At 42.9% G+C, this 67,235-nt stretch overlaps 1 protein-coding gene across 1 annotated transcript; it reads left to right on the plus strand.

The window, feature by feature from the left end:
* Window positions 1-15,852: 15,852 nt before the first annotated feature.
* LOC144249769 (transmembrane protein 87B-like) lies at window positions 15,853-48,500 on the plus strand. Its single transcript, XM_077791938.1, has 11 exons — window positions 15,853-15,950; window positions 19,204-19,297; window positions 23,529-23,600; window positions 25,075-25,183; window positions 25,273-25,331; window positions 26,407-26,510; window positions 28,426-28,499; window positions 36,509-36,582; window positions 39,407-39,459; window positions 46,510-46,540; window positions 47,549-48,500. The coding sequence occupies exons 2-11, from the start codon at window positions 19,223-19,225 to the stop codon at window positions 47,606-47,608; spliced, it is 711 nt and encodes a 236-aa protein (XP_077648064.1). The 5' UTR covers window positions 15,853-15,950; window positions 19,204-19,222; the 3' UTR covers window positions 47,609-48,500.
* The last annotated feature ends 18,735 nt before the right edge of the window (window positions 48,501-67,235 follow it).

The raw sequence follows: 67,235 nt of genomic DNA on the forward strand, positions 1-67,235 counted from the left end.
CGTTGTTTGCACTTGACTTGGTAAATAGGGGGAGACTGGCAAGGTGCTTTTTGGAAGTGAGTGAGCTGTTTCAGTTTGGCCATTTGTGGTCCTGAATGACAGCTGACTGGAAATTAAAGCTGTAAATGGAACCTCAAACCACAGGGAGTGGGGCCGAGGGCCTGCTGGCCTGGCACAGGCCCAAATGCTCACAGTGCTTGAAAACACTTGCTAACACGAAGACAAGGGCCATAAGATGTAAACTAGATGGAAATGGATGTGCCCAGGAAGCAGGGAGAGATCCTCCAGCAGATGTGTGTGGAAATTAGTGGTGTGGGGATAACACATTTTGGTGCACCACACAGTAACCGTGTGGGGAAAGAGTCCCCTGGCAACTGTGGGTACCCTGGAGGGAGGAGCCTCCTGGGGATGGTAGGAGACTGGAGGGGGTAGAAGCTGATGGATCTGGTGCAGTTGGCACACTTAAGGGGTTCCTCCAGTCTGTTTCAGGAATGCCATTGAACGGGTGCCGCCCAAAGCTTTGCTAGTCCGTGTCAATAGTCATTGAAAAATAAGTCCATGTACTTTCCCTCCTCTTCTTCCCATTTTCTTACTCCTTTCCTCATCTTATTCTTCCGCAGCAGAAAAATCAGGATCACCTATGCAAAGCAAATATAGCCACAGAAGGCTACATGCTCCCAGCTGTCCCCTAGTCCTCTCTGGCCCTGGGTACTCTGAGCAGAGGCATGGTATGGAAACTGAACAACACAGAAACAGTTCACACCTATGCCTGGCTGCATGAGCAGGCTGGTGATTGGCTTCACAAAGTCTTACTGGTACTAAAGGAGAAGCAAATGAAATAAGAAAGGCACCACTTTGGTGAAATTCTAATATTCAAAAGTGATACCAAAATTTAGATTCTATAAGTAAAGAGCAGATTTCACAGTGGAAAATAGGCTGCAGTGAAATAGAAAAAAAAAAAAAATTTGCTGTGCTTAGCGTTTGAAGGCCTGGGTCTGTTTTGTAAGTTGGACTAGTTCTTAGCTGGAGGAACTTTGTAAGTTGCATTAACTTGAGAGCACTTCCGGGTTCATGGTTTTCCTGTTTAGACCAAGTCATCCTTTTTGTCAAGGAATACTTTTTTTTTTTTTTTTGATGGAGGGTGGCACTTGGAAACCAAGACCTGGATAGAGGGAGGATTATTCCTACTGGAGCCTCGTTGCTTCTCCCCTTTGGTGGAGAGAGCTAAGAAATGTAATCCAGAAGCCAGGAATTCATGCTGCGAACTGCAATTACAACAAATTTAGCACTATAAAGTTGTTTCTTGTTATTCTCCATTCCATATTTGAATCTTCCTTCTCCCTTACTTATTTGCTCTAACCTATGATATATTCAAAATATTACCGAACTGTTACATCAGGATCACTAATGACAACAAAACTCTTAAGTAGATATAAGATTTCTTTGCATGCATCTATTTGTCCTTAGAATAAATCCTAGTAAGTGTGTGTGCCTGGAGTGCCATGTTCAAGTTCCTGGAATGAATTCCTTTCTTCTACCATTGTTACCAAATTGATATATAGTAGGATCATTTATTTGTGTTTACCATACTTGAAAAAAAACTTTTTGATTTGTTTATTGAATATGTGAAATATTTATATAATCCAAAAGTCAAAACTATAAAAGGTAATAGTCATTTTTATTCTTTATTCCCTTCCACCCTTATCCTATCTAACCCCAAGTTTTATGGCTTCTAAGTTAATCTTCCCCTGATATTTTTGTGAAAAAACCAACGGTATAACTATTTGCTTATTTTCTTTTCCTTTTCATGAAAAGCATAGCTTATTATTTATATATATCTCATGTCTTTCTTTGTTTCATTTGTATTTGTCTCACTTTTTTATTTTTCTGGGTCAAAACCATACCCAGGACCTTGCTCATAATAGGCAAGAGCTCTGCTGATGAACTAAATCCTCAACTCTTTTTATTTGTATTTTAAAAGTCACTTCAAACACACACACACACACACACACACAGAGTCATTTCACATTAATTCATAGAGTTCTTTGGCACTAATTTCGTACAGCTTCTTGTGGATGCACCTAGTTAATTCCATCAGACCTTGAAGGATGGCCATTTAGGTCATCTTCAATATTTTGATCTTATAATGAAAAACTATGTAAGTATGTTGTTTTGCATTGATAGACATGCATTTCCTGGAAGTGGGGTTGCTGGGTCAAAGGGTGAATCATAGGTAACTGTGTTTACTAGATATTGCCAAGTTCCTCCTCACAGTGAATATACCCCTTCCTCTCTTTCCAGAATATACCAGAGTTGTTTTTCCACTTCCTCCCTAATAGAGTCTGGTGCTCTTTCAAATGCTTGCCAAACTGCCAGATAAAAAATGGTAACTCAAGATGGATCAAATTGCATATGTCCTATTGTAAGTAACATTGGTCATTTTTTGTATGTTTAAAGGACATTTATGCTTTTTTCTATGAATTGCCCAATTTGGGGAAAATATTTTCATGGGATGTTTATTCTCTTCTAATTCTCTAAGAGTTCTTTATTTATTGTGGATATTAGTCCTGTTTTGGATGGCAAAGCAGAAGACTGTTGCACACCATGAGAAAGTACCTGCTTTCCAACACCCACTGGCTTTAGCAGTGTCCAAGTCAAGAAAGTCACTTTGATTTGCACAGAAACATAAGGTATGTTCTGCATGGTTTTAACATAAACTGTATTCCAGACTGTAAAAAAAAAAAATTACCCAGCATGATCAGGATTTAGGGAAAGGATATCTATCATTGCTGGTGATCCTATGGGATGTTTTTGAGTCACCAGGAAATAAAAATCAAAACACCACACCAGAATCACTGTATCCTGAGAACTGCCATCTTTGGAAGAATCTCTGTTTAGGTAATCTGCATGCCTCATTACAACTTTTAGTTATTCATACACAAATGTCATGAAAATAGCTATTTTTACTATAAATTTATTTTATTTCTCTTTTTCACCATTGTTAGCTAATTATGTTGATTTTTTAAAAGCTACCTAGTAGGTAGGATATCATCTAGAAATTTTATTTCAGTAAATACTGTAAATTATTTGTTGTATATGAAGAAGTCAGATAAGGTCATAGATGAAGAGCCAGATACAAGATCTCAGTCAAGCTGAGACAGACTCTGAACCTATTTATTTATTTTGCTAAATAACTACAGCCAGGCCACTGGGGAGATTTGAGTGCATCCTGGTGAACCCCCCCAGCTGTGCTGGAAAACAGTTTAGATGTTAACCCTGTATTTCCTTTTTGGTACTGGGGACCATGTATTTTTGGGTAGCAGTAGATGACATAGTGATGAGGACAATATTCATAACCCAATTCTAGTTCCCTCCTGGGTTGAACAATGTTTTTATTTTGGTCTCTTAATATTGTGTGCATAGGGGGAGGGAGAGAGAGAGAGAGAGAGAGAGAGAGAGAGAGAGCGCTCTATAAAATATAGTTGAATTGGTTTTTATGGATCCCCTCTTTTCTACTAGAAGCATAAGCAGAGGAGGCCTCTGCCCTTGAGGAGCTTAAAAGTGAGACAAAACAGTAACACAAAAAGAAAGCATTAGGCCGCGAGGAAGCACGCGTCACAGGCAGTGATGTTTAAAGCATGGGGAGCCGCCTCAGAAAACACTCTAAGCCCAAATTCAAACAAGAGAGCTTCATTTACCTGGCCAGGGACTGTCACCCACCCGTAGAGACCGAGGCTCTGTGGAAGAACAGCCATTTCCTGTCCTGTGTCTTGGGAATTTAAGGATGAAAACCACAACTCAGGGGCTTTTCTCAGGGTCATGCAAGCAAGCAAGTTACAGAAGCTAAAAAAAGCAGTTAGCTTACAACTTAGTTAATCGCATCTCGGGTCCAAGCAAGTGTCAAACAACCCAATCCTGAGTTTCAGCTGAGCAGGGGCGATAACCTATTTCAAAGTCCTGTAGACCCGTAAATGAACTCAAACCCAGGATGTAGCTCACCACAACCACCACCATATCCTAAGTTGGGTACATTCTGTGGGGTACAAAGTACAGAAAAACAATCTTTTGTAAAAGAAGACAGCTTTTGTTTCTGTTTCTCAGAAACGGGTCATGCACTTTTTTTTTTTTTTTTGTATAGAAGGCAGCAAAATGGAGTCTTAGGGCTGTCTATGACAGTTCTTGCTTTATAATTCTCTTATCTCACTTATCAAAATCTTATATCTATAATCTATATTTTTTACTAATCTATAACCTACAACTTATATTCTTATTGATTTTATTGATTAGTTTACACCAACAAAACCAATGAGTACTGTTACCCTTGAGCTTAGAGAAGCCAAGTGTTTATTTCCATTAATTCCTTTGGGAAATTAGGCTTTGCCTCATATTTTTGGGGGGAAGGGATAGTTTCCAGTATTCATATTTATTTATTTATTGTTTGTTTGTTTGTTTGTTTGTTTATTTCTGTGCACTGGATACTTAACTCAGGGGCACTCGACCACTGAGCCACATCCCCAGCCCTATTTTGTATTTCATTTAGAGACAGGGTCTCACTGAGTTGCTTTAGTGTCTCAGGGTTGCTGAGGTTGGCTTTGAAGTCACGATCCTCATGCCTCAGCCTCCAGAGCTGCTGGGATTGCAGGCATGTACCATTGCACCCAACAATAAACATTTATTCTTTAGTAATTTTTTTTGGGGGGGCACCATAAAAAAAAGTACTGGAGAAGAAGGTGGGTGGTCTAGCCCAAAATACAATATTAAACTCAAGGGATGTGTCAGGCTGATTTCCATGACAACCTGAGACAAACACCTGATAATGAGGTGTAGTTTGGTCCACAGTGCTAGAAGTTTCAGTCCATGGTTACTTGGTCCCAGTGTCCTTGGGCCTGAGGTGAGGCAGAAAACCAGTGTAGGAATGCATGGCCCAGGAAGGCTGCTTAAGTCATAGCAGCCAGGAATCGCAGACACAGAGGCACCCAGGGTCCTGACAGCCCTGTCAAGGGTGGGCTCCCAGTGACCTAAGTAGGCCCCACCTCCTGAAGGCTCCTCCTCTCCTTAGCAATGCCCTGGGCTGAGGCCAAACGTTGGCCCTATGGGCCCTTTGTGTGTGGGGGGGTGGGAGGCGGCATTTGAGATCCAGATAATAGTGATGAAGCCGTGAGTCTTGTGATTCTTGTGATTCTCCCTGTGGGGTATGGCTAAGTGCTGGTACACACTGATATGGAATATTATGATTTTACATTGGAAAAATGGAAGAAAAGACTTCCTTTAACATTAAAGAAAGGCAGGAGAGTTTTAGGTGTACACAAAGAGGAAGACAGGTTTTAAATTTTTGAGAAACTGATCTAAAATAATAAAATATTTCTGTCTGGGGAGGAAATGATCTGTGGACCCGAGCACATGGCCACAGTCCCCGTGGTACCTTGTCCTTTCTTGAAGGCTGACATCAGACACACCAGCTCATGCACAGAGGGTCTAGGACTGTCCCATGTCCCCTCACACCTGGGCTGGTCAGAGCTGATGGCACCAGGAATTCCAGTGGGTCTCATTACCAACCAGAGATGAGAAGGTCAACCTCTGATGGAGGGGAATCTGGAGTCTCTGCCATCTGTGGTTGAAGACACTCACATCACGCAAAGTGTGCAAGGAAGGCCATGGGACATGTGACAGCCGCCTTCACATATCTGACAGTGCTGACGTGAAGAAAAGCATTTGACCTACTCTGTATGTCTCCGGGGGCATTTTCTTTCTTTTTCTTTCATCTGTTTTATTCCAATGACAGGATTTAAGACAATTCACAAAGATTCATATGACATAAGACGAAATGAGATCTCAAATCCTAGGTAATAAATTAGGGTAAAGAGAAAAATAAAGGCTGGGAAAACAATATACGGTAGTCCCCTTTATCCATGTTTTCACATTCTATCATTTCATTTACCTGTAGTCAACTGCTGTCCAAATACAGTACTTAGAAAATTCCAGAAATAAATGTTGGTAGATTTTAAATATTATTACAATATATTGTCACCATCATTCTATTTTATTTTTATTCATTGTTTTTAATTGATTAATATTTAAATTAAATTTTATGTGTAGGAAAAAAATATAGTATATTGGACCCTCAGTATCCATAGGGTCCCAGGAACTACCCTCATATAGCGAACTCCCCAAATGCCCAAGTCCCTTATTTGAAATGGCATAATATCTACAATATAACCTACAGATATCATCCTATATACTTACATCATGCCTAGATGACATACAACATCATTATTAAACTAAGCTGTGTAGGGAATCATGTCCAAAAAAAAAAGTCTTGTCATGTTTAATGTGGATGCAATTTTAATATTTAAAATATTTAATATTAATATTAAATATAAATATCTAATATTTAAAAAAAATATTTTCTATCTGTGGTTGGTTGAATCTATGGATGAAGAACCTAGAAATATGGAATTTCAATTGTATAAATAAGGTTTGGTTCTATGGTTTGAGGCATTTGTGAAACATTTTAGAACCACTATGGAAAGCAGTTTGGAGATTCCTCAGAAAACTTGGAATGGAACCACCATTTGACCCAGCTATCCTATTCCTATTCCTTGGTTTATACCCAAAGGACTTAAATTCAGTACACTACAGTAATGTAGCCACATCAATGTTTATAGCAGCTCAATTCACAATAACTCAACTATGGAACCAACCTAGGTATTTTTCATAGATGAATGGATAAAGAAAATGTGAGATATATATATATATATATATATATATATATATATATATATATATATATATATATATATATTCATTCAATGGGATAATACTCAGCTTTAAAGAAGAATGAAATTATGGCATTTGCCAATAAATGGATGGAATTGGAGAATATCATGCTAAGTGAAGTAAGCCAATCCTGAAAAACCAAAGGCTGAATGTTTTCTCTGATAAGTGGATGCTAATCCATAAGGTGGGGGTGGGTAGGGAAGAATGAAGAAACTTTGGATTGTTGCAGAGGGGAGTAAAGGGAAGGGAAGGGGTGTGGGGATGGGAAGGATGGTAGAATGAGGTGGACACTATTGCCATATATACATATATATATATGTATGTATGATTATGCTACCAGTGTGACTCTGCACAGTGTTCAGCCAGAGGAGGGTGAAGTTTTGCTCCATTTGTATACAGTGTGTCAAAATGCATTCTATTGCCATATATAATTAATTAGAACAAATGAAAAAATGAACAAGTATCCCCCACAGATGAATGAGGAGCTTCTGTAGAATAGAAGTGAGATTCAGACACAAAGGGATGTTGTGATGTGGACTACAAATCAGTATCTAATCTTTTAAAATAGTAGAACCAGGAATTAAAGGGAGTTGGGCTTGGAAGTAAAACCAGGAGAAACCCCCACTTGATCATCAGCCAGGAGTGGGCTGGGTCACTTCGGGTGAGAAAGTTTCTCATTATTAGCTGATAATTGAATCAGGCCTGAGGTCATCCACCCGTCTACCACATTGTGAAAGGAAATCTCATGTTGGAAAAGAAAAGAAGCTGTGTGAAATTAACTCTCAAGTTCCACAAAAGTCATTTACTTTAGAAATCAGACTCACTGCTTTTCATCTTGCAATGGATTTGTAGTCAAGTCCAAATTCACCACACGTACATGACCCCACGTAGGTCATCTGGGTGTTCTCTGAGGCAGGTAGGACATTGCAGTCCTCAGATTACCTCCCCAATTCCTTCCTGAGGGCCCAAGTCCCCAAAGCAAGTATTTTAATTCCTTGAGAAATAAAGCTGAAAATGCAAAACCAAAGAAGTCACCACACATTTTTAGGAACTACACCAAGTAGTAAATAACTAACGTAGAGCCTTTCCAAGAGGCAGAGGCCGTGGGAAACGCAGAAGTCACCTAGGTTACCAGGCACTAGTTGGAGTGCAAGAAAGATCCAACTCTGAATTCCCACACCACTGGGGCACTCTCAAAGCTGGTCACGGAGACTGTTTTTATAGGAAAAAATATGTGGTGGTGCTTCAGAGTCCAAGGTCTATCCACCATGGATGGATGGATGTCACTAGCACTAAGGTCAGTATACTATACAGGGAGGCTAAATATGACCACAAACAACTTCTGAGTATCTCTCAGCCTTAACATAATGAAAAGATTTTTTTTTCTCAGCTCTGCCTCAGTCAAATGAGAGAACATGGCTTTCCTTGAAGAAGTGACTTAGACCTAGGTCCTTTCCATCTTCCTAGGCTGCCATCTTCATATGGAGCCCAAGTGGCTATACAAGAAGAAAAGGCATTGAGGACTACGTGTGACCAATGCATCCTCTGCTCACATCTTTGGTACCTATTTCCTGCCATGCAGGTATTGTACCAGCAGGTTCCAGGCATTTCCCTGGAGAAGGAGCTCTCCTGGTTAACCCACCGCTAAGGGAAAGTGAGATGTCAAGGGCATGGGTACTGGTAGGAGACCAGGCAGCAACCAAGATGGCTCAAGTGCTCTGCTCAAAACCAGGGAGAGATTTAGCTTTGCTTCTGGAAGGGAAGAAATGGTGAAAGAAGCCAGACAGATCTGATGAGCATGGGATCTCGAGAGAAGGAAGAAGGTTTATGTCTGACCAGTGCTAAGTGCCCAGTGGGACTTTTGCAGGAGACTTAGAACATGGAGGTCATGTGGTCAGCTGAGATCTGCTTGTCTGCATCAATGTGATATATGATATGATTTGTCTCCTCCAAATATTCAGCAGGGTATATTACACATAAATTTACCAACATCCTGTCAAGTTCCGAGTTACAAAACAATACAAATCAGTTAAGAGGTGAATAAATCTAGCAAAGGATAGTAGTGAACTCAGAGAATGTCTGGGAGCCAGAGAAGGGTTGTAGACCATGCATACATGGTTCCTGACCCACGGTAATTCCACTCATGATTTTTAACTTCATGATGGTGGGAAAGTCATGCACATTTAGCAGAAACCACCCTTCCTTCAGATTTTGAACTTGGATCTTTTTTTTTTTTTTCCTGGAGTAGCGCTATGCAGTTAGATCCTCTTGCAAGTCTGGGTGGCAGCAAGCACAGCTCCTAGTCAGTCATCTTGGGAGGATCTTGGGAGGATCCTCCCAAGATGATGGGAGGATCCCCAAGATCACCAAGGGAAATACCCCACACTCTACAGAGTGCTGTGAAGCTGAATCAGCCTGCTGGGTGGTGTGGGTGTATTTGATGCGTTTTTTACTTTAATTTTCAACTAATGAGTTTATTGGGATGTAACTTCAAGTGGAGGAGTATCTAAAGTGAAGGGGTCACACTTAGGTCACCCTTGGAGCACACCCAGTACCCACACCACAGTCATCAGCTCTCAAACTCACAAGATGTGCAAAGTCTCAAGTCTGGGAAGGTGCGACCACAGTGCATGACAAATGTCTACCCTGGGACTATGTATGGAAATCAAGGAAGAAGTACATTTTTTGGTGAGGTCAATGAAGAACAGAAATTTGGGACCTGGTAGCACGTGACCTGAAGAAGCAAACCTGACACTGCCCCATCACCCCAATGCCTCTTGCAAAAATCTTGGTGAGGGTGTGGACCCCTACAAATTGGAGAATTGGGGGTTCAGCATATTCTTACTTAGAGATCATGGAGAAGGTGGGATTCAGATGAAGTGTGATCAATCTCTTCCAATAAGAAAATGTCGTAAAACTTCCCTTCAAAAATAAAGGAAACTGTCTATTTAGGGAAATTTATTAGTAGAAGAATGTTCTGTTATCTCTGGATCAGAGTCTAGCCCTAACTGTCTGTGTTTCTGTAGGCAAACCTCCATCTCTCTGTGCTTCCTTTAAATGAAGGGCTCTAAGGGATTTCTAAGAATATTTTGCATGCGAGTATTCACAGTTTAGTCTATTCACTCTAGGGAAACTTTTTTCTATGCTTTATTGAGATACAATGTATATGAAACACAAAATATAAAGTATATAGTTTGGTGACTTTACACACACACAACGCACACACACTCCTGTAACCAATTTTTTCAATCAATAACGTCCCGTCCCCCCACTACAAAGCTTTACTATGCTCATTTGTATCACCACTGTTAGCTTTGCCTGTTCTGGAACTTCATATAAAACAGAATTATATAAATGTACTGTTTTATGTCTGACTTCTTACTTATACAATAGTATCCCCTTATCTGTTGGTTCAGTTTTCATGGTTTCAGTTACCATTGACTGACTACAGTCCAAAAATATTAAAAGAAAAATTAAAAATAAGCAATTCATAAATTCTACCTTGCTCTGAGTGGTGTGATAAAATCTCAAGTTGGCCTGTTCCACCCCAGCAGGGGCGTGAATCACCCCTTCATCCAGTGTATCCATGCTGCATGCACTACCTGCCTGTAGGCACTTGGTAGTCATCTTGGACGTCAGATCGACGTTGTGGTACCACAGTGCCTAGATTCCAGCAACCTTATTTTACATAGCAATGGCCCTGAAGCATGACAATAGTGATGCTGGCAATTTTATTAAAGTATATTGTCATAATTGTTCTATTGTAGTATTCATAATTGCTGTTAATTTCTTCCTGTGCCAAATTGAAAAATTAACTTTATCATAGAGATATATAGAAAGACCACATCTTCTACCCCAGTCTCAGGCATCATCCACCAGAGGTTTGGGAATGTTTGCCCCGTGGATTTGGAGGACTACTGTCACATGATATTTGAGATTCATCCATGCCATTTTAAGTAAATTTTAAAAACTGAAATTAACAATTTTGGAACAAAAATCATTGTTGACTTTTAAAAATAAATACATGAAGTACTTGAGAATGTGGAGGATTCTAGGTCATCTGAGATCTGTGATCTTGATTCAAGCTGCAGAGTGTGATTCTGTTGCTATCTACCGACAGTATTAACAATAACAGGAAAGGAGGAAGGCAGGGATGGTCAAGAGGTGAGAGGGTGGGAAGCAGAGGGGCAGGGCCTGGGCTGCTGGCTAGCTAGGTCCGGGAATTGGTGGTTCTGAATTTTCTGGTAGATAGTGTTCTTTCCAGATGAAGTACAGTTGTGTAAACAGATCTGAGCTTGGAATGTAAGGAAGGAGGAAGGGGAGCCAAGTGATCCAGAGCCTGCTGGAAAACAGGAAGAACTTGCCTGAAATTGAGGAGCAATGCCTTCAGAGAGGCCTTCCTGAGAACTCCTCAGGCATTGCTGAAAATTGGATGCAGTGCAAACAGAAGCATGACCTGGCATGCAGCCGTTACTACCTGCAGTGTCTCTGTGCCTGTCCTGCCCAGCCTGCTGAATACGTGTATTTAGCTGACCCAAGTAAGTAGCCTTGGAAATAAGTGGCATCTATACAACTCAAGACAAATAAATGGCAAGCTAGGTGCCCAACAAGTGAGGGGCTGATCAATCACCACCAAGGGCACCTGGAATTGGCATGGGCTATAACTCCCCGTCCCCATCTGCTCCCAGCATCAAATTATTTCCAACTTGCAGCAAACTGCAAGGAATGCTGTAATTGTGGGTTATTTCAGAAGGGATAAAGGATGAACTTTTTACCTTTTGAAACTTTGTTTATAAACAAATGGTGCTGTACTTGGCAAAGAGCACCAAGTACATGTTCCCATCAGTCACGGATATTTTGCCTCTTGTATCTGTACTTTCTCTTTTCTCTTCTTCTTTATCTCATTCCTTCCTTCCTCCCTCCCTCCCTCCCTCCCTTCCTTCCTTCCTTCCTCCCTTCCTTCCTTCCTCCCCTCCTTCCTTCCTGACAAGACATCATAATGCTGCCCTGGCTGGCCCTGAACTCTTAGGCTGAAGCTATCCTCCTTAGCCCACTGAATTCTGGGACCACAGTCACACACCACTGTACTCAGTTTCCCTGCACTTTTCTTAACTTCTTAATGAAGCATTTAAAGACAGTTTTTTTTTCTTGTTTTGACAAAAGCTGATTATGTATTCTGCTCCATTCTCTGGTCATTGTATTTTTTCTATATTCAGATACCCCTTAAAGTTCCTAAGCAAGCTGATGCTTCTGTTTTCATACTAAGAAATTCTGCAGGATCTGGTACACAGAGGGATTCTGTGAGCTGCTTTCTATTAAGCCTTTTGGCTGTGCCCAGATTATTTCTTTAAAAAATAATGTAAAATCCAGGGCCAATAAAAAATTGTTCCATGCTCCAAATTGGCCATGATTTAATATGGATTTTAGAACTGAAATAAATAACAGTGGAATACAAGTGCATACCTATTAGAATGGCTAACATCCCAAAACCTGAAAATAGCAATTGGTGGCAAAGATGTGAAGCAATAATAACTCTCAATCGTTGCTGGTGGGAGTGCAAAATAATTTTGGAAGAGTCTCAAAGTTTCTACAAGGCTTAACAATACTATCACCATGCAATGCAGCAATTGCATACTGAGGTATTTACTCTACTGATTTGAGAACTTATGTCCACATAGAATTTGCATTCAAATATTTATAGCAGCTGTATTCATGATTTCTAAAATATGGGAGCAAGTAAGATATCCTTTAATACACGGATGGATAAATGATCTGTGGTACATCTCTGCAATAAAATGCTATTCAGCAACCTAAAAGGAATGTATCATCAATCCAAGCAAGAATATGGATGCATATTGCTAAAGGAAAAAAAAGCAGCATGAAAGAGCTGCATTACTACATGATCACATTCATATCACATTTTGATAAAGGGAAAGCTATGGAGATGGGAAACAGGTTAGTCTTCAACAAGGGCATGGAGAGGAAAATTGGGTAGGGGAAAACATGGGATTGTCTTTTAGGGATATGAAACTATTTTGTACTATATTTTTGTGGTGACTTATGTGGTTATCAAAATTCATGGAACCTCACAACACACAGAGTGAAACTTAATGTACTTATAAGATTTTTAAAAAATCAATTAGGAATTCTGGGAATTTCAGGATAGAATTCAGCCTGTGACAAAAGTTGTGGCCGTGTTAAAAATGTATGATATAGGGCTAGGGTTGTAGCTCAGTGGTAGAGCACTTGCCTAGCATGTGTGAAGCACTGGGTTCGATTCTCAGCACCATATATAAGTGAATAAATAAAATAATGGTCCATCGGCAACTAAAAAATATTTTTAAAAAATGTATGATATAACCTCACTGAAGGAGGTGGGGGAAGGTGCTGACCTGAGTAGCTTTGGAAATTATGGGCATTTGTAAGACTAAAGGTAAAGAAATTGTCCATAAATACTGTACTCTAGTTGATAAAGTTGTTCCTTACACAGTTAGCAACTCTGATACGTCTGTAGGTGTACCTTTGGGTAAAAGAATTAATTCAAGATGGTAGACCGTGGGAACCAGGTTTCTCACTGTTGGAATGGCGTTACACAGATGCAAGGAGAAAGCCTGGAAGGACCCAGGTGTGACTTCGGGGCATTAGTAGGAAGCATCAGTGTGTACTTTTGTTTAGAACAAAAAAAATTTAAAATAATTCCAGATATGTGTACTTGAAGGTAAATACATACTCCTCTCTTTCCAAGGTCTGTTGGTCCAGATGGCCTAGAATTAAGGGTACTCCAGCAGCAGCTTGCACACCAGCACCCTTACCTTGGTTTCTAAAGCCATTCTCTAATCAAAGCAACCAGGAACCAGGGCTCCTTGGAGAAATGGCTGAATCTAAGGTTGAGGCAGGGAATATACCTGGAAATGAGCCTGGGACATCTTATAATGCCAAAAAATGAAATGCAAAATTATGGAGTTATATCGAAATAACTGGCCTGAAGAAAGAATCCCCAAGGTAAAGTCAGAACAATTTGAAAAACAAAATGAATAATTGAATACTGGACCATAACCTAAAGTACAAAATAGTGATAGTAACCTAACTTACATAAATAAATGACTGAATAAATAACCAAATATAGAATAGACAAATCTCCTGTTCAGAATTTTTTTAAAAAATTATGTAGGTACTCACCTCTCAAGGAGGTGGAATATAACTAACTCCCTATTTTTAATAGCCTATGTTTAGTGAATTTCCCCCAAAGAGTACAGTATGGGACAAGGTGGGGTGGGGAAGGCGGCACAGTAAACACTGCCTAGACAGGTGATCAAGGTCAACACCAACAGTGATGGTCCTGTTGGTAGTATGCACCTGTGATGTAATGTGATAAAAAAGGCACTTGACCTCTGTGGTTTTCCTCCCCCAAACCCAGAGCCCCAGTTTGATCATACGAAACACACAAGACAAATCTAAATTGTGAGGCTTTCTACAAAATACATGCCCCACACTCCTCAGAACTAAAGAGGTCACATAAAACAAGGGAAAAACTGTGACAAATTGTCACAGCCAAGAGGATCTTAAGGACATGGTGACCAAATATGATATGATCTCCTGGATGGGATCCTGGGACCGAAAAGGACATAGGTAAAAATGAAGCAAATCTTAATAAAGCATGTGCTTACTTGATACAGAGTGAGTCTCCCTTAACTGAAGTGCTTGCATCTAGAAGTGTTTTGAATTTTGGATTTTTCCAGATTTTGGAATATTTGTATTTCCATAATGAGCTTTCTTTGGGATGTGTCCCAAGTCTAATCTTGAAATTCATTTATGTTTAGTATATACTTTATGCACAGAGACTGAGTGTAGCTTTATGCAACATTTTAAACATTTTTTAAAGTATTTTTTTAGTTGTGGTTGGATGCCATACCTTTTACTTATTTTTATGTGGTGCTGAGGATTGAACCCAGAGCCACGTACATGTTAGGCAAGCACTCTACCACTGAGCCACAACCCCAGCCCTAAACATTTTAATAATAATACTTCCACAAAGTTTTCATAATAGGTAATTTTCTACTTGTGTCATCTGATTAGGGCTAATAAAGTTTCAGATTCTGGAGTATTCTGGATTTAAAATTTTTGCATTAGGGATGCTCAACCTGTAATAGCAATGACTTGATGATGGTTCATTAATTATGAGAAAAGTCCCACAGTAAATGTAAGGTATTAACATTTTTAATATTAAATTAAAATATTAAACGACTGTGGGAACTCTGTAGTAGCTTTGCAACTTCTAGTACATCTAAAATATAAAGTTTATTAGAAGTGGAATGAATAAGCGTAGTTCATACTTAAACCAATGTGAAAAAATTTTTTGTTCACTTGCATTTCTTGAAATTACATCAGAAATTTCAAGATACATTTGGAAAATTGGCTTTGATGCATGCTTTTGAGATGCAAGCTGACCCTCCATGCTTCCTCCAGTCCCAGGGTTACTGTGTCACGTCCACCATGCAGGAAATAGGGTGAATTCTGTTTACTTGGGCAGAGTACAGGTCCCATGCAGGTGGGGATCAAGGTTTCTGTTCTGTTATAGCCACCCAGTGGGAGCATAACATGCGTATGTGCATGCACGCGTGTGTATGTGATGCTGGAGTTCGAACCCAGGGCCTCAACACGCTGGCCAAGTGCTGGACTCCTAACAGATGCGTTTTACATATATAAGTGATGAAGGCATCCTGAGAAAGAATTCTGGTGGGTGTTATGACTTTCAGGTAGTCATAGGACAGGAAGAGGGAGAGTTGTGGGTAACCTCCAGGGGAAAGAACTGAGGATGCTCAGGAGACAGGCATTGGGTGACAGAAGAGCACTGCCAGCAGAGCTGAGCACTTTTGGAGCGAATTCTTCAGGAGACTATGGCTTCTCCATCCCTGAGGTTTCAAACGTCATTTGGCTTGGAGAAGAACTTTTAAAGAAAATCTGGCTAATTGTTCTGAGTTCAGACTGTAGTTGTTCAGAGCACACGTCTAACATCTTGGGTGGAAGGCCTTCAAGGTACACACAGTGAAGTACTTTCTTTTTTCCCCCTCAGCCCAAGGCTTATTGATATTCGCCGAGTTGATATCTGCAGTTAAGAGGACGTTGGCCCGCCTCCTGGTGATCATTGTGAGCTTGGGCTATGGTATTGTGAAGTAAGTAGTGGGGCATGGGAAACATACCCTGTCTCTTACCTAGTACACATTATGATCTTGGTGGAACTGGAACCGTCTCTGTATCATTATGCAAATCCCCAAGGGTAAAATCCGCAAGAAAATGGTTTTAAGAGACTTCCCGGACTGGGGCTGTAGCTTAGTGGTAGAACATTTGCCTAGCATACATAGGATCCTAGGTCCCATCCTCGGCCAAAAAAAGTAAAAAGATTCCCATGTGCTAGTTATTTTATGTTATTTTCAAATAAGTATTCTGAATTTGAATTCTAATAACTTTATAGTAGGTTAACAAAGTGTTAACTTGAAGGATGATGGAAAGTCTAAAATGATTCTTGAAGTTCAAGCCATTTTGTTTTCTAGCCAGTACAGGAAAGCTTTTAAAATCACATTTGAGTGTTATAGAGTTGATTAGACACCGTGTCAGCAGGATTTCTAATGAACCTGACCATTCCCTGAGGACCTCGCTAGCCTGGAGCCACCAGCAGGCCTTTCCTCTCAAGTCTGTAGCTTCCTGGGCATGAGTCGGGAGAACTCGTCCTCTTTATCCTCACTGCTCTTTTCAGACCATTGTTCTCCCTGCCTTCCTAAATTCTCTTACTCCCAGAAGCTCACGCCTTCAGATGGTCCCCTGGGTCCCCTGCTGCATCTTCTCAAGGTACTCTGTGGGCTGCCAGACTCCTGCCCTTCATCTTCCTCCCCAGCACCTCCCCTGCTGGAGTTTCCTGTGCTTCCTGGTCCTGGGCAGATGGGCTCACGCCCACCTCTCCTGCCCTTGGCTTCAGCTCCTCCCACAGCTGGTCTCCGTGGTCTTGTTCTAAACTTCACTGTCATGGTTAAGCGCACCCTCTTCATAGTTTTAATTTTGAACATATCTTTTCAACTGCCGTCTCCTCTTTCCTGTCTCTCATAAATTGGCTTCTGTTCTTTCTGTCCCCAGTGTGCCCTCTGACCTTTGGGCCCTAGCACCTTCAGTGTCCCTTTCCCTGTGTGTCCTCACTTGGCTTCTCTGGCTTAGCTTCCTTGGTCCCGCAGGGTTCTTGCCCCTGCTGCTGCCCTTTCTCTTGGTCGGCCTTCTCGACAGCAGCCCAGTCCAGCTGGGTAAGTCCAGTTTTGTGACTGTGTCAGGCTCACCCCTGCACAGGGACATCTGCCTGGGACGGCACTGGACTTCACTGCCCTGTGCACTTGAGCTACTGCTGGGGTCTCTCCTAGACCCCGTTGCAGAGCAGCTTCACCCCTCTTCTCAAGTCTCCACCTTCGCCCACCCCCTCACAGCTGCCCCTGGCTCTCTCCTAGCTGAGAGTCTTCTGCACTGTGGTTCTCAGGTCCTGGCTTGCTGGGACACCCACTACACGCACCTCTCTTGGCCCTGCACACATCTCTGCCCTGTGCCCCTGCAGCAGTTCCAGTTTCCCTGTCTTGATTTTCCTCCCCGGTTGGTCCCCTCTGTTTCTACCATTTTTAAAAGCAAGGTCCCCAAATCCCCCCATGGCCCTCCCTGCTCCTACCTCACTTCTCGTCACCATGTGCTGTGCAACTTCTCCTGTGAGCATCCTGCACTTGTCACCCCAACTTCCCGTGTAATCTTGACATCCCCAGGGGAGGTTCTGCCCCCACTGATCCACTGAGACCCCTCTTGTCAGGTCACCATGATGTCCCCTTGCCTGTCCACGTGGCCCTGCTTAGGCTGGTCAGGGGTCCCGCTGTTAGCTTCTGTTTGAGCCCTGGCTTTGCTCAGTTTGCAGAGTGCCTCGGGAGTTCTGTCCTCAGTCGCTGGCTGTTCCTTCCTCGGCTCCCTTGCTGAGCCCCAGCCTTGGAGTGCCCACATTGGCCTTCCGACTCCGACTCCAACTCCGCCTCCGCTCGATTTTGCCTTGGTCGGCCTCTTGACAAAATCCCAGCCTTGACAGGTCCAGCTTTCCCTCTGCACCGGGCTCCAGTGCTTCCTCCCCATCCAGACCTGTGCTCCTCCACCATCTCCCAGGACTCCATAGTGCATGCTGGGTGGCCCCCGGCCCTTCATCTTTTTTATAAAGCCACCTATTGTGGCCATTAGTATTTATTGCCTGTCCCCCTACACTCAAGTGTGAGTCCCGGGGGCAGGAGCCTTGCTGGTCTTGGGTCCTTGACTCTGAGTCCTTAGCACGTGCTCAGTAACCTGCACCGAATGCCTGCTTGTGCGTGTGAGCTTGGGTTTCAGGGAGTTGAAAAGGCTGTAGGCAGGAGGCCTTTTTTTTCACTGGGGTCACTGAGATTCCTTCTCAAATGCTCTGTGTGGCCTGTACGGTAGACAGCATAGACCCCGTGGCCAGGGTCCGGCCCTGCAGTGCAGGTCTGGTTGTGAGCTTCAGCACCAGCAGTGTGTTGGAGCTTGGGTGGGGCGGGGCACAGGCCCTTGCTGAATAGCCCTCCACTGCTGGCTTCTCCTGTTGGACTCTCCACTCTGGTTTTCTGGTTGTAACTAGAAGATTCACTAAACTAGGTAAATAATTTTAAAGATTAATTATGGACTTTAATCTTTATTTAGATTTTATTTCAAAATGACTGCCTTATTTTTTTCAAAATCAGGTTTTATTCTGGTAGATTCAGAAAAGATTCAGAAAAGGGTTTTTTGTATTCTAAATGTATGTGCTGCAGTCAATTCTGACTTAAAAATGTCATGAAATGTTTTTTTTTTTCATATTATTGATTATAAAAAACACTACCTTTGCATTTCTCTAGTTCATTGGTGTTTTACAAGTCAGAAATGTTATTTTTAATTTCTCAGTTTAAAGAATGAAGCTAGATTCTGTTAGTGCTCCTGTTCCAAGTGGCACAGGCAGAGATCAGAGGAAAGCCCTGGAGTCCATCTGTCCTCCAAGTCAGAAGAGCAGTGAGTGGCCTCCAGGCAGACCTGTCTCACAACAGTTTGTAGTAGGGGTCCTGCCAGTGGCCATTGGAAGTGGTCACTTAGCTTCTCAGTTTCCACAGCCTTCTGGTCCACTTGCAGAAACAGTATCCGATTGTGGTCATTGTGTTGCTTGAAGCTGAGCAGAGTCCTCTGGCACTCTGCTGTCCTCCAGCTGTGCTTCCCTGGCCTGTGCAGCTTCAGGTCCTACAGGAAGGGACCGATAGGAAGACCACTGCATCCTGGGACAGTGCCTCCCAGGCTGGGGCAGACTGAGCTGCTTAGAGGTGCCCTTCCCGTGTGCCATGCTCTCACGGCCTTCCCTTCCTCTGTCTCCCTTGGCTGTAGGCCACGTCTAGGAACCGTCATGCACCGAGTGATTGGACTGGGACTGCTCTACTTCATCTTTGCTGCTCTGGAGGGTGTGATGAGAGTCATTGGGGTAAGAACTGCATGATTCCCACTACCCCTTTTATTCTTTTTAATACTTATTTTGTTTTTTCAGTTGGACACAATAGTTTTTTGTTTTTTGTTTTTAATTTTGTTTATTTTTATGTGGTGCTGAGGATCAAACCCAGGGCCTTGAATGTGCTAGGCAAGTGCTCTACTGCTGAGCCACAACCCCAGCCCTCCCACCAACCCTTTATTATTGTTGCTGTGAAACATATTTTAGCTCCTGAGATGATTTTTTTTTAAGATCCCAGAAATTTTATTAAGACCCCAGCAGAGCTTTTTTCCCTGGGATATTTACCTTTTATAACATGATGTCCTCCTCAGAATCAGCTCTATCTCAGACTGTCCAGTGGTTCTTCATAAAGAACATTGTCTGTGCCATTTTCAATCTGCACACATTCATATCTTCCTTCATTCTGGATTTTAAGATGTGTCAAGTGGACAAAGTCAATGACACCCTCCAGGCATATCAGCATGACATCTCATCGCTTCCCTAAGTCTTACTGGTTGTGAGATTTCTCTGTCTCTTGTGGCTATTTTGGGGGTTCAGCAGGCCCCATTGTTAGGCCCAGGAGGTACGTTGAGAACAGAGACTTGAGCGACGTGGGCAGCAGTGCTGCTGGTGAGGAAGGGGTGATGTCTTCATCTGTGAGGACCTTTCCATGTCCCGCTTTGGCTTTTCTTAATACTCGACTGGGCTGGGTGATTAAGGTGACTGTACCCTACCTTGTGATGCCACCCAGAGTGACCTTTGGGTTAGATGTGTGAATCAGATCATTGTGCATAGGGGGGCGTGTGTGTGTCACCACAAAAAGCCTCTCTCACATACTGAATCTGACCCCAAAGCAGGACATCTGTCCAGTGAATGTCAAAGCCTCATTTCTCTTCCTCTCATGTGGTACATCCATACCTGTTAAATACACCTGCTCTTTTTTTCTTTTAGTAGATTTATTTTTTCATAATAATAATGAACTCTGAATTTACATTTATATAATTCACATGAAATTTTTCTTTGCTAAAAAGAAAATAGAAAAGATACCTATTCCACATTTAAGTGGCGCACATAAATTGCATTTCCTTAACCTTCTACCTAACATTTTAGTGACTGTTTTAAATATGACTCGTCAGGGTGAAGTCTTGGTTTGTGTTTGCCTCAGGTGCAGCCCTCCTTGTTTTACTTCCTGTGCCTCTTCACACAGTGGGGAGTCTGGTTCATTAGCAGTACTGGCTGGAGATTTGCTGAGAGGGAGGAGATTGGCAGCTTGGGACTCAGTGCTTTTTATTTGCTAGCCCATAATAGTTTTGCATTGCTATTATCAAGTGAGCTGGTGACCAGTTGACATTTGTTACTGCCAAACAGATCATTTTCACATGCTAAACACAGTTCTCTTAAGAGAGAAAATTTTTTATGTGACATCACACAGTGATAAAATAAACTGAATTGTTTTCCTTTATCAGATAATAATTGCTAAACTGTGATGAAACTTACATTCAGGCTTCCTTGTTTTTATCTTCCAGGGTTCTAACCACTTAGCTGTTGTCTTGGGTGACATTATTTTAGCAGTTATTGACTCCATTTTTGTGTGGTTCATATCCTTTACTGTGTCCTTCTAAAACAGTTTGTTGTATCATTAAAATCAGATTACTTTTAATTCGTAATAATGATAGGATGAAATGTGGTTATGAATTATTGTTATCTTAGTATATAAGTTTAGTTGAAGGTGAAGAAGTAATAACTCCCCAGATAAGGACTGTCTTTGTATTTTCTGTTTAATTCCACCAGAATTTAGATGCTTTGTGTGTACCTTGTACTGATAGGAAGAAGACTGTCCCTGCATCCCTAAAGAGGGGACAGATATATAACTAGCAGTAATACTGCAGTAGCAATTGCCTTTTTAGAGTGGTTAATATGAACAGAGGGAGGAGAAATTAATTCTGGCGTAAAACCAAGGAAGCCTTCATAGGAACAATAACACTGACTTTGAAACCGACAGGACAGGGGGCACTTATCAGGAGGACTGGGAAAGGCTTTCAGGAAGAAATGAGGGGAACAGATCGTAGGAAGAGAACAGTGGCAGACTGTCTGGGCAGCTTTCCTGCTGGGCACGTGTGTTGTGAATCGAGCAGGTGGGACAGAGGAAGGACAGCACGGGGTACAAGTCCCTCTAGCAGCTGCCGTGGAGAGCAGGAGAATCACGACAAGTGGGTGGCATGACTTGGGAGTGCTACGAGGTGACCTGGAAGAGGAGACAGGAAGTCTGGTCAGGAGTCACTTGCAGGGCCCTCAAGACCTACTAAGGGTCAGAAAGATGTAAGTCCAGCAGTATCGTTGCTAGAAATGGGTTCTCAAAGGTCTCAGGTGTATCCTTGGGGCTACTGGCGGCAGTGTGGCAGTTCTTGGGGTGTTGAAATTGGAGAATGAGCCAAAATGAAGGCGGTTTGGGCAGCCCAGGGTGTTCCTGGGAAGAGAGTTGGCAGTGCCAGCCCGGGCTAGACGCAGCTCTGAGGTGGAGTGCTGGGCCTGGTGTGCAGGAAGCCCTGGGTCCCACCCCGGTACTGCCAGAAGTACAAATAAAAACATCACAGCTTCGATTTGCAGAGGGGTCGAGCTGGAGCCAAGGGTCTGATCAGAAGTCGTGTGGTGGGAGGAGGCAGCTGTGACATCACCCAAGGAGAATAGGCGGCCCAGTGAAGTAAGGAGCTGGGCTGGTGCCTCGCTGCAGGGGAAGACGAGGCTGAAAGGGGGAGCAGAGCTGAGGGAGGTGGCAGGGCAGGGGACCACCCTGGGGAGACAGACCTGTGCTGTTGAGATTGCCGTGCCACGTGCAGGGCTGGGAAGGGCAGGCATGGAGCAGGCTCTGGTGGAGGGGCTGCGGCATGTGGCAGCGGGGGCACTGTGGGGACAGTGGCAACTGGGTCCTGCAGGGACCTGAGTCATAGGTTAAGGGTGGAGATCCCTGTCTTTTTTTCCTCTGTGGTGAGACTGGGGGAAATGGGAGGAATTCTAGAGAAAATGTGGGCTGGTCAGAGCAGAGTTGAGGCTGTGCGTACCCTGGACGTGGTCTGTCTCTCCCACATTACATCCTTGTTGACACTGTCCTGGTCGATAGGTTTCATGTTTTACCATGTTCTTTTTGTTTCCACTCTGTAACACTTTCATCTTTCGCCATTTAATTTTTTTTACTGTTTCCCTTGCATTCTTTTCATTTTCTCATCTGTTTCTCACAGGAAGGCCCAGAGGGCTTGAGCTTGCCTATGTCTCTTCCCTACAGGGAAGACCTCCTTCTCCCAGGTTTGCTGGCGGAGGGAGCCCTGCCCGTGGCTTCTCTGAGCCCCATGTGGGATGTTTTCTAAGCCTGGCCTGTCTATTCTTTAAAGTCCCTATTTGTGAACTCTAAGTGTTTTTGTAAACTATGTATTTGTGAACTTCCAAGTTGAAAAAACAACTCTGGACTTAATTCATTATCCTTTCTCTTCAAAGCAGTGGTTCTTGACCTTCTTTGAGTACTGGATCAGAAATGGCTTTGGAAATACCATGAAAGCCGTAGGAGCTCCCCACAGAACATGCCCCACTCCAGGAGCCCTGCCCACAGGGGCTGTTGCAGACTCCTGAATTATACTCACAGGCCCTCTGAGGTGCCTCGTTAAGAAATAGCACCCTCTGGGCTTGGGGCACACTCCTGCTACTCGGGAGGCTGAGACAGGAGCACTGCAAGTTCCAGGCTACCCTGGGCACTTACTTGAGGCCCTGTCTCAGTCTGTCTCAGGCCCTGCCAAAATGTGCTCATGGGTTCAACCCCCAGTACCAGGAGAAAGAAAACAGAAGTCCAGAAATTAGAATTGCCTTGATGAGAGGAAGGAAATCTAGTATCCATTTCTGCTGGATCCTGAACTCTTGAGGTTCGCCTTCAGATTGCTGTTGGCTAATTTCCACTATTAAAGCAGAAAGTCTGCTGTATGTATAAAACCAAAAACAGAACAGACCCCAGCGTATGTCCCCAATGATCACAGATGACAAATGAGAAGTAGGGCATGATACATACAGAACTGAATGCTTCGACCAAAGACTTTGCTTCCTCTGAATCTGAGGAACTTACACGGCTACTCATGTAAGAATTTGACCCTCAAGGAAGACAGGAGAGCCGCAACTCTCCTAAGCCCAGCTTTTCTCATGTGTGCTCCCACTTTCTCTGCTATTGTGTTTTGCTGTTTTGCTGCAGGCGAGTGATTCTGACCTTGTCCTTCTGGCCAGCCTGCCTCTCTCCCTGCTCGACTCGGGCTTGTGCTGGTGGATATCCTTTCCTAGCACAAGCTGGGACCTCACTGGGGACAAGCCTGTTGCTCTTGCTGCTGCTTTCCTATCACGGGAGGAGTGGTTTATACTGTACCCCAAATAGCAGTGTGTTGGTAAGTGAAGGCTTAGGCAGCTTCCCTTTTACTTTTGATATTTTTATTCCCTGGTTTTTAAAAAACATTTCCAAATGATTAAACAAGGCCAGGTTTTTTCATCTTGTTGTTTAAGGAATAAAAGCATTTTTGTAAGTTCTAACAGTAGTTCTGGTGGACTGGGTTATGTTACTTTAGAAATTGATGTTCTTTGTAATATTCACCATTCAGGAACACTGAAAAGCAGTTTTGTAGCTTTACCAACTACTTTAGTTTTCATATGAAAACCAAGTTTTTGATTTATGAAATATTTAGAATTTAAAATAGGCATAAACGCTCCCTTCTAGTGCCCAGCTCTGCCTGGGCAGTGTTCAGTTCACAAGCAACGCTGGCTGGTCTGCTCCAGAGGGAACCAGGGTCAAGGCAGAGATCTGGCTGCAATCCTTGCTTCTGAAAGGCGACATTACCTGAATCCAGGTTCAGAAATCCCTGCATTTGTGTTCTGGGAAAAGTCTGCTACAGAGAAGCCCCCTCCACACAGGACGTGAATGCCTAGCTGACTTCTTGTTATCTACTGGCCAGTCTGCACCAGATACTGTCTGGACCACACTTTAAGCCCTCTCCTTCCTGAGGGCCCTGAACTTTGACCCATAGCCCTAGCCTGCATAGCCCTCTGGAAGGCCTTCTCTCAACTGCTGACCTCAAGGAAATCCCCAGTCAAATCCAGTCCCACACCCACTCCTGTTCCCTTCTTGCTGGCCTCACCCTTCTCTGCCTGACCTTTGTGACTCTTAGAGACCTGTAGTCTTCTTCCTCCTGTACAGTCACCCTCCCCTCTTTGGTAGTGTGTCCAGGAAGGTCTCCACCTACTGAAGATCTAGTTTATACTGCATACGTTTTTTTAATCTATAGAATGGAGCTGGTAGATGACCTAACTTCCCAATTGTGGTCTTTCAGGAAATAAAAGGAGAATAGACCAGAAAAAAAAAAAAAAAAAAAAGGAGAGAAGCAAACAGGCAAGCTTGAGCCAAACAGCACATCCAGGGGCATCTGTGGTGTGTCTGACCTGGGGTCTCAGCGTGCACAGCTTTCTCCTGGGCTGCACACATTTGGCTTGGAATGAGCATGAACCAGGTGTCTTTGCCAGCGGCTGTCTCTTGAAGTCTGTTTATTCTTCTCAGTTGTGGTGAATTTTGAAGCAAATTCTGTATAATATGTCAGGATTATATACTATTGGTTACAATCACATTTTCTGTGATAAAATTTCTTCAAATTTTAGGAACTGCGTTTAGCACTATTAATTTTGGAATATATAAGATTCTTATTATGGTTTTTAGCTATTCATTACTATTTAAAATGTTTTCCCTTAACTATTCTCACATTTTTATAAGTTTGGCACAAACGATGAAGACCCTGAGGCTAAGAAAAAACACAGTGAAATTTTCCTTATATAGGCACTTTACAAATACTCTCATATTTGCTGTGTTGGGTAAGTGATTGACTTTTTCTCATTATGATAAAGCATTTCAATATTTCATGTTCTGTCCTCCAAAGGTGACTTTTTAATGTGTGTTTCAGCTTCCATAGTGTTTATGGTGTGGACAACCAAGACATTTAGAATTGCAAAATGCCAATCAGTAAGTAAATCTTCCTAGTTAAATTGCCATTAATTTTAGTTATACTATTTTGTGGAATTTTGAAGAATTTAGTTTGTTTACAAATAGAGGTAATTTTGATGGAAAATTTCCTTTTACTTTGAATGATATTGTATAGAATTACCAACACTTTACCTCTTTTAAATGAATCTGAAAAAGGAATTTCCCCTAAATCTCCTTTTTCTATCATGCTTTTTTCTAAACTTCTTATATATTTTCAAAAAGAATTTCCTTCCTGTAGTTTAAAATAATAGGAAAGGACTGTAGCTGTAACTCAGTGGTAGTGTTTGCCTGGGTTCATCCAAGCACAAAAAGTAATAAATAAATAAAAAGACAGGAAATTTTTTTCTCCTTGCATGCATACCATGAAGTTGGATGGGCTTTTGTCTTTTTTTTTTTTTTTTTTTTTTTTTTGGTGCTTGGGATTGAATCCAGAGACCTGTGCATGCTAAGCCCACACTCTGCACTGAGTTACACAGCAGCCCAGGTCTGTGTCATGGTGGGCTGGAGTCCTTAAGCCGGGCGTGTGTCCGTGATGGTGTTTTCAATGTGAGCCTTCAGGAGCTGCTCCCAATGAGTGTTTTAGTTGGAAGAAAATGCCTTTCTCAGACTTGCAATGTGAAAGACCCTCTTTTAGGGGTCTCTTGAGATTTGGTGCTAGTCTCTAGTTCTGCATAAATAAGCACAAAGTGCCCCCTCAATCCTGAGCTGCTGCTGGCTTAAGGACAATGTAATGAAATAAGAGGTAACTTTTTTCTTTCTTCCCTCATCTTAATATTTTATACTCAAAGTTCTAAGTGTATTTTTAGGATCTTTTGTTTTCTAAATCTTTCTGTTCACCCTAAAATTTCATGGAAAGGCATGTTTGTAAGAGAAAGTAGCCCTTTATAAACACTTCAAACAATATAGGTTGCTTAAAAAATAGGCACTTATTTATTTGAAAGACTTACTTGTTGGAGAGATGCCATTAGTCCTCGTCATGGTGCTCTGTTTGGATGGGAAATCTGTATGTTTGTCAGAAAATTAACTTCTCCTGTTTGACGTGCTCTTCTTGTAGGACTGGATGGAACTCTGGGTGGATGAGGCCTTTTGGAGCTTCCTGTTCTCACTCATCCTTATTGTAATAATGTTTTTGTGGAGACCATCGGCAAATAATCAGAGGTACCTAGCATACGTAGTTGAAGTTGGCAGGCATTTGTTGACCCCTCCTAGAGTCAAAAACACTTTGAGAAACTGGGGAAGTAGTCTTTGCTTTTAAGCAATATATTGTCAAGTGGGGCGACAAACATAAAAAATTCGAGACAGTGAAATAAGAGGTGTGTAAACCAGTCTAGAGGGGAGAGGGATGAGGACGATACCAGGAGGAGGCATGCTGCTCCTTTAGGAAAGGAGCAGACGGTGGAGGATTGAGCTGGGGAAGAATGTGCATATTCTGGGTGGGGGAAGGCGAATCAGGCAGTTTGGTCAGAATTGAGGTTGAGTGTCTCCTCTTTCTTTTTTCTGTTTTCTCATGGTGCTGGGCTTGAACTCGGGCCCTCATGTGTGCTAGGCAAGTGCTCTATCACTGAGCTACAGCCCAGATGGAAGGTTGAGTATCTCTTATCCAACACGCTTGGGACAGGAATGTTTCAGATTTTGGATTTTTTCAATTATATATTAAGCATTTGCATAGATTTTACCAGTTGAACTTCCCTAACCTGATTATCTGAAATCCAAAATCTGAAACTTTCTGGAGCACTGACATGATGTTCAGAACATTTTTAGATCTTTGGATTTGGGGTGCCCCACCTGTGCTTGTAGGGGAGTAAAGCTGGAAAGGAAGGGTGGGACCAGAGTGGTGCAGGCTTCAGTGTCACCTTCAGAAACTCTGCCTTGGGCTGCAGTGATGGGAAGACCGCTTCCTGCCTCACCTCTCAGCCTTCGGAAACAACTATTATATTCCTTGTCTGTCCTTCAAGGAAAAAAGGAAAAAGTATGTGTGTTGCTCTCCCCCTTTTAAAAATGGCAGTCATACACACATGGCTCTGTTTCACACCTTTTTGTGTAAGACGTGTCTTTCCATGTTGTCATTTGTAGGTCCAGTACTTTTTGAAAGCTTTTTGTTACTGGGGATTGAACCCAGAGGTGCTTTACTACTGAGCCACATCCCTAGCCCTTTTTACTTTTTGTTACAGGGTCTCACTAAGTTGCTTAGGCTCTCACCGAGTTGCTGAGGCTGGCCTTGAACTTGTGATCCTCCTGCCTCAGCCTCCCAAGCCACTGGGACTGCAGGCATGCGCCATCATAGCTTACTACATTATTTTTTAAAGGCTCTATGGCATTCCACAATATGCCTACAGCAGTTTATATAAGCAGTTATTAGACATTTTGTCTTTAGACTCTTGCTGTTATCAAGAACAAGAATGCTGTTGGACATCTGTCTGGGTAAACTCTTGTTAGTGGAATGAATGGCAGGTGGAACTGTGATAGCTAGTACCAGAAGGTCTTGAGGAAAGGAGGCTTTGATTAATCACCATCAGCAGGATGTTTGCCTCCACAAAAGTGTGACTCCACCAGGGGTTTTATTTTCACCAGTCAGACTTTGTCTTCATTAGGGGACAAGCTGGAAAGCCGCAGGCAGGAAGGAGAACCTCGCGGGGAGACAGAAGTACTGCAGGGCATAACCTGCCTGAGCACATAGATTGTATAGATTGTGGAATTGCTTTCCAGAAAGATTTTATCCACTTCTGCTTTCACCAGCATAGCTTCACGGTGATTCTTGCTGACTCGAGAATAAAATAATTAAATTTTACATTTTTTATTAAAGAACCTTTCAAGATGTAGGGGTTTTTTTTTTAATTAATTTACTTTTTTAAACCTTTATTTTATTTATTTATTTGTTTGTTTGTTTGTTTATTTTTATGTGGTGCTGAGGATCGAACCCAGGACCTCCCACATACTAGGCGAATGCTCTACCACTAAGCCACAACCCCAGTCCCAAGATGTAGGTTTTTATATATAATGACTACTTTAGATATAAACTAAAAATTGAACAGGTTTAAGCACACTAGTGACACTATCCTCCTTCTTTATACAGATATGCATTTATGCCCTTAATAGATGATTCTGATGATGAAGTTGAAGAATTCATGGTAACGTCTGAAAATTTAAGTGAGTGTTATGTTTTCTCTTTAGGTGACGGTTGTACTTGCTGTAGCAAGTCAGATCCTTCCCTGATGTGATACACAGCCACATGCATCATTTTAAATTCTCCTGTAAATATTTGTAAACATCTACAGGAACCTTTTCTTATGATAGGCGCTCATAAAAAAAAAAGTCAGCGATTAAATTTGGGGATTGCCAAATGTAGCTGGAGCCTTTATTCCTTATTTGCACTTAAAGCATTACAGTGGGCACATGGTTCTCACATCGTGGTCCCAACATGTGGTGCTTAATCTGGAGAGGTGCTGGTCTTACGTGGTGGCTGGGTTTCTGTGCCTTGTTTCTTCTTGCTCTTTTAAAAGCATGCACACCTATTGTTTCCCAGTGATGTCCACAGCATGTCTAATATGGTTCCAGTACCATGTATTTTCTCTCTGTTGGTCTCCGCATTGCATTTTGCAGTCTGGTTTGTCTGCCATGTGCTCTAATGAAGCCCTCAATAAGGCAGCATCAAGGTGTAATTCAGATACTGAGAGTGACTCTACCTGTTCTGTCTTGCTTTCCTCCTGCTTTGATTTCTCTTATTAGTAACATTCTTTCTCATAATTTATTTTGATTCTTGCCTCATTGTCTAAAATTCTTTGAAAATGCCTGGTCAGCAAACATCATGGCATGACCAGCATGCTTCCAGTGCCCCTTCCTTTACCTCTTCTCATCTTCCTCTCACCAGCAACCCACTCTTTCATGTTTTTTTTGACCCTCCTGTTAAGAAAGTTCAGAAACCCAAAAAGCTTATTCACCATTAAATTATTATTATTAGAATTAATTAAATTATTAGTATTAGAATTCCATGCACTGAAGTTCCAGCTTCCGGAATGATGGGGTGAACTGTAGTGACACACCTTTGTGTTGATGTCTGACCAGTATCGACTCAGTGGACACTGACAACACGGAGCACTGGAAAGCACTGGAGAGCAACCAAACCCAGAGCAGAACCCGGGCAGTGGCCCTCTTCAGAGTCCCCATTGACAGAACCTGTCCTGACACATGGCCTCTGGGGACGCTGCCCTGCCCACGAAGGGGGAGTGGAGAGTGGAGAGTGGGGCTGTGCAATGCCTGAAGACCGCAGGGGGAACTCTGTGAAGGGGAGAGCACACGTCTCTCAAGCCTCCACTGATGCTGAACTGGGCCTGTGCTGAGCAGGACTCCAGGCTGCCAGAGAGGGAGGCTATTTGCCTGAGGAGTAGAGCAGAGATGTGGGGGTTGCCCACTGCGGCTTTCGAAAAGTGAATCTCAGCAAGTGAAAGGGCTTAGATGAACACCTTGGGCTTTCCTCGAAACCCCTGAACAAACCATGCTCTGGGATCTTCGGTATTCACCTAAAACTAAAGCAGAGCTGGAGAAAACCACCCTACTGAAATCTAGCGAGGTCAATACAGGTCAGCGATCCATGGGAAGTTCAGGAGAGAGGGAACCTGGGAGAAAGGCATAGGCACGAGAGGAGAAGCGAGAACCAGAGCACTACAACTGAAGATCTAATGTCTGACGTCACTCGCTGGGTTGGATTAACAGGAGACGTGCAGGTTGGACGCACAGAAGGGAAGGGTGAACATTTGGAGACAGATCAAAAGACATAAACTGAAAATTAGAGAGAAAGGCTAGAAACAAAGTGAATGTGACCTGAGTGACCCGTGGCCTTATTGAACGTTCTGCACGTGCGTAACTGAGCTCCAGAGGAAGAGGGGATGGGGAATAAAAATATTTGAAAAAACACAGAAATGATTAATAACACTAACCTTGGATCGGCAAAGCTCTAATGAGAGGCACAGAGGAAGTGTTCAGAGACCTTAGAGGCAGACTACTGAAAACCAATACAGAGCTTTCAAAAGAATCCATTGGAAGAAGGTACTTTACACCCAGAGACCGGTGACATCAGACTGAAAATCTTGAAGACAGTGGAATGACATTTTTAAAGTAGTTTTAAAAAATTGCCAACCCAGGATTCTGTATTGACAAAAATATTTTTCAAAAATGAGAGTGAAAAAGGGTATTTCCAAGTAAATAAAGCTCTAAGAATTGGTCATCAGCAGAGCTGGCCTAAGAAAAATGCTAAGGGAAATTCCTTAGATTGAAGGGAAGTAGTATCAATTTAAAAACTAGCTATAAGAGAAACAGAAGGAAAAGTCAATTGATCTTTTGAAGCAAAAATAGTGAGGGTACATTGTGAGGTTTGTAAGATATGTGGAAGTAAAATATATGAATGTCACACGAAGGACAGGCTAGGTGTAAATGAAATCCACAATATGTTACAGTTTCTATGTGCAGAGTAGATTGCGATAAGTATGAAACATTTTGGAATCTTTGGAGCATCCAGTTAAAAAGCAGCCAACAGAAGGGATAGAACAGAATATTAAAACAACCCAAAAGAAAATAGGAAGGAAAAGACAGAAGGGACCAACATAAAACAAATTACAGTGTGGTTGATGTAAATCTAACTGTTTTAATAATTGCATTAAATGCAGGTGGACTGAATATTCAAGTTCAGAGATTGTTAAACTGTTCTTTAAAAAAAAAAAGTGAAATCAGGTTATGGGATATCTGTAGGAGATGCTTTAAAAGTGACACCTGGTTGTGAAAAGTGCATAAAGTGAAAAAAAGGTGTACAACGAAAACACTAAGCATGGGAGAGTCAGGGTGGGTTCTGATGAAGTAAACCTCAAGGCAGAACCACCAGGATTTTAAAAAGCATCTTTTCAGCCAGGCACAGTAGTGCACCCCTGTAATCCCAGTGACTCAGGAGGCTAAAGCAGGAGGATTGCAATTTTGATGCCATCATCAGCAACTTAGTGAGGCCCTGTCTCAAAATAAAAAAAATACTGGGGATGTAATTTAGCACCCCTGGGTTCAACCCCCAGTACCTAAACAAATAAAAGTTTAAAAGCATAATTTCTTAATGGTAAAATGTTGAATTTACCAAGAAGCCATATTTCACATATTTTAAAGTTACATAGACAAATTTGGTCATAATTATCTATTTGAACATTCCTTTTTCAGTCACTAATAATGCAAGTGGACATATCAGTTATGAGTTGAACAAAGCCTTAATTGACCTGTTCAAGTCCACATTGAACAAGATAGACTATAATATATGGCTTTGAAAAGTCTTTTCAATATTCCCACAAGGGCTGGTGGTTTAACTCAGCAGTAGAGCACTTGCCTATCATATGTAACGGCCTGAGGGAACTGTAACCATGATGGAATTAAACTAGGCACTATTGATAGTAGATACCTAAAAAGAATCCAACATTTGGAAGTTGGTAGCATGCTCCTGAGTAACTAACGGGTAGAAGGAATCACAAGTGCTAATCTAAAATGTTTTCTATTAAATGATAAAAATAGCATATCAAACTTTGTGGGACTAGTAAGTCCCCAGAAAACGGATGGCTTCAGTGGCTGGCAGTTTTTACTAAGAAAGGAAGCATGTAAGACTAGTGACTTGTATGTCTCAGAACTAAAAAAGTAAAAAAAGAAGGGCAGATCAACCTAGAGTAGTTAATGAAAAGGAAGGGAATTTGAAGGTTAAGCGCCTATATCATGAAATGGAAAGCAGGGAGAACAGAGGAAATCAACAGAGCCCTCCAAAGGGGCTTAGTAGAAATGGCATTTACTGCCATCTATTGTCAATGAGAGAGGAGGACAATAAATGCCAGTGTAGGGAGAGACTTCCAGTGTTGGGAGCAGTATTTGGGGTACACAGGTAATGTCACCACCAGCTCTGTGGTAGTCAGTGGGCACCTTGAATGGAATAGACAAAGTCCTTGAAAAAGAACACACAACAAAACTACCGTAATCTTAGTTCTAAACTTATGCCACCAATTCTGAGTAGCCCTTTATCAAAGAAATGTGGTTTATAATTTAAAATCTTCCTATAGAGTACTAGATCCCTGGTGAATCTTTCACATATTTCATTGAGGAAGAAATATTTCAATCCTATACAAACTCTAGGATGTAGAGAAGATGAGAAACTTTCCAATTTGTTTTATAAAGCCAGCGCAACTAAAGATGCCAAAATCTAACAAAGACATTACAAGAAAAAAATTACCAATATCATTGAGTAGAGACATTAAAATTCTTTAAAAATATTAATGAATAAAATCTAGCAAAGTATGGAAAGGCAATCATCATCAAGGGATCTTATCCCAGGGTTGTTAGCCTGTTTTAACATTTTGGAAATCACTTAGTGTAATTCATCATATTAAAAGAACGAAGAGGCCAAGTACAGTGTCGCTCACCTGTAATCCCAGCTCCTCAGGAGGCTAGGCAGGAGGATCGCCAAGTTCAAGGCCAGCCTTGGCCACTTAGTGAGGCCCTGTCTCAAAAAAGTGATAAAAGGAGCCAAGGAGTAGCTCAGTGGTAAAATGCCTCTGGATTCAATCCCCAGCACCAAAAAAGAAAGAAAAGTATCTCACTAGATGCAGATCTTATAAACCCCAACTCAACAAATTAATTTTGAAATGGCATGAAAAGACTATACAGTAGCCATACTCAGTGGTGAAACAGCCAGTGCTTTCCTCCCAGGCCGGCGAGCACAAGGGTGCTGGAGAGCGGGAAAAGCAGGGGTGCGAGGGAGTGTTGAGACTCCTTGTTTGTACACTTAGAAAACCCTGCAGCGTCTGTTCAAGTAGAGGAGAATCAGTAAGTGACGACACAAAATCTCACCAGTTGTTTTTCTGTATACTGACTGAAAGCAGGAAAGTTAAATCTTCAAAAATAAAATATTTAGGAACAAGTTTATTGAAAAAATGCAAAGAATCTCTGCACTGAAGACCACAAAATAATGCAGAAAGAAATTTTAGGATAAAGAAATACAGAGATCTAACACATCTATGAATTGGAACTTTTGATATTAAACTGTCAGTACACCAAACTGATAAGTAGATTCAGGGCAATCTGAGTCATAATTCTAGCTGACAAAAAAATAGACACAAAGGTTAAGCTGAGGGCTGGGGCTGGGGCTCAGTGGCAGAGCGCTTGCCTAGCATGTGTGAGTCACTGGGTGCCATCCTAGCACCACGTAAAAATAAACAAAGGCATTTGTCCATTTACAACTATAAAAATTAAAATGGGTTAAGCTGATTTTAAAATGCATATGGAAAAGCAAAAGACCTGAAGGAGCTTAAACCTTCTTGAGTCATGATGTGGATACACCTTGAAAACTCATTAAGTGAAAGAGACCAGTGACAGAAGTGAGCCCACCCACGGGTCAGTTGACTGGCCCAGGCATTGGGGCTTTTATAAGGAGAGGCAGTCTTTTCCACAGAAAGTGCTGGAACAACTGTTGGAACATATGGAGAAGTTACCTGGATGGCTAGCACGCATCTAACCATAATTAGTTCAAGGTGGATCACAGACCTAAGAGTAAATCATTAAATTATAAATCTTCCAGATAAAAACAGACGCTGTCTTCATGACCTTGGATGTGGTAATTTCTTAGTACACAAAAGACAGTAACCATAAAATTTTTAAAAATCAATAAAATAAGCTTCATTGAAATTAAAATTTTATGTTCATCAGTAGAAACTTAAGAAAATGAAAAGACTACCTATAGTGTGTGGGATAAAATATTCTCAATAGATGTATCTGACACCAAGTCATAAGGTAAGAATTCCTGCAAATCAGTCAAAGAAAACCCACGTTGTAAACAGGGACAGGAGACTTGAATGGACATTTCACCAGAGAAGACAGCAGTAGCATTAAGGTACAGGTACTCCATGTCCTTGTCACCAGGGAAACACAGCTCATGCTGTAATACGATGCCACCACAGCTCCCTTAGAGGGCTGAAAATACAAGGCCAGCAGCAGCTGGGTGTCTCCTGCACCACTAAAAGGAAGGAAAGGCACGAAGAGTGCTCCAGAAGCAGCCCCACGGTTTCTTAAAAGCCCAAACTTAGAGCTGTCAGGCAGTCCAGCCATTCCACTCCAAGAGGAAATGAACCAGGTGTCCACAGAAGGACAGGACTGTTTACAGCCACTTGATTATTCCTCATCATCCAAAGCTGGAAATAACAGACCTCTATCAACAGGTGAATGGATGAAGATACTGGGCTGGGGATGTGGCTCAAGCGGTAATGCGCTCGCCTGGCCTGCGAGGGGTGCTGGGTTTGATCCTCAGCACCACATAAAAATAAAATAAAGATGTTGTGTCCACTGAAAACTAAAAAATAAATATTAAAAAATTCTCTCTCTTTAAAAAAAAAAAGAAAGCAATTCAATACTATCCAGTAACAGAAGAAATTCAATACTATCCAGTAACATTCTATACAGGAGTGAATCTAAGAACTTTACATTGCACAAAAATACCCAAATCCAAAAGAGCATAGATGATAGTTCTGTATATGACATTATAGGAGAGGCAAAAGGAGCCACGTGATCGTCTCAGAACAGGATTGCTAGGATTGATTGGAAAGGAACATAAAGAACCTTTTGTGATGTATTCAATGTCTTGATTGGGATGGTAGTTACATAAAGGTATGTGTTTGTCAAACCTCTTTAGTCTGTACACTTAAAATTTGTGTATTGTTATATTATAAGTGTACTTCAATTTTTAGGGATTAGCATATTGTACCTCTTAAAGAAATGCTAGAATTTACAGTGCCCCATGGAAACATTTTTTAGATTCTAGAACTTCATCTTATTTCATTATATCATCTTACACTGTTTTTTTATTAATATATTTTTTAGTTGTCGATAGACTTTTTTTTTTTTTAATGTGGTACTGAGAATCGAACCTAGTACCTCACACATGCTAGGCAAGTGCTCTACCACTGAGCTACAACTCCCCCAACTTACACTATAGATCTCACAATAATGTACCAATTGTCCTAGATTATGGAGAAGCAATATTTGTAAATTACTGTAATAACAAATGTGAATACTTACTGGGCATAAGTAAGTATTTGTGTGTCAGGTACTTTTTATGTGCTAAGTTGTGTAATGCTCCCAGAATTCTATGAGAGAGAGACATTGTAATCTCCATTTTAGAGTTGGAAACACCAAGTCATCGCTTTACCCAAGGTTACATAAGAAGAGCCAGATTATAAGTGAGCCAGTTTAGTTCAAGATCCAAGCTCTTGACCTTTGCCACACTGAAACTGCTGACATAAAGAAGAATCTAGGTCATATATGAACAAAATGTTTTTCTTCCTCATCTTATTTCTACCGTAAGCATGTTCCAACAACTTATTTATCAGCAAAGTAAAAATACCCAAATGTGTGTTTTATTCTTGAACATGATGCTGCAGATTCTACAGACTTCCAAGTCCGGAAACTGAAGTGAATTTACAGGAAATAATGCGAGCGTGTGCGCATTGCACTCTAAAGCTAGGCTTCAGACTAGTAACTTGTACTGGTTGTTCTGATGAACAGTTGTCAAAAACCCAGCCTGGAGGACACCTTGAAGTGAAATCCGCCCGGGCAGAGGTCACACCATGAGGCCTCACTCATAGGAGAAAGCTAGAAAGGCTGGTCCTGCAAGGGTGGAGAGTGGGCTGATGTTGCTGGAGGGAAGGGGAGACTGTGGACGGCTGGTTAACAGGTGCAAACTACAGGCAGGTGGAAGGAGTTCCAGAGGGCCTGCAGTTGGCCACAGTCACTTCGTGTTTCACAGTGGCTAGAAGAGAGGATACCAGTGTGTCCAGCAAAGAAATAGTGACTGTCTGAGAGCACAGATGTACTTGTCACTCTAGCCGATCACAAATTATACAAGTGTATTGAAATGTCCCAGCCACCCATAAATATACATTATCTTTATATCAATTTTTTAAAACTATTAACTTTTTCCATACCTCTTTCCTATATCTTCAAATGGCATAGTAAAGCTAGCACTCTGCTCAGAGTTTCCACTGTTAACTTTCCTTTAGGGGAAAAAATCCTTTTTCTTAATGGGTTATTAAATGTGAAGTAATAAAGGAAAATATTATTTTATAATTTACATGTATGTATAATGTTTCTCTTCACAGCTGAAGGAATAAAATTAAGAGCCTCAAAAACTGTTTCCAATGGAGCAGCTAAACCTGCTACTTCTGATAATTTTGTGAGTATAGTATGTATTTAATAGAATCTCAGTCTTTAATGCTTCAGAATCTGTGAGTGTGCTATTCATTGATTCTCAGAACAGTTTCAGCCATGGTTTTTGATGTAACTGTTACCATATGGCAATACTAGTTGAGGCCCATAACTCTGATACTTGTCAAAAGTGCTTTCCTGGGGCCAGCAGCAATGAGCATCACCTGGAGCTTTTAGAAATTCAGAGTCTCAGGCCTGCCCCAGACCTGCAATGCTGAATCTGCTTTCTAACAAGATTCCATGACTGATTTTTTACATTAAAAATTGAGAAGTAGGGGCTGGAAATGTGGCTCAGTCAGCAGTGTGCTTGCCTGGCATGCGCGGAGTGGTGGGTTCGATCCTCAGCACCACATAAAAATAAAAATAAAGATGTTGTGTCCACCGAAAACTAAAAAAAAAAAAAAAAAAAAAAAAAAAAAAAAAAAAGATTGAGAAGCTTTTTATAATTATAGGTTGTGTTGACTTTTCAGTGTATTAAAGTGATTCTTGAATCCATCTTTTTTTTAACATTTATTTTTTAGAAGTAGTTGGACACAATACCTTTATTTTGTTTATTTATTTTTTTATGTGGTGCTGAGGATTGAACTCAGGGCCTTGTACATGCTGTACCACTGAGCCACAATCCTAGACCCTCTTGAATCCATCTTAATATTAATAGCATGTGTTATCTGTTGGGAAAAGAATTGTGTGTTATATGCAGTTAGCAAAATCAATAGATTTTTTTTAAAATGAACTATGGAAGTTTGAATAAAATGATATGATATATAATAGGGATATTTTGTGCATAAAAGTAATGATTTTGAAGATAAGCAGGTTTACACTCTTAGAATTATATTGGCTACAGATAATACTATGTAAAAAAGTGCATATGCATATAAATTCTAATAGGACAGATGATGTATGAAAATGTTCCCTGTTGGGTTTGGTAAATTCTCTGATTTTTATATTTGGTTAATTTTTTAATCCTTTAAAATATGTTCTTTGAGTAGTTTCATGGCAATTTAACTAAACATTCAAAATATACTATAGTTTTCTTTATCTGGTGTTAGAACTACAGAGTGAACATCAATAAGCCAAACATTCAAAATCCAGAATACTCCAAAGCAACTGTGACACAAATGGAAAAGTCCACACCATCACACTTTTTTTCATGCTCAAAATTGTTAACAAACATTGTATGAAGTTACTTCAGGGCTGTGTGTATAAAGTGCATACAAATTGTAAATGAATTTGGTGTTGGGACTTGGTTCCATCTCTAAGCTGTCTTATCATGCATATGCAAGTATCACAAAATCTGAAAAGTCTGAAGTCTGAAACACTTCTGGTCTCAACCATTTTGGATAAGGATACTCAACCTGTATCACAATTTCAGATTTCTTAGTTTTTTCTATTTTAGTTATGTATCTCAGTGTATTTTTAAATTCATTATTTGCAAACATAGCCAGTCCTGATGGTGCACACCTGTAATCCCAGCAAGTTGGGAGGCTGAGGCAAAAGGATCACTGACTCATTTGAGGCCAGTTTGGGCAACTTAGTGAGATTCTGTCTCAAAATAAAAATTAAAAAGGGTGGGGCTAGGGCTGGGATTGTGGCTCAGCGGTAGAGCACCCGCCTAGCGCATGCAAGGCCCTGGGTTCGATCCTCAGCACCACATATAAATGAATAAATAAAAACAAAGGTATTGTGTACAACTAAAATAAATAAATTTTTTTTTTAAAGAAAAAGGATGGGGCTAGTTCAGTGGTAGGGTGCCCCTGGGTTCAATCCCCAGTACCACAAAGAAAGAAAGAAAAGTTTTTGCAAATGTGTTAAGAAAATAGTTTTTCATTTCTGTAAGTTAAGTGCGATCGGGGCTCAATCAGAGATTGTGGGCTTACTCTCACTGGTCTATTTCTGCTTAAGACCCACTCAGAGAACAGGGTTCCTATTCATCCTGGCTATTGCTTTGTCTCTCTGTTGGTAAGCATTTCATGTAGCCAGGTAGATAATGAAGAAAATTTTGATTTGTTTTACATTATAAAGTAAAATATTCAGTATTCCTTATATTTTCTCTTCTCTCTGAAATGATTATGAGCAAGTTTCCATTTGGGAAAAATTGTAGCTACCCCAGCCGGCCTGCTGCTTTTCTGGTCTCTCTAGGGATGTGAGCATGTGCACAGTGACACTTAGTCGTTGCTAAGGTAGATTATTTGGCCCATCATCCTTTTCTGTTGAAAAATTATTAGCTCATCAGAACTTTCAGGGGGATGGGGAGTACTGGGGCTCTAACCCAGAGGTGCTTTACCACTGAGCTACATCCCTAGCCCTTTTTATTACTTGAGACAGGGTCTCACTAAGTTTCTGAGACTGGCCTCAAACTTGATATCTTTCTGTCTCCGCCTCCAAGTTGCTGGGAGTGTAGCTGTGTGGCATAGCACAGAGCTAATTCATAAGAACTACAACAAATAGGGAAGCATCAGAGTGTGGAGAAGGAAAAAAAAATGCAAATCATGCTTTTGCTGTTTTCTATCATATATATCAACTTTGTTGTATTGTGGTTTCTTAGGACAAAACAATAACATGGATATATCTGACTAAAACCAAGAAGTGAAAAAACCTGAAATCAGCATTTTATTTGCCTGTTTAAGAAACCACTGTCTTAACTTCTGTGTGGCATATGTACCAACTTGTTAGGACATAGCAACTAAAAGAATGTCATGGATTTGAACTTAAATATTTACACATTTATCCTTCTAAAATATTCTTTCAAGTGATATTAAGCAAATGCTAAATATAAATATCTATTTCTACAGGATGAAGATTTGAAGTGGGTGGAAGAAAACATCCCCTCTTCATTCACCGATGTGTAAGTATCCTCTGTTACAGTCTTAGTGTAGGCTGTGGTTTAATGGGTCATTCTGCTGTCTTGTGCTTCTCAAACCTCATCGCTCCATGGGTTTTGTGGGCTCCTCGCCTGGGCATGGCTGTTTATTTCTTAAGAAAAATCAACAAAAACAAAGTTCTGGCTTAGTTTCTCTTTCCTTTTTTCACTGAACAGGAAGTTTAATACCAGTGACCTGTGACAAAGGCCCGCTTTTTCTGATCTAGTTATCAGTATCATTATTTTGACTTAATTTTTGTTATAGAAAAGTTCAAACTCATGTAAAAACTTTTTATGAACATAACTCACAACACCGAGTATTGTGGGGAAGCTTTTGGAGGAATGATGTGACCGTGGAAAAAGTAATCCATAGGGATCCCTTTGGGGAATTTTGAGCTGTTGACATTCCTCTATATCTTTGTCCTGTTCAACACGAGAATTCCACATAGCAGTTTCCCCAGTCAAGACAGGACAGCCAAGCATGGGGACATTTCCTCATACTGTTCTGTCCTCCCTGCTCCCATCTGTCCCTCTCAAACAGTTCTGTCTGGTCTGATATTCCCTTTACCTGAAGAGTGTCCTATTTCTTGTAATGCAGCTGTGCTGGAAGAGAATCTGTCAAATTTTTGTTTGTCTGAATAAGTCTTTATTTCTTTTTTTTTAAACAGTATTTTTCTAGATATAGAATTCTTGGTCAATAATGTTTTTCTTTTATCACTTCAAATGTTGTCACTTGCATGTCTTCTAGGTTTCAGAGTTTCAGAAAAAGTCTACTTTAGTTTTTTTCCTTGTTCCTTCATGTTATATGGGTTTTGTTTGGTGGTTTTAGTTTTTGTTTTTGGCAGCCCTAGACTTCCTCTTTAGTGTGTTTTTAGAATATGGTGACTGTGTGTGTGTGTGTGTGTGTGTGTGTGTGTTTGTGTATGTATATGTATGTGTACACATAGATTTCATTTGTCTTGGCTATATACCTAGAAGTGAAATTGATGGATCATGATAATGTAGTGTTCAGCATTCTGAGAAATGGAAAGCTGCTGTGTTATTTTACATTCCTATTAGGGATATATGAAGGTAACAGTTTGTCTGTGTCCTTGCCAGTACTTGTTATTGTTCATATTTTTTATGTTATCTCTTTCAGTGGCTATGAAATAGCATTTCATTTTGCTTTGAGAGATTGATGTTATTTAAACTTTGGTAATTGAAATTGATGCATATCAGGTCTATGAAAAATAGGAACTACAACCAACTATTATATTTTTTTCTTTTAAAAGAAAATGTGTATATATATATATATATATATATATATATATATATATATATATTCTTTTATATTTACTTACATTTTTAGTATTTCTTCTTCCTAACATGAAACATGAGCTAAGAGCCTTCTCCTATGGGTCTCTATTATTCCTTACAGTATGGGTTTGCTGGCAAGAATTCTGTTTTATTTATATGAAAATATTTGTTTTGCCTTCCTTGTTAAAGGATGGTTTTGCTGGATATAGAAATCTCTGTTGACTTTTGAGCACCTTCATATCCTTCATGACTTTCACATTGTAACTTTAGCATATTGACTTCCTTCAGGTTCCTAAAGCTCTACCACACATCAAGGCTTGGTTGAGCTTGCTGAACATTTTTATACATGTGTCTTTTCTTTTTATACATACTGTCTCTCCTAGGCAAAGGATATAGGTCTTTTATTTTTCCTTTTTTTTTTTTTTTTGTACCAGAAATTGAACTCAGGGGCACCTGAACACTGAGCCACATCCCCAGTCTTATTTTGTATTTTATGTAGAGACAGGGTCTCACTGAGTTGCTTAGTGCCTTGCTTTTACTGAGGCAGGCTTTGAACTCGGCAATCCTCCTGCCTCGGCCTCCCAAGCCGCTGGGATTACAGACGTGTGCCACCACACCCAGCTATTTTTCCATATTTTTTTATCGGCACATTATACTTGTACGTAATGGTGGGATTCGCTGTTCTATATTCATACATGCACACAATATAACAATATAATTTGGCCAGTATTATTCTCAGTAAGTCCCCTTTCCTCTCTTTCTTCCCCTGCTCCCTTTTCTTTACTGATCTCCCTTGCACCTTAATTTTTTTTTCCTCTCTTGTTTCCTTGTATGAGAGAAAACACACTACCCTTGACTGATTTGTCTTTTGTTGCTTAATATAATCTTCTCAAGTTCCATTCCATTTTCCTGCAAATGACATAATTTTATTTTTATTTATGGCTTAATAAAGCTCCATTATGTATATATACTACATTTTCTTTTTTTTAATTCATTTTTTTATTGTTGGTTGTTCAAAACATTACATAGTTCTTGATATATCATATTTCACACTTTGATTCAAGTGGGTTATGAACTCCCATTTTTACCCCGTATACAGATTGCAGAATCACATCAGTTACACTTCCATTATTTTACATATTGCCATACTAGTGTCTGTTGTATTCTGCTGCCTTTCCTATCCTCTACTATCCCCCCTCCCCTCCCCTCCCCTCTTCTCTCTCTACCCCCCTCTACTGTAATTCATTTCTCCCCCTTGTATTATTTTCCCCTTTCCCCTCACTTCCTCTTGTATGTAATTTTGTATAACCCTGAGGGTCTCCTTCCATTATACTACATTTTCTTTATCCGTTCATCCATTGAGCAACACCTAGGCGGGTTCCATAGTTCAGCTGTTGTGCTACTATAATATGGGTAAGCACAGATCACTGTAGTATGAACACTTTAATTCTTCAGAATAAATAACGAGGGGGCTGGGGCTGTAGCGCGCCGGCCTCATATATGTGAGGCCCTGGGTTTGATCCTCAGCACCACATAAAAATAAATAAAGATACTGTATCCAATTTCAACTGAAATATTTGTGTGTGTGTGTGTGTGTGTGTGTGTGTGTGTTATTTTTTTAAAGAATTAAAAACGAGGAATGGTATAGTGAGCTATAATGAGCTCCTGTTTCTCCACATTCTTTCCAGCATTTATTGTTTGTATTCTTGATGGCTGCCATTCTAAGTGGAGGGAGATGAAATGCAGTGTAGTTTGATTGTATTTCCCTAATTGCTAATGATGTTGAACATTTTTTCATACTTTTGTTGGCCATTTATGTTTCTTTTGAGAAGTGTCTCTTTAGTTCTTTTGCCCATTTATTAATTGGATTATTTTGGGGGTGTTAAATTTTAGTTCTTTGTACCATCTGAATATTAATTTTCTATTAGAAGAGCAGCTAGCAAAGATTTTCTCCCATTCAGTAGGTTCTCCTTTGCCATGCAGAAACTTTTTAATTTGATGCCATCCCTTTATTAACTTGGCACTATTTCCTGAGGTTAGGGGTCTTATTGAGAATGTCATTGGCTGTGTCTACACATCAGTGCTGACCCTACATTTTCTTCTAGGAGTTGCATAGTTTCTGGTCCAGTCCTAGGTCCTTGATCCACTTTGTGTTGTCTTAAGTGCAGGGTGAGTGCCGGTGATCTAGTCTCATTCTTCCACATATGGATAACCAGTGTTCAGCACCCTTTGTTCTTTTCTCCAGTGTATGGTTTGTCAGGAATCAGATGATTTTATCTGTGTGGATTTGACTTCTAGTCTGTACCATTGGTCTGTGGCTGTTTGGATGCCAGGACCATGCAGTTTTTGTCACGGAAGCTCTGTTGAATTCAGCTATTTTGATTCCTCTAGCGTGGCTTAGAATTGTTTGGCTAGTCTGTCTCTTATTCTTTCAAATTAATTTTAGCACTTTTTTCCTAGTTCTGTGAAGAAAGCTGGTATTTTAATGAGGATTGCATTGAATTGATTTATTATTTTTGGTTATATGTCCATTTTAACAATCTTAATTTCTGCCTATCCAAGAACATGGGAGGTATTTCTATCTTCTAAGGACTTCTTCAGTTTCTTTCTTCAATGATAGTTTTCATTGTAGAAGTCCTTCATCTCCATGTTTAGATTTATTCCTAGGTATTTTTTTTTCCTGATTTCTTTTTCAGCAGATTCATTATTGGTGTTTAGGAAAGCTGTTGATTGTGTATGTTAATTTATACCTGCTACTTTACTGAATTTGTTTGTTAGCTCTAGAAGTCTCTTGGTGGGGCTTTTGGATCTTCTACTAGAGAATCCTATCATCTGCAAACAGTGGTAATTTTACTTCTTCCTATCTAATTCTTATTCCTTTTATTCTCCTCCCTTGACTAATGCTTTGACTAGAATTTCTAGTGCTATATTAAATAGGAGTGATGAAAGTGGACATCCTTGTCTTGGTCATATTTTAAAGGAAATGCTTTGATTTTTTCCCCCTTTTACTATGAGGTTGGCTTTAAGGGGGTTTGTATATAGCCTCTGTAATGTTGAAGTCAGTTCCTTCTATCCCTAATATAAGTTTGTCGCTCTTTCTGTATCTTTTGAGATGATTGTGATTTTTTTTATGTCCTTATTTCTATTTATGTGGTGAATTAATTTGTTGATTTGCATGTATTTAAACCATTCTTGCATCCCTGGGGGGAAAAAACTTGAGCATGACACGCAATCTTCTTAATATGTTGTTGAATATGATGTGCTAAGACTTTTAAAGGATTTTTGCATCTAAGTTCATTAGGGAAGTTGATCTGAGTTTTCCTTCCTCGATGTGTCCTTATCTGGTTTTGGTATGCGCGTGATCCTGGCTTCATGAAATGAATTTTTGTGTTCCATCCCTTTCTAGTTTATGGAATAGTGTGAGGAGAATTGGCATTAGTTCTTCCTTGAAGTACTGGTAGAATTCAGCCGAGAATCCATCTGGTTGTTGGCTTTTCTTTGTTGGAAGACTTTTTATTACTCTCTGTCTTATTTCTAGTTGTGGGTCTGTTTGGGTTTTCTCTGTTCTCCTGATTCACTTTTGGCAGGTTGCATGTGTTTAGAAGTGTATTCATTTCTTCTAGGTTTTCCAATTTATCGGAGTTTTCAAAAGAATCTCTAATGATCTGCTGAATTTCTATGATGTCTGTAGTGATTTCTTCCTTTTCATCTCTAATTTTATTAATTTCGGTCTTTTGTTTTGATTTTGGTTATTTGGCTAAGGCTTTATCAATCTTTTTATCTTTGTTTCACTGATCCTTGTATTTTTCTTAATTTTCAATTTCATCGATTTCAGCTCTGATCTTAATTATTTTCTTTCCTCTACTGGTTTTGGAATGGGTTTATTTTTCTTTTTCTCAAGGACCTTGATTTTCTCACATGGCGCTCATAGCTGTAAACCTGCCTCTTACAACTGCCTTTGGAGTGTCCCAGAGGTTCTGGTGTGTTGAATCTGGATTCTCATTGGAGTCTAGGATTTTTAAATTTTTAAATTTTTCCCCTGATTTCTTCTATCACTGATTCATCATTCAAAAGTGTTTTGTTCAGTCTCTGTGTGTTCATGTAGTTTCTATATGGTTTTTTTTGGTGTTGATTTCTATTTTCTTTCCATTATCATCAGATAAAATGTAAGGAATTATATCAGGGTTTTTTTTTTGTTTGTTTTTATTTTTTAATTTCCTTAGTTGCCTATGGCCTAAAATATTATCTGTTTTGGAGACTTTTCCATGAACCCCTGAAAAGAAAGTGTATTTGTTAGATGAACTATTCCATAGATGTCTGTGGAGTCCATTTTACTTCTAATATTTTACTGAGTTTCTGTCTGGATGACTCTGTGTGATAGTGAGAGGTGTGCTGCAGTCACCCAGGATCATATATGCGGGGTCTCACTGAGCCTTAATTTGAGTGGTGTCTGTTTTATGTGATGAGGTGCACCCATCTTGAGGCATAAATGCGTACCATCGAAGTGTTTTCTTGTTAAGTGTTTCCTTTGCCAGCGTGGTGTGACTGTGTCTTCTGATTAGCTTGGTCTGTCTGCTGCGTCGTGTGAGAGTATCGACTGCTGCCTGTCTGTAGCTTTCCTGAGCATGTCCAGGCAGCATGGGAGACTCTCTCCAGCACCTTTCCCAACGTGTTGACCCTTTGCCCTAAGAGAGCACTAACACACGTGAGAGGAGTGTTCTGACTAGATGGCAGATCACCATTCGGGTAGTTTCCCAGCTGTTCAGAGAAAAACATAGCAAGGAAGTGACAAATAAATCTGAACTTGGATGTCAGTCATGTTTGGAATTACTTATTTGTGTATTTTTAGTCATTGATATTTCTTCACCGCATTAAGCTCTAGGATTGCTTATCTTATATTGAACCCAGGGCCTTGTACAGTTTCCTTTCTGATATAGAAATAGCCTGTGGTCCACTTCCTTTCTGAAGTTAAGATTATTCAAATTTTTCAGTTAAACTTTTGACAAAACAGTTTTTTGTTTTGTTTTGTTTTGTTTTGGTCCTGGGGTTGGAACTCAGGGGCACTCAATCACTGAGCCACATCCCCAGCCTTCTTTTGTATTTTATTTAGAGACAGTGTCTCACTGAGTTGCTTAGCGCCTTGCTTTTGCTGAGGCTGGCTTTGAACTCGAAATCCTCCTGCCTCAGCCTCCCGAGCCACTGGGATCACATATAGGCATGTGCTACTATGCCTGGCAACAAAACAGTTTTTAAAGGAACACACATTCCGAAAAGTGTTCATATCCTAAGTAACTGTATAACCCACTAAATTTTTTAAATGAGTACATTTGAGTAATCAGCATCCAGATCAAAAAGTGGAACATGACTAAGCCCTAGAAGCCCATGTTCCTTTCCACATAGGGGGCCATCTTCCCATAGGTTCTGTCGTCCCGACATCTGGAACTGTAGAACCTGTTCATTTTAAAAATTTTCTCCCTCAGTAGCTCGTCCATCTTCTTGGTTGTATGGTATTCCACTGTTTGACCATGCCAGTTTCTCCAGCTGGGCTGTTTCTAGCTTAGGGCTGTTGAGCACAGTGCTGCTTTGAAAACCCTCCTCCTCGTCTGCTAGAACCTGGGTGTCTCCGTGACTCAGCTGAGCATCTGCAGTGGGAATTGTGGACCACAGGCTATTTCTATATCGTTTTCCTAGATTCATTGGCCTACTTTTAATAACACTGTCACTTTTTTTTTTTTTTAGAGCACTTCCAGTGTTGGTGGATTCGGATGAGGTAAGATATGTTTTTGCTTATTTCCTTAGAGCCGGTATTGTCACAAAATAGAAATGTACTTCAGAAAGAGATTCTGAAAGTCGCTTTTTAAAATGAGTATGGGTTGAAGAGACGGAAGGACATTACGAATTGACTTGTGATGAGGCATAAAGGACTTCTGGGTGAGGTCCTCCTTTAACCAGAAGCAAGATTAATGCTTGTTGGTAGGAAAGGGGGGGGTCTCACTTTATGAGGCGTTCAGTGAATGATTCACTAAACCCATGTCTAGGTAGGGTTGACAGGATTTGAAGGGGCAGCTTAACCTCTGACGCTGTGCATATTTTGTTGGGGTAGTAAATAGTGTTTCTGTTTGGTATCCTCGTTCTTCACTTACCAAACAGGAACTCTGCGTCAGGGGTATGGCCTAGGAAGTTCAGGGGGAGGGTTGGGGTCACAGGATGTTCAAGGTTGCCTCAAGTTTGAAGTGCCAGAATGAAGGCTGGAGGGGGGAGGCCAAGTTCAGGTGGCTGTGGGGGATGAGCTGCTGCTCTGTGTTCACTGAGATGCAGGAAATAACTTTGCATCAGTGTCATTGGGGTTGGCAGCAGGGGAAAGTTTGAGAAGGCTGTAACTTCAGGCCTTAGGACTCTGCTGAAAGACGCGCCTAGAATTACTTTAAGAAGATGTTTGAATTATTTACTTGATGGCAACTGATTCATGATCTCAAAAAGACCTGGATTCCGTGAGGCCAGGCAGATCCAGACAGATCCCGGTGGGCTGTGCTGCGATCCGCCGGCTCCTGCCTCCGCTCCCGGGGCTCTGAGCTTGTGTTTTCTGGGCAGCCAAGGGCTGGTGCTTTGTGGCCGTCAGCAGGTCCCTGGGCATTCTGAGTGTGTGTGGACTGTACTTTCACTGTCTATATCTGATACTTTCCCAACATGGAAAGCGTAAATCGTGATTTTTGAAAGATTAAAAAATTCCATCACAGTCTTGGAAGCAGCATTTTGACAGTTTTTCTTCTCCCTCCAGGAAATTATGACCAGATCTGAAATAGCTGAAAAAATGTTCTCTTCAGAAAAGATTATGTGATCGGAATGAGTATAAATAAAACCAAGGTCACGGCCTCGGACTGTGATGGGTGGGAGCTTGTTAGGGGCAGCCAGCAAGCTCTGGCCCTGCTGCCCTGGACATCACGTGGTAAAGGAAGGACTCGGAGGAGGCTGTGCATCCTCGACAGCTGACTTCTCCGTGTCTGCCGGAGTGAGTGGCTGGACTTGGAAGTCATCTGAGAAGAGCACGAGGAGGAAGCCGTGTGCACAGACGCCTGCTGGTGATGTGCCAGCATCGGATTGGGGTTCTCTCTTTTCTCTGGAAAAAAGGATCATTCCAGGTTTCTTTAAATTATATAAAGTCTCCTGCTGTTCTTTCTATTCACTTTGAGATAGATAATGTGATTCTTCTGAAGTATAGCGTGTCCGTGTCCCCATCTTTGGGATTTATGATTACTAGAAGCAGTAATGATTTTTTGTTTTACTTTTATACTGATGACTTAACATTGGAATGTGGGCATGTTGATATGTCTCATTTTGCTTTTTTTTTTGGTCTGCACAATGCCATTTTTTGTGAATACCACCATGAGCACCAGATCATGGAGTTAGGTCTTCTCTGAGCTCAGGGGAACACATGTGCACAAAGAGAAAAGTCTTAAGGGTTCCTTCCACAGATTTGCTCTGCCACTGCCCCTCCTCGGGCCACGGGTACGAGAGCTACTGCTGAATCTGCTGGGCAGGTGGTGGACAGCTGGCCACGTGGTGCCCCACAGCACCTCCTGCCTGGCAGGTTGGGAGGCCCATTACTGCTGAGCCTGGTGGAAACTAGATCTGTGTCTTGTACACAATCTTGGCATCTTCGTCTTATAATAAAGGCACGTTGAACTGCAGAGTACATCACTGCTGATCTGGTAATTGCTTTGTTAATCTTCAGCCATGTTTTGCTGCTTATTTGTCACATTTCTTGGTGACATATGGGTTGGCAGGGGTTTTTTTTTTTTTTTTAGTGTCTTTCTTTAAAATAGTGTGGACATATGCAGTTGGACATAGTGTGATGAAACTGTGATTGTGCCACTCCTTCCATGACCAAAGATAGAGGGCTGGCAACCTGTGAGGCAGTGATGAGGGGCGCATCTCGCCTGTCCTCTGCAGGAGTCCAGCCTGTGAACTGAGAGTGACTTCAGAGCATTTGAGAAGACAGGAAAATCTTGACCATCACAAATCTTTGTTTTTCACTGTGAAGCCTCAGAATGGTTTTCTTTCCTCTCAAAAGCCTTTCTGACCTGCCTCCTGTGGTCAGAAAGGAGGTTAGTAAGAAGACTGCCTTCAGGCAGCAGCTTCTCCTGGGAGGCCTCACAGCGGTGCTCAGCGGGGAGCCCTGGCAGGACAGCGCTGCTTGCCCCTCTGGAGACAGGCAGGTTTGCCAAGTGGTGCTCGCTCTGGACACCCTTCCTGGGAGGAGAGGGGCTAGTTGAAGGGTTCTGGTTCCATCCTTCGCTCAAGTTTCTGCCAGGGTGATGGCCGCCCACCGAGTTTCCCAGCACCTGGTTTGGGTGCTCTGCCTTTGCCCAGCTGGTTCAGGACTGGAGGTGTCTGCTGACCTCCTACCCCACGGTTTGCAGTGGGTTGACCCCTGACTCGGCACACAGCTGGGGTTGACCTCAGAGGCCGAGTCCTGGGCCTGCAGCCAGGAGGCACGTGAGCATGGTGGGTGGGAGTGGGGGCCGATGGCAGGTGTCACACTAAGGGGAACCAGCCCCCACAGGCCTTGCTGCTGTTCATAGGGACAGTTCTTTCTCCCACCATGTAGCTCAACAGGGACTGAAGGGAGCAGCTGCTCTCCGCCCTCAGGAGGCAGGTTCCCTCCTTCCGCTGCTGCTGAAGGGCATGTGCAATGTCTATCCTTCCTGGTGGTGGTGTCATCTGTATTTCTGGGGAGCAGGAGGGGCCGCCCTGGCACTTGGCTTCCAGGCCCAGGGAGGATGGCAGAATGTCCCCAGGGCACACAACTCCTTCCTCAGGGGCCTCCAGGCCTGGGGCCTGCTCTAGGGATTACTTTAGGAAGCCTTGGCGAGGCCTAAGGGAAGGGCCCACTTTGGTATGAAGTGTGAAATTTGCCTAAGAGGAAATTTTCATGATTTGAAGTAGATTAAATATCTCCTTTAAAGTGTAGTCACTTTATTGCAAAAACTAAGGAAAAATAGCTGATTATTTTATGCCTAGAGGTAATATTCCCTTACTTTCTTGTAAAGAAAATATTTTTTCTAATCTTTCATATCCCTTCCCCTCTGTATTACAGAACATTAGATTTGCACTACTATAACGTCGACTCAAAGTATAAAAGTGTATAGATAAGTTTGATTCTATATCTTCCTTTTGAAAGCGGTCTGGGGAGCCTCCCTGGCCGTCACGCTAGGGAGGTCTCTGCTCCTAGTCCTTGTCTTTCGTGGCAGCAGCAGGAGACAGCCCTGCCCAGCACCACCCTGCACGACAGAAGCTTGACACGGGCACGTTTTGAACATATCAGCTGTATGTATGTAAGTGACAGAAGTCGATTTTTAAGGAAGTGTATGTTATGCCACAAGAACTCATGGCTGGGTTAAGAATCTTCTTTAGAACTAGGAAAGTGTTTTATTCATATATTTGGGGAGAAAGTTTGGGGGCTTAAAAATTGTATTTTTTATTTAAAAAACTTAAATTATTCTATAACTTGAAAGAAATTTCTTTGAATATAGGACATGACTATTTGAAGGATTTTTGTTTGAAATATTAATGTATTTTTGTGCCTTAAAATTGGTTCTTTTAATAAAATGCTTTCTGAAAGTTTAGATGATTGATGATTGATAATATTTGAATGACAGACTGCATGACTCTATAGGAAAAACAGACTTCAGTAGATGGCAGGACTGAAATCCTTCAAAGAGGAGGGATATTCCATTAAACAAGAAACTGTTCAACCTCAGTAGTGATACAGAAATGCAAAACAAAAGGTTGGGGAAATTTCTAAAAATCTGGTTAACCTAAATTTACGTTCTTTATAGACATCTGTAAAATCCCTTTGCTATCAAGGTCTGGTGAACTGAGCAGACTCATTAATGATGGTGAGAAATGACTCATTAATGATGGTCTTTGTGAGAAGAAGTTCATGAAGTTTGGATGGTATCAATTTTGGTGATATTTTAAAGGACGGCTCAAAATACAGAATAAAGTTTCCACACAAGCGTGTATTGTAGTATTCAAGATGAAACTAGAGGCAAGTTTAAATGTGAACAATAGGAAAATTATTGCATTATGGTTTAACTGGCTACTTTGGGGACACTGTGCAGTCATGAAGTTATCACAAAGAATTTATAACAATAGACGAATACATGTTACTGACATAAAAACAAAATCAAGGATTGAATAGCAGTGAACCAAAGTGGCACTGTGGTCAGTGTTGTTGGGGTTCCACCCCAACGTGGTCCCCATGTGATCCCAGCCTGCCACAGTCTTGGCTGGGCACAGAATCACGAGCCACTCACAGCTTTGTAGATTGAAACAGCAATTCTTTATTCCCGAACTCACACCGGCCTCTACACACGTTCTGGGGAAATCCAAGTTCTGCCGCCCCAATACACGTACTCCACCAGGCTTTTTATCCTATTCCCAGCAGGAATAACCTTAAACCTGGAACTGCCCTAAACCCAGATTGTCTTAAACCGGGAACGCCCTAAACCCAAGGAGCGGGATACTTCCTAAAACCTGCAGGATACACCCTAAACCTGGATCCACCCTGGTCCTTGAGCAGGGTCACCTTTCTCAAACATACATGCAATGTCACAGCGAATGTCCAAGGCAAGTCCATTTCCACGAGTCCTTCCTCTAAGCAACATGGGGTACGCTGGCAAGGAAATTTCGATGCGTCATTTCTACTTGGCAATGGCCCTCAGCACCAACCCTTCAGAAGACTGAGATGAAAAGAGGGCGACTCTTGTCCCAGCCCAGATGGGCACAGAGGTGGGGAGGCTGGCCTTCCAGGTGGTCCCTCAGGACCCCCAGTTTATTTCCATCCGAGGCCACCATTGACACCCAGCCAGTGGAAGGAGGAGGAACCGCTCAGAAGGTTCTGGGACTGGAGCAGGAAGTGGCGAGCATTGCTTCTGAGCAGTCCCTTGGCAAAACCTGGTCCTGTGGTCACACCAGACTGCCAGCAGGCAGGGTAGTGCCAGCAGCCCGGCTGCCTCCTTCCTGAGAGGGGGACCCCTGGCCTCCTGCCTTGTGGAGCAGTGGACGGCAGCAGGCCTAGGAGCTTCTCCTGCCTTCGCATTACCTAACTTTCTAAAGCTAAGGTGTGAGCTTTGCCTAGGCTGCATGGGAAAGGCTGTGTGGCTTCAGGTCACAGCTGGATCCCTGAGAGCCCCACCTTGCTGGGACATGTGGTGCAACATGGGGACATTTCTTCAGGGACCTTCTCCCAGCCTGATGTTGGGGGCCAGGACGGGAGCCTGGAGGAGGGCAGGGGCATGTGATGACTTGGGGCCATTCACAGGGCACCAGGCTTAGCCATTGACCCCACAGGAGAGGCTAAGTAGCCTGCCTTAGGTAACCCACCCAGGAAAGTGATCAGACTGGCCTAGTATTAGCAGGAGTCCTCCTTGAAGGATTGTCCTCAAGTCCTGAGGGGAGTGGAGGCTCCATTTACCACGTCCATGTTTGCTTATTGGAGGGTTGATAACGTGTCTGAGGAACCTGGGGCACTGCCCTCCTCAGCCAGCTGACATCAAGGTGGAAGGTGCACGGGAAACCCTCTGAAGTTCAGGTACATCACCTTAAGAGTAAGTTGCCCAGAGGTTCCCCATGAGTGACCTGGGGTTACAGCCGAACACCTGGGCTGTGTGACGTAGGCTGGCGTGATAACTCAGATGAGAATAACTTGGGTAGCATTTCCTTAAAATTATTTTTGAAGAATAAGAAACTGCAGTTTATATACAGGAAAAAATTCAAAAGCCATCCAGCAGAGGGTGCCAAAGTCATGTCTCCTAGAATTCCTAATCTCGACTCTTTGTCCTTAAATCTTGCCTTTAAAAAAATAAATACAAATAGACTTTTTCTTCTAAAATGCCATTAAACAGATTTGGGGAGTAAAGAAAATAAACCTTAAAAACATAACTTTTAGGGATTGGGGTTGTGGTTCAGAGGTAGAGAGCTTGCCTAGCATGAGGCATTGGGTGCAATCCTCAGCACCACATAAAAATAAAATAAAAGATATTGTGTCCACCTATAACTAAAAAATAAATACAAAAAATAGGCTCAGTGAGGTTGTACGTACAATGACATTTACAAACAATAATATTAAAAAACATAACTTTTGAAATGTTATAAACTAAACATGTGCGTAGGGTCTGGGGGTGTAGCTCTGTGGTGGAGCTCTTGCCTGGCCTGTGCAAGGGCCTGCTTCAAACCCCACCATCCTAAGAAAGAAACTTACAAGCAGCCAGAGAGGTGGCACTGCACCCGCAGGACTGAGGCGCGCTTTGTGTGCTGGTCACCCTTGCTGCCTCATTTCCTGTGACCTCATTGTCATTCTAGCCTCCAAATTCAGCTCTTAATGCTGGTGCTCTGCTTTGAGTCCATCAGTAGGGACCTCCTTGGGGTAGAGTGGAGCCCAGAGGGTTAGCGGCAGTGTCTGTCTTACATTGTCCCTACTGAAAATAAAATATCCAATTCCATGAATTTTGGTATTTTTCTTTTTTAAAAAAAAATAAAGTCTGGGCATGCATTGCATCCAAGAAATTATTTTAGATATTTATAGCAAGAAGGAAAGAACAGGTTGCCTTTTCCACTGCCTGTACACTTGGAAACAATATCCTTATAAAAGGCAGTTGCAGATTTCCCCTTCTGATAATGGAGGAGTGCCTCTGTGGGACCTGCCCTTCCCACAGACTGCTCTAGACAATTAGAGTCACGGCTACCTGGAGACAACTGGACTGAGGAGGCCCAGGGCACCAGAGGGAAGTCAAGGCTTCCGTGAAGGAAACTGCAGGCTCCAGTTCACAGGGAAATGAAAGCCAGACTTAAAACCGGGTTCACTGGTTTGAAGAACTGGAAGAGCTCAGGAGCAGCACAGGGGCTGGGAAGAACAAGAGGAATTGCTGAAGAAGAATGCTAGCCATGTCCCCAGGGGATGGTGGCATTGGGATGGGAGGCCTGGGGAAGGTGATCAGCTGATGAGGGTGGGGCCCTCAGGAGTAGATTAGTGCCCTTATGAGCGATGCCCCTGAACTCCCTGTTCCTTCTGCCATGTGAGGACACATGGAGAAAAGAGCTGCCTGAGAAGAGAAAGCAGGCCCTCCCAGACAGCACCTGGATCAAGCCTCCTGGCCTCCAGAGCTGTAAGAAACACACGCTTGTTGTGAAGACCCCCCTCCTTGTTATAGCAGTATACACTGGTCTAACCAGAGCCAAAGCAGGTAAGCACCAAATTCTGGATCTAAAATCTTCCCTCGGCTGCATCACGGGCTCTCCCTCAGCTGTGTGTGTATGGGAATGACTGCATCCATCTCCGGCTGACAAGTGGAACCTGGAGATCTGTTCACACCACAGGAAACAAAACTAGACCTTGATTCCAACCAAGTAAATTGCCTACTAAACAAGAATGTGAGGATGACATCAGAGAAAATGGCAGAATAAAGACCTGAAAGTTTGCCCCTTCATTAGGGAAAAAAAAAATGCTCACTGAGACCCTGTCTCAAAATTTAATAAAAATAAGAACTGGCAGCTGGGTGAGGTGGCGTATGTCCATAATCCCAGCAGCTTGGGAGGCTGAGGCAGGAGGATTGTGAGTTCAAAGCCAACCTCAGCCGAAGCCATAAGGGACTCTGTGAGACCTTGTCTCAAAATATTTTTAAAAGGCTGGGGATGTGGCTCGGTGGTTAAGTACTCCTGGATTCAATCATCCCCCGTACCAAAAAAATAACTCTCAGAATCAACTTTTTCAAAACTTTAGAAATTAACTAATAGCAATCTGAGGAGCATTTACTCAAGAAACATGGCTGAACCTCAGTAAGAAGAGCAAACACTGTGGTGTTTTAATATGTCTTGAGTCTGGAGCTCAGTAGCAGCCTTGAAGAATAATAATGTGCTCAGGACCAGAATGGTTTCAGAAAACAAAATCTTCAAAAACGAATATTGGAATATAACTAACAGAACATTGTCAATGAATTGAACAACTTGGGTGAAATAGACAAATTTCTAGAAGACACAAATTACTGGAACTGACTCAAGAATAAACAGTCTCAATAGACCCATGAGATTCAATTAGGAATTGTTTTTATGACTTCACCGAAGTCCAGGCCCAGATGGCTTTACCACTGAACTCAACAGACATGTAAAGGAAATTATTATTAATTATTCAAAAACTCTTCCGAAAAACAGAAGAGGGAACACTTTCCAACTTATTCTATGAGGTCAGTATCACTCTGATGCCAAAACTAACCAACGGCAACACAAGAGGGGGAAATAAAAACTGCAGACCAGTGTCTTGCATTAATTACATGGAAACAAATATCAGCGACATATATACAGCAACACATAAAAAGATTTATACACCTGATGCAGTTATCGGTAGATACAGGAAAAACATTTACCAAAATTGAACGCCAAATAAAAAACTCAACAAACCAGCAAGAAGGGAATTTCCTTAGCATGATAAAAGGCATCTACAAAAAAAAAAAAAAAAAAAAAAAAAACTACATAGTTAACATGATACTCAAAGAAAAAAGACTGGCGCTCTCCCTCTGCTGAGGTCTGAATGTTTGTGTCTGCAATACTAAGATGAAATCTCATCCCCAGTGTAGCAGTATCAGGAAGTGAGGCCTTTACAGGTAATTAGATCCTGAGGATGGAGCCTCATGAATGGGATTAATGCCCTTGAAAAGAGGCACCTCTTCCACCGGGGAGGACACAGCAAGCAGGTACCATCCTGGAGGCAGAGTTTGAGCCTCACCAGAGACTGAATCTGCTGGCACCTTGATCATGGGATTCCCAGTCTCTGGAACTGTGAACAGTAAATGTCTGTTATTGATATACCAAGTCCAAGATATTTTGTTACAGCAGCCTGAGTGGACTCAGACACCCCCTCAGCTCTGGCACAAAAGAGGATGTCCACTCTCACATCTATTCAACACTGCACTGGAGCTCCTTGTCAGGACAACCAGATAAGAAAAAGGAAGAAAAGTTATTGAGATTAGAATGGAGAAAGTATCTCTATTTGCAGATTACATTATCTTGTATATAGAAAACGACAAGGAATCTACTAAAAAACTATTAGAACAATAATGAATTCAGGGAAGGTGCAGGATGTCAGATCAATGTACAAACATCAATATTATATTCATATATTTACAGTTAATAATTCAAAAATGAAAGGTTAAAAACATCCACTTACAGTTGCATCAAAAGAAGACAATACAGAGCTGAAATATAGCTCAGTGGTAGAGAGCATGTCAAGTCGTGTGAAGCCCTGGGTTCTTTCCCCAGCAGCACACAAAAAAAGGTTCCTTTAAAGGAATAAAATACTTAGGAATGAATCTGACAAAAGTAGTGCAAAACTGTACAAAACATTTTTGAAAGAAATTGAAAACTACAAAACATTTTTGAAAGAAATTGAAAACTACAAAACATTTTTGAAAGAAATTGAAAAGATATAAATGAACTAAAAAAAATGCTTATGGTAAGATGACCTACCATTATTAATAGGGTAATAGCCCCCAGATTGACCTATAGATATAAGAAGACCCCAACAGAATCTCAGCTGACTTTTGTAGAAACTGAGAAACCAATTCTAAAATTTATATGGAATTTCAAGGAACCCAGTTCGCTAATTCCTAGATACAGTGGAGGACTTGCTTGTTGGAGCACCCCTTTGATATGCAAACAATCAATCCTGAACCCACTCTCCCACCTACCTCCTTTTATGGAACTCCTGCCTCCTTTAATTGAGGACACTATCCTGCCCAAATCACCATAGGAAGTAGACAACTAGGGAATTCCCTGAAGCCCAAACCCCACCACGCTACTCCGACCACCCCATCAGCCTGCTTAGCTTGCTTACCTTGCTGGGCCCATTTCTGCAGAAGTCACTGTAAAGTTTCTGGCCCACAGTTCTCTCTGTCTGCCCCTCTGTCTTGAGCACTTCCCCTTGTGGCCCTGCATCATGTGCCATTCCTCCCACGTGGGAATAAACATTCCTTCCTCCATATCAATTGTTTTCCTGTCTATGTGTTACTGTAACTGTTAAATCCCAGGTCCCATTCAAAGATAAGGGGCAGAAACCAATGCAATTGAAAACAGACAATGGAGAAAGTGAACAACCTCAAAAGTTAACTCTTTGAAAAGATAAACACCATTGATTAAAGACTAGCTATAATCATTAAGAGACCACATAAATCATTAATATCAGGAATGAAATTGGGGCTATAACTACAGACCCAACAGACAGTAAAAAGATAATAAGAAAATACTACTACTTTATGCCAATAAGCTTGAAAAATTAGATAAAATGAGAAAATTCCTTAAAAATAACAATTTGGGGGCTGGGGTTGTGACTCAATGGTAGAGTGCTTGCCTAGCATGTGTGAGGTACTGGGTTCGATCCTCAGCACCACATTAAAAAAATAAGTCTATAAAATAAATAAAAATATATTGAAAAAATAATAATTTGTCATAACTGAGATGAAACAATTTATCATGACAGGATGAAAGAAAATATCCAATTATACACACACATTACTTAGTGATGATTTTAGACTTACAAAAAAGTTTCACATTAGACAGTGTTCTTCCACCTTTTTTTAAAAAAAACAGAGAGAGAGAATTTTTTAATATTTATTTCCTTTTTAGTTTTTGGCAGACACAACATCTTTGTTTGTATGTGGTGCTGAGGATCAAACCTGGGTGGCACGCATGCCAGGCGAGCACGCTACAGCTTGAGCCACATCCCCAGCTCCTGTGTTCTTCCACCTTTATCTAGGACCCCTCTGTTCAGCATTCGTTCAAACTTCAGCTTGATATTGGGAAACTCCCTGAAGTACTCTAAGCCTCAGCTTGCCCATCTGTAGAGTGGGAATAAGGGGACCCAATTCACCAGGTTGCCATGAAGACCACGTGGAAACTTGTGAAGTGCTTAGCACAGGGATTGGCATGGAATGGGCGCTTGGGAATGTGTGTTCCCTTCTTATGTTATACCTGCATGAAAGACCATCAGAGTCAGTGTTGGCAATGGCCCCTTACCTGTGTGCCTACTGTGTGCTGAGGCTTATTAGGCACTTGATTATTTTGAAATCTCATAATGACTTTTTTTTTTCTTTTTTTCTTTTTGGTACTGGGGATTGAACCAGGGCATGTAACCACTGAACCACATCCCCAGAAAGAAAAATATATTTATATTTTATTTAGAGACAGGGTGTCACTAAGTTGCTGAGGCTGGCTTTGAACTCGATCCTTCTGCCTCAGCCTCCTGAGCCACTGGGATTACAGGCGTGCATCACCGTGCCCGCTGATAAGCATTTTTTTTATTCCATTACCTAGATGAGGAAGCTGAGAGTTGCAGGTCCACGCTGGCAGCATGGAGGGAGCGAGGCTCGCCCAGCCAGGTCTGACTTCAAGGATTGTGTTCTCGCCTACTTCCACCATCTGTCCCTTCCTGAGGCATTTGAACTTCTATGCACAATGACGTTTGTGGATTTTCAAAGCTGTCCTCCTTTTGACAGATATTAACTGATGTTTGGTCTTTAATTATGGCACAGTGAAATCTGTCTTTCTCCAGGCTTTATCTTCTGAACTGGGAGGGTTTTCTCGGGAGGTTTCTTCTGGCTGTCCTGACATCATGCACAAGCAGACAGTCTCTTCAGTGTTTGCCGCGGGACTGCAAGGTCTCGTTGGCTAGAGCTCCAGATACAATGCGAGAGCATAATGTAGCGCCTGGCACAGGGCCGAGCCTGGCACAAGGCCATGCCTCGAGTGGGCACTCAGTAAATATTTGTGTAATGAATGAATGGGATGAAGTCACTGCTCTCCTGCTGAATGATCCCTCCCACCCCCTCCCGCTGTCCCTCGTCTGTTACCCTGGGTTAGCCTAACATGCTGGGCTTTGTTCCTGGGGCCCCTTGTGGGTGTTTGGGGGCTGATGACATTTACAGCCACAGATACCAGTGGGATAGAGGAGGTAAGAGGAGAAGATCTGCAAACAAGATTCAGCCATAGGGAGGCAAACCAGTAAGAAGTCCCTGAACCCCAAAAGGGTGGACAGCATTAGCAGGGCCGCCAAGAGGGACCCAGAGCATCCTGCGGGACCCCTCCGGAGTCCCTGGTTCCCCCCCCCCCCCGGATGCCACCTCTGGTCCAGGCTTAAGCCCAGATTTCTACAAATCTTCCCCTGTTGCTTCGCATTCCTGAGCTACCGGGAGAATATGAGTGAATCGGAGAGCTCCTCCCAGGACACAGCAAGGGGTCCTGCCAAAAAACCTTTGGAACTATTTTCTTTGTGCTGATCCCCCTCCCACCACCTCCAAAAACAATCCTCCAGCATTCCAGAATATTCTTCTGAAAGTTACATAGGAAATAGAAGGAACAGAACAGTTGATAGGTCCATCCAATTAGCTTATATTCACAGACCGTCTACTTTTAGACAGCTGGCCAAGTTTCAACTGTGGAGAGCCTGCCTCAGTCTCTGCAGATCCAGGGTGGTCGAGGACAGAGACAAAAGAGACATCAGACCTTATGCCAGCCCAGACAGCAAAGCACTAAACAGAACGCAGTCATAGGGTAACACATGAAGTTAGTAAGTAATAACAACAAATCCCTGTTGAAACTTAGAAACATTTGAAATTTAAAATATAAAATTCCTGAAATCCTATAATCACAGATTTGATATAAGTAATATTACTGTACCCCAATAGTGAAAGAGGGCTAAGGTCTCCTGTAGGAGCAGCATTCTGGGAGGGGCCAAATTTGCATACCTTGGGACATCACTCGATCATGGCCTGCATCAGTTCGCTCTGATGCAGGAAGCCAAGAGTCTCCTCCAACTTCATGACTGTAGAAAAGGCAGGAGAAGAGAAAAGGAGAATTATCTCCACCAATGTCTGGCTCCCAGGGGACAGCGCTGGACCTTCCAGTGGAGCTTTCCATGTAAATACAAGATGGGGTAAAACACAAACAGCCACACTGACCAGAATGGAACCTTTCATTCACAGAGGGAGAGTACTGCCAGGGAGGGGGATGCTGGGCTTTTGGCATGGATGGCATACACATGGGAGAAGGAGGCTGAAAACCACAATCTCCACAGGCTGCCTTGGATGGGGCCATCACTGTCCCCTTCTCTCCGTCTGGACAGAGAGAAGCAGTGTTCTGACCAGGACTCTCTTCAGGAATGCAAGACAAGGGAACACAAGCTCTGCTCTGCTTCCCCGAACAGGGACAGGAAGGAGAAGCTCAGCAGATTTCCTGGGTAGCCAAGGCTCCGGTGGCCAGCCTGTACCAGTGAGGTTCTGATTGGTTCCCGAGGACAGGCTATGGGCTGAATGTTTGTGGTCCCCACCCCTACCACCATTCCATATGTTGAAAATCAAATCCTCAACATGATGGTATTAGGAGGTTGGGCTTCTGGGAGATGATTAGTGCTATGGTCCGCAAAGTCCCTATGTTCATTCAGGACTATTCAGAGGGGAAATGATCGGATCACAAGAGCTATGACCTGATCAGTCCATCCTAGTTTGAATGGACTGGGTGTTAACTCAGGGCACGGGGGTCATGGCTGGAGGAGATGGATCACTGGGGGTGTGCCCTGGAAAGGTTCATTTCCCTATGGTCCCCTCCCCTTTCTCTCTCTGCTTTCTGGTCACCATGAGTGGGGCAGCTTTTCCTGTTTCCCACCCTTTCGCCATGATGTTCTGCCTCACCCCTGGGCCAGAGCAATTGGAGTCAGCCTACCAAATCCCCGAAAATGAGAGCCAAAATAAACTTACCCTCCTCTGAGTTGTTCTTGTCAGGTATTTTGGTCACAGCAATGCAAAGCTGACTAACAGGTCACAGGGGCTCCACCTTTATGAGTGGGGTTAGTGCAGTCTGCTTATAAAAGGGGCCCCAGAGAGCTCCTCTGCCTATTCCACCAGGCGAGGATGCCACAAGAAGCTGCCTCTATGGAGCCAGGAAGTGGCCCTCCCCAGCGCAGGACTTTGCCATGCCTTGCTTTTGGACTCCCCAGCCTAGAGAACTGAGAGAAATACCAAGACCAGGAGAGGATGCCAACCTTCCTTTCCGGCTGCCAGTGGGAAATCTTCTGAACCCCTTCCTTGAGCTCTTGAGCTCACTGAAATGTGGAGGAGGAGACAGATTCAGGCCTGGCCAGACTTGGTATGCACCACAAGTGGCATCCTGGGTTGCCTTCTTCCCTAAGAGCTAAATCATGTTTTCTAGGAGCGTAAGTGGGAGGCATCTGGTCCCCCCTCAGCTCTTGGGTGCAGGGAACCTGGGACTGCTCCTGCCTGCCCTTCCCAGCTGTTTCCTTTTCCGCCTTCACAAGGTTCTAGAACCTGACTTCGATTTTAAACTGTTTCCCCTTTCCTTGGGAGATCAGTGGAAACCAGGAGAAGGCTGTAGATTCTTAGTTTCTCTGGGTGCCCTTAAATCCTCAGCGGCGTCATTTAGGGGATTCTAGACTCCTCTCGGTTGGAGAGCTTATTCTAACCTATGCCACGTTTAGGAAGCCCATCACCTGTCCTCACAGTGTCGCGGAGAAAGGTGTCCTTGTTGGAGCTGTGAAGTAGGGCCGACCTAGATTTGGATCTTCACTCTGCTCCCTGTCCCTGGGTGATATCAGCCTCTGTCTCCCCGATTGGGAAATGAGGATGGTCTCGCGTGGACCAGCCCAGGATGGGCTACTGGTCTCCGGCACGTGTGCGGGACCCCGGCCGCTCTTTCCCGCGAAGGCCCTGAGGATGCCCACGCTCGTCCTCGGCGTCGCGCCCGGCCTCCTCGGGGCGCCGCGGCTTGGGCGCGCTCCCAGGCGCATTCCTGGCCGGGCAGCCCCTCCTCCCTCGGTCTTGGCCAAGGGGCTGGCGCCTCCCCGCCTCGCCGGGGCCGTCTCGTGCCGGCGGCGGCGGCTGCGGACGCTGGTGGCCGCGGGGGCTGCAGGGTCCGGCGCGCCGCGCACCTGGCCCAGAGACTGCGCCTCGGCAGCGCGGCGCCGATCCCCGAGGGGCCGGGCTGCGCCCGGCGCCTCCCGGGTCCCCGCGCGCCCGCCGCTCCGGGCCCTGCAGGGGCAGCTGCGGCATCTCCGGGAAGGGCTCGGCAGGGAGGGCGCCGAGTGATCTCCCTTCCCAGGCAGCGAGGTTCTGATTGGCAAGATGGTGCCCCACTCTTGGCGCGCGCTCTTCCTTCTCCTGCTGCTCCTAGCCTGCCCTGCGTCGCGGGCTTCCCAGGTCAGTGTCCCTGCAGCCCGCCGCTCCCCGTCCGGCTCGCGGGAGAGGCACCACTGAGGCGGGAGGGACCGGGCTTGCCACATGGCACTCGGACGCTCGGGGCGGGGGCTTGGAGCGAGTGTCCGGCTGCGCTTCAGTTTTCGGAGAAGCGCAGAGTCCCCCATCTGTCATCTCAGATGCGTCTCGGGCCAGGCGCCTGGGAGGACCCGGGCGGGTCTAGCGGGGCAGTTTGTGCGAAGCGTCGATCCGCGGGGAGAGGGCTCCGCGTGAGAACAGGGGAGGAGGCAGAGGTCTCCCGGACTTCGGAGACGGGGTCTTTCTGGGTCTCCTTGAGCGCTCCCAGCCATCCTGTAGGTTGGAGAGCGTCCCGCCCTCCAGCCCGGCATTCACATTGTGACTGGAGTGTTCCTGGCGCCACACACCTCAAACCCCACAGAACTTTCTTGGCCGGTCAGCTCTTCCCAGGGGGACTGACTGGGGAGCTTCTGAGCCCGTGCGCTCCGAGCCCACGACCCGCGTTTTCTTCCACGCACGTACAGGCAGCTTGCTCTCTTTTTGCGGTTTATGTTTGTTCAAGTCCCACTGGGTTTATTTACTCCATCAGATTCACGTTCCCATTAACTATTAGGAACTGGTTTTTAAAGCCACAATGCAGATAAAGATGCATCTTATTGAGGTGGACCTGGAATCGCCAAGTTCAGAGCCAGCATCCAGCAGACGAGACTAACTTGGGCAGTCAGAGATTCCTTCCCTCTGAGAGGGGCCTGGCCCTGGACGGCCCACCAGTTACCCAGACCTTCACTGCCACCGACAGCAAACAAAGTGGCTGTATGTGGAGGGGAGGGGACAGATGCCACCAGGATTCTGTAGGCTTCTTCCAGGCACTGCATCCTCCTAGCAGCCGGGAAGCAGGATCCTGGTCACCCCCATGTTGCAGATAAGGAAATTGAGACCCAAGGAGTCTGTGACTTAGTCAAGATTACACCGCCAGGAAAGAGAAGTGTAAATCCAGCGGCCCTTGTGAGACTCCAAGCCTCCCTTGCTTGCAGACTCTTAACTGTACTCCTTGCATTGGGGCAAAATCCTTGGAACAAAAATTGGGACAAAAGCCTGGCAGGCATGCCCCAGGCTATCTGGAAACCCCCTGGAGTATAAGAAGGGACTCCCGGGAGGGAAAATTAGCTTCAGACCAGACCTGGTGAGGATAGTGCTATCAGTGGTACTTAGGCTTCTCGGGGCTGCTCAGCAGCTAGGCACTCAGAGGCCCCATTTGGGGCCACAATGAACCCATCCCCAGAGAAATGGAATCTCCCACTAACTTCACAGACACCAAACAAAACAAAATCTGCATCCTGAGTTCATCCCAGCAGCACAGGAGGGTGCATCCTCTAGGGGTTCCCTAGCCCTGGCCCTGGAGGGGGCAGGGTATGCAATGAGAAGCTTGATGCCCAGCCCTGCATCACCTGATCTTAGGTGCTCAGGCAAATGCCTGCCTCCTGAGAGCACCTGGGAAACAGGTGAGACTCAGGCAGCTGTCCCCAACATTGCAGCTGCTGCACCCAAAATGAACCTTCTGGGGCACCGTTCTCAGGAGATGGGGATCCACTCCCTGCCTGCCACATCCAGCTGTCTGCGATTCTAAGCTGTAAGAGCACCTGACTCAGGGGCAGGGGAGCAAGAGAGACTGTTCATTGATGCTTATTTCAACGTTCATGTGACTTGCACTCCCCACCCCTCCTCCACTCCAGCCTGCCCAGGCAAGCCTGAGGGGTGAACCACAGGGAGGCCTCCGGCTGGCCGGCCCCCATGCTTGCTGGAGTAAGCATTACCTGGCTTCTTCTCATCTTTCAGATCTCTGCTCAGATAAGCACCCCTCTGCCAAGGCCTTCCGGACCTCCTCTGTCCCTGCATTTTCTATTATTAAGGGAAGTGGAAGGTGGCTTTGCGCAGGGTCTGCAGCAGGGACCCTGGGCCTGGCCAGGCTCCCAACACCCCTCCTGTCTCCAGGGCTTTCCGCTACCTCCCACTTGTGAGCAGTCTGTCTTGAGTCATTTTTCCAGGTGTTTTGTGACTGGTTGAAGGAGAGTGGGTGGTTGCTGGGAGGCAGGGGAGGTCAAGCAGCAGGGGGACCTTGCAAGGGTGGCTGTTTCTCAAAGCTGTGCCCTCTTTTCCCACAGGAGAAAACTGGCTTCACTGGGGAGACAGGAAACATGTTTACCCACCCCTGCTACCCCCCCCCCTCCAGCCCAGAGGTTCTAGAGAAGCACAGGCTCCCAGCTCCTCCTTGCCTGTGAGGTGGGCAAGGTGTTAGAGGTGGAGGGGTTGGGATGTTTCAGAGGCTCCCCCCTCCCCAAACCTTTCTGACCTGAGATGTGTCAGGGTTCCAAATCCCACCATTACAGGGTTATGTTTTGGTCCATCACTTTCTTCTTCTTCTCCTTCTTCTCCTCCTTCTCCTCCTTCTCCTCCTTCTTCTTCTGCTTCTTCTTCGTAATGTGGTTGAACCCAGGGACCTTAACCACAGAGCCACATTCCCAGACCTTTTTTAGAGGCAGGGTCTCGCTAAGTTGCTGAGGCTGGCTTTGAACTAGAGATCCTCCTGCCTCAGCCTCCTGAATTGCTGGGATTACAGGCGTTCAACACCACACCCAGTTGGTCGATCGCATTTTACAGTTAAATAAAAACACATGTTTTTAGTGTTCATTTCCATTATTTTAACCATAGATCTGTGGCAACCACACCACTACAATTAGGATACAGAGTGGTTCCATCACCCCCAAAACTACACCATGCCGCCTTGTGAAAAGTCACACCAGACCATCCCCTATAACCATCATCTGTCCTGTGTCACCAAAGTACCATCTTCTCCAGTGTCATAGCAATAGGATCAAGCGGGGCAAAGCCTTTGAACTTGGCTTCTTTAGCATCAGTGTTCCAGGTCCCCCTGTTGGCGTGGGCTGCACAGCGCCCTACCATGGTGTCACCTCCAGTTTGGGGCAGTTATGAGTAGAACGGCTATAAACATTTACACACAGCTTTAGTGTGGCTGTAAATTCTCATTTCTCTTGGGAAATACTTAGGAATGGAATTGCTGGGTCATTTGGTCAATGGAAGTTTCACTTTGTAAGGAACCGCCAAGCTGTGTTTCTTTCTTTCTTAATCTTATTTATTTATTTGTTTTGGTGGGGTTCTTTTTTTTTTTGCCTTTTTTGGAACTGGGGGTCGAACCCAGGGCTGTGCGAGTGCAAGGCAGACGCTTTGCCACTGAGCTACACCCCAGCCCAAGCTGTGTTTCTTAACTGATGTCACCTTTTACATTCCTGCCAGCATCACATGAGACACCCAGTTGCAGGCTGGGGACATGGGCTCCGTGTGCTAAGGCCCTGGGTTCAATCTTCACTTCCTGTGCTTATTTGCCACGTGACTAGTCTGTTGGGTGAAGCACCCATTCAGGGTCGTGTTGTTGTTCAGGCTGGCCTCTGACCCCTAGCTTCAAGTGATCTGCTGCTCAGTTGCCACGTAGTTGGGACTACAGGGTGCATCACGGTGCGTCACTGTGCGTCACTGTGCATCACTTGGCATCACTGTGTCAAGCTTGCCCGCTCTTGTTGCTGTTGTTGTTGTTTGTTTGTTTTGCTTTATATGGAGACAAAGCCAAGGGCGCTTAACCACTGAGCCACATACCCAGCCTTTTTATATTTTATTTGGATACAAAGTCTTGCTAAGTTGAATAAGGCCTTGCTAAATTGCTGAGGCTGGCTTAGAACTTGTGATCATCCCACCTCAGCCTCCCGAGCCGCTGGGAGTTCAGGGGTGTGCCACTGCACCTAGCCAGCTTGCTCATTTTAAAAATGTTTTATTTATCTTCTTCTTGTTCCGTTTTGAGTGCTCTTTACATATTTTGTATACTAGTTCTTTTTTTAAACATGCGAGTTACAAATATTTTCTCCCAGTTTGTGGCTTATTTTGTAACTTTTTTTAAAAAACAATGTCTTTTCTAGAATAAAGACTTTCAATTTTAACAAAGTCCTAGTTATTAATATTTTTATTTTTATGGATCAAGTTTTTGGTGGTCAAGTTCAAGAACTGTTGGCCTAAGGTCATGAAATTTTTCTTCTAAAATATTTATAGCTTTACATTTTTACTGTGGTCCATTTTTAGTGACTGTTTTTGGACCAGGGACTAAATTTAGGGGTGCTTAACCACTGAGCCACATCCCCAGCCCTTTTTTTGTATTTTATTTAGAGACAGTGTCTCACTGAGTTGCTTAGGACATCTCTAAGTTGCTGAGGCTGGCCTTGAACACTCAATCCTCCTGCCTCAGGCTCTTGAGCCACTGGGATTACAGGTGTGCGCCACCAGCCTGGCTTTTAGTGACTTTTTAAAAAAACTCACAGGTGAGGTGTGTGCGTCCCTGTGCATCCCTTGTTTATTGTTCCAGTTTGATTTGTAGACAGATAGTTGGATTCCCATTGATTCTTCCTGGCAAGTTGGTCAGAAGTCAATTCGTCGTCCACGTTTGGGATACTTCTGACCTAACTTCATCCATTGAGAAAGTCAGTCCTCCAGCTTTATCTTTCCTTTTCAAAACTGGCTATTCTCGTTTCTCTGCCTTTTCAATAGAAGTCTAGAATCAACTCATCTGTATCTACAAAAAAATCCTACTGATTATCAGTATTGCAATAAATATAGATCAATTAGGAGAGACACAAGATCTTAAAAATATTGCACAGTGCTGAGCACAGTTTATTTAGTCTTCATTTAATCCATTGGAGTTATTTTTTTTCTTTTTTTTTTTTTTAGTTGTAGGTGGACACAATACTTTCATTTTATTTATGTGGTGCTGAGGATCGAACCCAGGGTCTCACACATGCGAGACGAGCGTCTACCACTGAGCCCCAGCCCCAGCCCCTCTGTCAGAGTGTTTTAGTTTTTAAGTCAAGCATGGCTCATCAGATTTATATGAAATAATGAGTTATTTCATTTTTGAAGCTATTTTAAATGGGACTTAATTTCCAATTGTGTGTTTCTAGAAGATGCCAATCCAGTGGGTTTTCCTGTGTTGTTCTTATGCCTTATGACCTTGTGGAACTCACTTATCCGTTGTATGGATTTTTTTTTTTTAGATTTCCTCATTTTTTAAATACACACAACTGTATTGTCTGTGAATAAGGGTGGTTTTATGTTCCTTCTACTCTCTTCTGTGTG

Source organism: Urocitellus parryii, chromosome 12 (genome assembly GCF_045843805.1).
Source record: "Urocitellus parryii isolate mUroPar1 chromosome 12, mUroPar1.hap1, whole genome shotgun sequence".
Lineage (NCBI taxonomy): Eukaryota > Metazoa > Chordata > Mammalia > Rodentia > Sciuridae > Urocitellus > Urocitellus parryii.

Bases quoted from the DNA above. Each gene is read 5' to 3' on its own strand.
- LOC144249769 (XM_077791938.1), top strand. From the start codon at position 19,223: ATGCACCGAGTGATTGGACTGGGACTGCTCTACTTCATCTTTGCTGCT. The intron at 19,298-23,528 runs GTAAGAACTGCA...GTTTTGCTGCAG, and splicing joins GTGTGATGAGAGTCATTGGG to GCGAGTGATTCTGACCTTGT. The intron at 25,184-25,272 runs GTAAGTGATTGA...TGTGTGTTTCAG, and splicing joins TCTCATATTTGCTGTGTTGG to CTTCCATAGTGTTTATGGTG.